This window comes from Meriones unguiculatus, chromosome 2 (assembly GCF_030254825.1).
Source record: "Meriones unguiculatus strain TT.TT164.6M chromosome 2, Bangor_MerUng_6.1, whole genome shotgun sequence".
In the NCBI taxonomy this organism is placed as follows: domain Eukaryota; kingdom Metazoa; phylum Chordata; class Mammalia; order Rodentia; family Muridae; genus Meriones; species Meriones unguiculatus.
In genome coordinates this window covers 101,295,076-101,356,023 of record NC_083350.1, presented here as the reverse complement: position 1 = coordinate 101,356,023, position 60,948 = coordinate 101,295,076, and the positions used below count along the sequence as shown (strand labels likewise).

General features: G+C 44.7%; 1 long non-coding RNA gene across 1 annotated transcript; it reads left to right on the top strand.

The window, feature by feature from the left end:
* The first annotated feature begins 1,134 nt into the window (after positions 1–1,134).
* LOC132652423 (uncharacterized) lies at positions 1,135–10,631 on the top strand. The gene is made up of 3 exons (XR_009589979.1): positions 1,135–1,373; positions 2,497–2,609; positions 7,633–10,631. It is a non-coding gene; the product is annotated as an uncharacterized LOC132652423 (long non-coding RNA).
* Positions 10,632–60,948: the final 50,317 nt, after the last annotated feature.

The window sequence follows — 60,948 nt, the reverse complement described above, 5'->3', positions numbered from 1 at the left end:
GATCACTTATTCTTTACTCTCCCTCTGATCCTTTTTTTTTTAATGAACTGGGATGTGTTATTGCTAATGCAACTTTAAACAAGTCCATGACTCCTGAAATTGACAGAACAACACAGTGGAAGCCTCCATACCCCCAGGCTGGTTCACGTGAAGAAAATAGATGCTTTATTTTTTGAACCATTTGTTTTTAGTTTTTTTTTTTTTTAAGTACTTTACCTTGTGTTTTTACATGGAGTACTTTTTTGGGAAATTTTTTTTTGTCTGTTCTTGTTGTATACACACACATACAAGTTCATGAGCATGCACCCACACACAAACACACATGGACATGCACATATACACTCACAGAGATACGCATGCAGAGAGAAAAGAGAGGGAGGGAGGGAGATTGTTCACCAAGGTTTCTGTGTCTGTCTGGAACAATGACTGAGGGTCTTGTGACCAGGAGGGGCTGTAGCCATGTCAAATTGACATGTTGAATAAGACCATCATAGAAATTTGTAAAGAACTAAAATCATTGACTTTTTTTTTTTTGAGTGATTACATTAATTACCTTCACACTTACCCTATCTGCACATCTCTTTAAGCACAGCTTTCCTCTCTTCCTCCTCCTCAGTGTTTATTGGTGTTTTCCCTGCACCAATTCCCTGTGTGAGTGTGTTAGATCCCCTGAAACAGGTGTGAGCTGCCATGTGGGTGCTGGGAATTGAACCCAGGACTTCTTGGAATAGCAGCCAGTGTTCTTAACCACTGAGCCATCTCTCCAGCCCCTCCTTCCGACATCTTACGGGTTCCCACCAAGCTAACCCAAATCTGAGGTGTCACTCTGCTTCCATTGATGTTGAGGGATTTTCAGAAGGTGAGGTCTGTTGGGAACACCTGCAGCTACTGCTCCCTGCTTCAAAACAAGAGTGACCAGAATGATCACGCTGACCTGGCGTGAGGCTGAACAGGAGGCTCAGCTTTTCAAGAAGTTAGAGGGTAGAAAGTTGTGTGGGGTGTGATCTACAGAGGGACTGAGAGGGTGAGGGCCCGTTTGTGTGTCAATGGCGCCCTCTAGTGTCCTTGAGGTTTCACCTGCGTGACTATCGGAGGTCATTCCAGATACAAGCAAGCCTGCGCCCAGTCCTTAAAACAATGCCTTCTCCATTGCTTCCTTCCGCTGAAGCCTCACCCTAGCCCTGCCCAGGAATGTTGCTTTACCCTCTCTGAAGCCACTATTCTCATCTAACCAGTCTGGGGAGCCAGAAGGCTCTTTGGACGATCTTGAAATGAAAGCAAGGCTACTCCGGGAAGCAAGGGCAAAACCTCTATGCTCCTCCCTTGCTTTGTTCTCCTTTTCTGCCCACCCGCTATGAAAGGGCCAGGCAAAGGTGAGTCTCCATTTACTTCCTGCTGTCTCTGACCATTCACCCTGCAGACATTCAGGCTCACGTATACACATGTATACACATACATACTGTTAGCTTATAAACAGCCCCGCTAGTCTGCCTCTAGGTTGCTTAGCAACGTGACATCATACCTGCCACCCACCAGACAAAGCAGTGCCCCGCCATCTTCCTTTGTATTCTCTGTCTGTCTGTCCCTCTGCCTGTCTGTCTCCCACACTATCTCTCTCATGGCTCACTCAGACTCTAACTCCTCTCCCTCTCTCCCTCTCTCCCTGTCCTTTCTGCAACAAATTTCCTGTACCACACCTGTTGTGCGGCGTGAAATATACACCTTCCACAACCTGATTCAAAACAGGAAACAAGGGGAGCTAGTGCAGCACTCACCATTTTGCTTTTTAAAAGTTTCACTAAGGCAGAAATGCTGATTCATGCCTGTAATCCCAGCACTTCGGAGGCTGAGTCTTGGGGATTCCCACAAACTTGAGGCCATCCTGGGCTATGTACTGAATCTGAGGTCAGCCTGGACTATTGTGAATAAGCTTGTTTCAGAAAAGTTAAAGTTGCAGACTGAAAAGGTAGTGACATTATTCTGGCAGGCTCCTCACCTCTCCAGGGCAGCTCAGCCTGCAGCCTGTGTGTTGGGTGATGCTGAGGAAGACTGTGAACATGACCTAACAAAAATGCGCTCAAGGCAGGATGAAACAGGGGCTGGAGCGATGGCTCAGAGGTTAAGAGCATAGGCTGCTCTTTCAGAGGTCCTGAGTTCAATTCCTAGCATCCACATAGTGGCTCACAACCATCTATAATGAGATCTGGTACCTTCTGCCCTGCTGGCACACCTGCAGGCAGAATACTGTATACAAAATAAATAAATAAATAAATAAATAAATAATTTTTTTTTTTTTAAAAAAAAGACATTGTGAGACTCTCCCTGCCCTGATTTTTAAAACCTCAATTATGTGTTTATCAACCATGAACTTTTTGGGTGACCTCTTCATGTCACAGGATCAAAAGGCTAGTCCCACACTCACCTTCAAGCCCCTCCCCCTGAGATCACTCCATCTTTATTTATTACCCCAACTATATCTTTGTACACTTGTGTTAGGCTTTGCAGCTGCCCAGTAAAGATACATTTGTTCAGAGCCTCTATGTGAATGCCGTCGTCTTCACTGATACCCAAGCAAAGTGTCCACGGGCCTCGGCAGAGTGGATAGCATGGTGAGTCTCATGGTGAGTGCACATCGGGGAAACTCTTGTTGTCAGGGTCTGGTGGATGCATCTCAAACTCCATCATGGTCAATTCCCACCCCAGGAAGAAAGCCCATGAATCATAAGATATCAGGGCTGTTGCACTTGGGTGATGGAACGTGGGTGAAGCACCTTATCCATGACATCTATAGACCAGATGTCTCCTCGTGTCTCCCACTATGGGGCCTGCACCTTTATCTGCTCAATGAAGAATGACACCAGCCTCTTGTTTTTTTGTTTTGTTTTGTTCTATACATCTCTTGCAATGTATCTCTGTAGGCATAAAGTTATTGTGTAATTCAAACGTTGATTTCCGTCCACCCCCATCCCCCCATATCTCACTGCAATCCTTGTTCTGAGAATCTCCTGTTTCAGTGTTGTGTGAACACTGCTCTCCAGCTGTCCCCTGATATGCCAATAAAGCAGCTTGTAGCCAATCACTGAGCAGGGAGGATAATAGGGCTGGACTTCCTGCCAGTCAGGCAAGGAGGAATGAGAAGAGAAAGCAGGGGATTCAACCCTGGGAGAGGTCCAGGTAACATGGAGAGAGGAGGAAGATTCGGCTGGAACAGAGAAAGCTACAAAGTGCAAGTATCTCTAGGATGTATGCTGGAAGGAATCCAGATTAGCTTAGGCGGGTAAGAACAGAGTAATAACTGCTCAGTTCTTGTGATGTGAAGCTTATTAATAACAGTTATAAAAGAGTCTCAATTGTGTGAATGTTGGGTTAAGAGGGAAACTGAAAGAGACACACAATTTTGTAAAAGTAACATTAACATTTTGGCGTACCAAGCAGGCCTGGACTTACATAGAAGTAAAACTACAGACCAGTTTCTGAGTTCTCTTCATTAAGAGAGCAACCTAAATTTCTAAGGCAGGAGCTCACAGCTTTCTGATTAGACAGCCTTCCCTCTGCACCCCAATTCTCCACAGTTTGCTTCCAAGTCTTGGACAAAGCAGGGTTGGCCGTGCAGGCCTGTTCCCACCCCAGAAGCTGCTGGCTTTATGATGATCCCTGTTGGCAGGAAAAGAATACAAGAAGCTGTAACCAATGGGATAATAGGGAAATGGCTTTAAGCAGGGCACTACAGGAAGTGACAGCGGTCTCTAAAATATGTGGTGGTACCAGGTTTTATACACAGTAAGGAAAGTTGGCTTCTGTTGTTAGAAGAAAGTCAAGGGTTCCATTAAGAAGAAATTGACTTCATCTGCAAGGCAGGAAACCTCAAGGCGCTCACGGGACAGGGAAAGGGATGGGCCCCTCCCCAGACTGACTCATTTGCTTCTTCTGACCCCAGAAACTCAAGGCCAATTAAGAGTGGCTTTTTGATGCCTCTTCTCTTATTATATTCCCCAAGAATGTGCTCCAGGAGCAAGTTCACATCCTATGGCATACTGTCTCCTGCTTGCCACTGTCGTCACAGCTCAGAGCACTGTCCCTGGCAAGTTCTGCCATGCCGTGTGTCCTCTGTAAATCAAGGAAACCTGTCACCTATCTTTCTGGAGCTTTTTGGTTGCACAGCCTTCAATGCTATAAATCAACAAGAGATGTCATTGATTTATCCCAAGACTTCAAAGTTCCTTTCCCCTCACTGCTCTCACTTCAGATCCACAGGGCCAACACGCGTCGTCTTTGCAGACATGGGGCACACATTGCTGGGGATCGACTGCTTAATGGCTGAGGAGATTTATGAAGGGATAGAACAACAGAGTGGTGGCAGGGACAAGAAGTTATGCTGGGCTGACTTGCTCACTCAGAGGTGATTAATTTTATGTGGGTTTCATCTCAGCGGAAGAAAAATTACTTCCCACACCAAAATACTGGCCCAGGTCACAGACAAACAGGTTCAGGGAAATACTCTACATGGAGGAATGAGGAAATGACAGGAGATAGTTGCTGCTTGGGTGTTTCTCCTCATGGCCAGGTGCAGAGATCAAGGGGGCAGAAGGGCAGAAAAGCTGAGCTGTTCACTGGGTGAACTATTCTGCGCCCTGTGGGCTGTGTGGGCTGCGGCCATGCTTCTGCAGTGAGCCACTGGGTTGCCACTGAGCTAAAGAGACCCGGAGGGGTAATTATTAGAGCACAACATGGCTTCTTTGTGTGAGGTTGGGTTGGCGACAATTAGCCACTTGGGTTGACTGCATAAAATGTGTTTGGGGAGGTGGCCTGCGCAGTAAGTGTCTTGAGGTTTCCAGCCTCACAGATGGAGCAAACAGTGATGGAACATGGGGAACCAGCACCGCAAAACTAGAAAGAAAGTAAAATAAACAGCAGTTTCAACAGTGAGCTCCCCCACCCCGAGTTAAATGTAAACTTTACAGGAAAGAGCATTAGCTTGAGTCCCTTTCACTTCCACCCTCTGTAGAAGTTTCTGGAAGCATCTCGGATTAGGATTGTCAGAAAAAAATACAGGAGGTCAGGTTAAATTTGACTTTCAGTTAAAGAAGAAAAATGTCGATTTTTCCACCCCGATGGTTTGTCTTTTAAATTGGCAAAATGACATATCTTTATGACATTTGACGAGATGTTTTGAAGTAAGTATGCACAACGAATGGGCAGATACAGCTGATTAACAGGTGAGCTGGTCCACAAAGCTGTCTCTGCGGTTAGAACACTCGTAATCCACTCAGTCTGCTTTCACGCACACAGCGTCCTGTTAGTCACTGGGATTAGTCACTGTGCTGCATAATAGATCCTTTAAACCTATCCCTCCTGTCCAACTGACGTGTGCTTGTTGACTTCCAGCCCGACAGTGACATTCCACTCTGCTTTAAGGAGTTTAATGTCTTCTTTTTTTCCCCCATTTCAATTTAATTTAATTTAATTTTTTTTAATGTGTGGGTGCTTTGCTTTCTTGTCTGTGTTCCAAACATGCACAGGCCTTGTGCCTGAGGAAGCCAGAAGAGGACATCAGATCTCGGGAACTGGAGTTACAGTAGTGTGCTCTATGTGGGTGCTGGGAATTGAACCCTAGTCCTCTGGAGGAGCGGCCAGTGCTCTTAAGCTCAGGACTAGCTCTCCAGTCCTGACTTTTTTCTTTAAACTTATTTATTTCTTCTTTCTTCTTTCTCTGTCTCTCCCTCTCTTTCTTTCTCTCTCTCTCTCCCCACTGTCTAGGAACTCCAGACCAATTCTCCTGTCTCCATCTTCTATCTCTCTGTAGAAGTGCTGGCATGACAAATGTGCACCATTGCATCCAGCTTTCTAAGTGGGTTGCAGAAATTGGACTCAGCTATTAGAGTTGCACTGCAAGCTCTTTCACTCACTGACCCATCCTGCCTGCCCCAAGTATGTGGATTCCACATACAGTTAGATCATCTCATGGTGTTTGTTCTGTGGCTTTCTTCACTTCACAAACTATCTTCTGAGTCCATCCATTTTAAGGGAGGCATGATTCCCAACCTTTTAAGTGTTACATAATATTCCACTGTGCCTGTAATACCACATTTTCTTTGTCTGGACATCTGCTGTTTCCATGTATCTACTGATGTGAGCCATGCTGCCACTCGTGTGGGAACGCACATATCTCCCTGACATACTGAGTCTCCTTGACAGTCCTCTGGAGCTGCACCCCCCAGTGAGATTGCTAGATCATAGGAGCCACAGTCTGAGATTTCTTTATGAAGAGCAGAAATCTATTCACTGAGCTCTGGAGGCCGGAAGTGTTGAGATCAAGGTGCTGGCATTGTTTGCCTCTGGCTGTCTGGCTCTTGAGACAATATGCACCAAGGAACTGCAGTTCCCCTGGGAATTGTACACTGGGAAAGGAAGAGGATGAATCCTAGTCATAGCTAGAGGAGGATCTTGTCTGTCAAGGAAATTCACACAGTTCTGACGACTTGTTGGACCAACTTGCAAGACAGACAGATGCTGAAACAAGGACAGGTGGCAGTGGGCAGGGCTGACCAGGATCGTTTAGTGATGGGTACTTCTTGCCCTCTCTTTAAATCTAAACCTCATGTCAGGGGCCCAGGGGTGGACTTCGGGGAGGTCGGCAAACCTCATTGGTGTCTCCTCCTTCTATGGCCATTTTGGATAAATTTACTTTTTTTTACTTTTCACCACTACTTGTGACTTTAATTGTCATATTGATGATAACAGGCCAAGCCTGTGTCCTCATGAAGCAAAAAGCCAGTGTCAGAGGTGGGATGGTGGTAAATGCTGTGCCTTCCCATGGCAGGAGAGCAGAAAAGAGCAAACCCCACTGCCTCCAGAACTTTTCATAAGATCTCTCCTCCTACCTAATGGAGAACCCTTATTACCTAACAGAAGGCCAACACACACACACACACACACACACACACACACACACACACACGTGTTTTAATGGGAACTTCGAAGTAGCCACATTCAGTCCATAACAATATAATAGCTAGAGCTTAAATTGTTTGAGCAAATTTTTATACTGTTTTTCATAACAGTATATATTTCAGTATATTTTCTTGCTGTGCCAGTCAGTCTCAGCAACAGCGTGCAGAGAAGAACAAGTGCTTTTAAGGCGTAATTGTACCACATGCCGTATTGAGAATGTTGAGTATACTTGACCGGCCAGCCTGTGTTGAGAATTCTGAGTTTTCCATTTGTCAAGTCTAGCATCCCCACAAAGGCTTTTCTGAAATTCCAGCTTCCTGGTTTTGCCAAGGTGGTGAGCCAGGTCTGTAGTTTCTCCTGGTGCTGCTCCCTCAGCCCCATGTAGACCAGTCAGTCTCCCAAATACCACAAGCCTCAAGTTTGTCACGATGACTGTGAGCCTGGTTTTGTTTGCCGGTATCCTGCTGGCGGCTGCAGTAGCTTCTGCAATAGACACACGCACAGCGGCCGGAGTCTGCCTCGCAGAACCGTCCAGATGGGAACAAGCTGCAATCTGCTAACCTAAGAGTGCTCTGGGGGTGGAGGGCCTGGATGGTGCTAGGAAACTTCTCAGCCAGCTGATCAAAGGTTGCCCATTCTGATTTTGCCATTTCCTCCCTCTTTTGTTCTGGGCTTTCTCAGGACAAAGGCAAGTTCTGAGAGGAAGAAGCCAGACCACAGTGGGCAGTTCTGTAAACCGCTAGAAACCCTACTTGATTATTTTCTTTTGGCTGAAGCTAGACAACCTTTGCCTCGGTGAAGAGCAAAACTCATGTGCTCCACAGAAAGGAAGAGCCTCTCTGTTGGCATCTAACCCAACCCCTGGATAAAGCAGCCGAGGAAGGGCTCCAAGTGCTTGCTGCCTAAGCCTGAGGATCCGAGTTCCAGCACTAGAGTATAAAATGCCAGGCGAACGCGTGTGTACCTGTAACCCCAGCACTGAGGAGCGGAGACAGGAATAGCACTGAGGCTTGCTGGCTGGACCTAGCTGAGTCAAAGTCCAGGTGACATTTTGAGTCTTGAAAAAAATAAGGTAGAGAGTGAATGGGGAAGGCACCTGATGCTCATCTCGTCACCCCTGCATACCAAGAGCGCACGCGCGTGCCCACATAGCGCCAGAGAGAGAGATGCATGCACACACAAAAACAAAGGGTTAAAGAGCACCCTTTCTGCCTCATCAAGTCCATTTTCAGTTCCGCTCTGTTTGCTTAACGATATGAAGAGATTAAAGACTTGAATTTGGGTTGATAACCGTGCTGTTCCCACGTACCCTGACAAATGCCAAAACACCCACCAGAGGCTGGTGGGGCAGTCCTTGCGCATGTCCCCCTTGGCGGAGGTGGGCTTCCAGAACCCCTGACACACACAATACCTTGGCTCCTGCTCAAAATACCCGACATTCATCGCCAACAACGTCCCCACCTACCAGGGTCCCTGGCCACCCCTTCCTGGAAAATGTGATGAGAAGGCAAGCTGGCCAACAGCACCTGGCCCCGCAGCAGACCTGGATGCCGGTCCGGAAGCAGCCCTGGCCGGGCGACAGACAGCGCCTCGGGATGTGCACTGGGCGGCAGACCCTTCTCACAGGGTAGCTTCCTGAGGGACGGTGGAGCCACCTTTGTTGGCGTGGGTCTCTCTGACCTCAGACGACATGGGAAATGGAGGCCAGTGGGTGACACTGGGAGGCTGAGCTATGAAATGCCACCATCCGGCGTAAGGTGGGACACATTGTCCCTGAAAAGGGAGGGCCACTTCCCACCACACCTCGCCACTGCACAACCTGCCCAGGGCTCTTAAATCACTTTAAAATAGTCTGGAGACTTAAAATATACATACACACACACACACATATATGTTATATTACGTGTGTGGGTATTTTGCATGCATATATGTCTGTATACCACTTGTGAACCTGGTTCCCTCAGAGGTCAGAAGTCAGCGTCACAAAGCCTGTAACTGGAGTTACAGACATTTGTTAGCTCCCATGTGGGTGCTGGGAGTCAAACTGGGATTCCTTAACTGCTGAGATACCTCTGTAGGATTTTTTTTTTTTTTTTTTTTGTAATGGAGTAAGCAGATCCAAAAGCACACTATAAAGCTTCTGTAAAGCAAAGGACACTGTCATCAGAACAAAAGGACAGCCTACAGACTGGAAAAGGATCTTCACCAACCCTATATTTGACAGAGGGCTAATATCCAAAATATATAAAGAACTCAAGAAGTTAAACAACAACAAATCAAGTAATCCAATTACAGAGAATTGAGGTACAGAACTAAACAGAGAACTCTCTGTAGAGGAATATTGAATGACAGAGAAACACTTAAAGAAATGCTCAGTGTCCTTAGTCATCAGGGAAATGCAAATCAAAATGACCCTGAGATTTCACCTTACACCCATCAGAATGGCTAAGATCAAAAACTCAAGTGACAACACATGCTGGAGAGGATGTGGAAAAAAGGGAACCCTCCTCCATTGCTGGTGGGAATGTAAACTTGTACAGCCACTTTGGAAATCAATCTGCTGTTTTCTCAGAAAATTAGAAATAGTGCTATCTCAAGATCCAGGTATTCCACTCCTAGGCATATATCCAAAATATGCTCAAGTACACAACAAGGACATTTGCTCAACCATGTTTGTAGCAACTTCATTTGTAATAGCCAGAATCTGGAAACAACCCAGATGTCCCTCGACGGAGGGATGGATACAGAAATTATGGTACATTCACACAATGGACTACTACTCAGCAATTAAAAACAAGGAAACCATGAAATTTCCATGCAGATGGTGGGAACTAGAAAAGTGAGGTATCCCAGAAGCAGAAAGACACACATGGTATATACTCACTTGTAAGTGGATATTAGACATATAATATAGGATAATCATATTAAAATCTATACACCTAAAGAAGCTAAGCAAGAAGGAGTAAGATGATCAATCCTCAGTCAGAAAGGCAAACAGGACAGACATTGGGAGAAGGAGAAAACAGAAAACAGGACAGGAGCCTACCACAGAGGGCCTCTGAAAGACTCTACTCAGCAGGGTATCAAAACAGATGCTGAAACTCATAGCCAAACTTCGGGCAGAGTGCAGGGAATCTTATGAAAGAAGGGGGAGATAGAAAGACCTAGAGGGGACAGGAGCGCCACAAGGAGAGCAACAGAACCAAAAAATCTAGGCCCAGGAATCTTTTCTGAGACTGATATTCCAACCAAGGGCCATGAATGGAGATACCCTGCACAGATGTAGCCCAAGGCAGCTCAGTGTCTAAGTAGGTTCCCTAGTAAGAGGAACAGGGGCTGTCTCTGACATGAACTCAGTGGCTGGCTCTTTGATCACCTCCCCCTGAAGGGGGAACAGCCTTAGCAGGCCACAGAGGAAGACAATGCAGCCAGTCCTGATGAGACCTGATCGGCTAGGGTCAGATGGAAGGGGAGGAGGACTGCCTCTGTCCGTGGACTTGGGGAGGGGAAGGGAGGAGGAGAGGAAAGGAGGGTGCGACTGAGAGGGATCAAGGGAGGGGGCTACAGCTGGGATACAAAGTGAATAAATTGTAATTAATAAAAAATAAAATAAAAATGAAAACAAAATAAAATGTATCATGCTAAAGGTCACAGGGACCCCAGCAGCCACTGACTGAACACTGTGTTCTAATGGAGGCTCACTAATTCACAGACATTGTAAACAAAAGTTTCCAAACATTCTACATTGTACTTGTCTCTTTAGAGGCTACTAAATCCCACAGGAAAGAAGACACAGATGAGATCTTGCTTCTCTGGACATGGCCCTACAAAGACTAAACAGACCTCCATTTCCTCCTTCTCCCTTTTTCCTCTTTCCCCTTCCCAAACACATAAAAGTCTAAACAAACAACTATTTAAATAACAGAACTGGAAAACAATCCACAGCTTCTCTTCCTTGATAAGACCCAGTGCAGTCGCTGGATTTTCCTTCACACACACTGTTTGGGGACACTTGAATTACTGATCTGACATCAGAGAGGTCATTTCTTCTCTCATTTCCTCGGTTGCTCTCTGTGGTGAGTCCCGTATGTGTCACTCCCAAACTTTCAGCCCTTCTGTGTTTGTCCCTTGTCTTGCTTCTGTGTCTCCCTCAGAGAAATTTCCCTGGACACCTCCACCTTTAGCCAACCTCTGTTAACAAGTCTTACTGTTTGTTCTCCTTTGAATGTTTTCTTACAAACAGCATTCACATCTGTAGTTGCATGACATTCAATACATGACTGCTTCCAGGCAATGCATTCCAGGTGAGTTGAATTATGGCCAACTGCTGCCCCCCAAAAAGACACAGTAAACCGGTGGTGGCCCATACCTTTAATCCCAGCACTTGGGAGGTTACAATGCTCTTTTTTTAAAACTTTATTTGGAGTATTTAGGCCTCAACCTCCCAACCCTACATAGGAGAGAGAAGTTTAGTAGGGCGAAAGAACCCCTTTACTTCTCCCAGCTAGTCAGGGTCAAGGGGTTCTTTTAGGGCTCTAAATCAATCTCCATCAACTGCAGCCCCACCCGCCAGTCTTCTTCACACCAATGCGCCCCGAAGCGTTTCTGTCTGTTTGTCTGCTCCAAAGTGCCACACTGTCAATCTCTCTGGTCTCTTCAAACTGCTACTCGACACTTGCCAGACCTGCATGCCACACCACACTCTCTCTGATCTCTAATCTATATCCTCAGAGTCCTAGACCACACTCCTCTCCATGCCACACCTGGAAGGCCATCACTAGATGGCAAAAGCCATGCCCCACACAGCTGTGGACAAACTATAGCCCAACTAAAATCCCACACTTGGGATTAAAGCAAAAACATATTTACATAACATAAATGAATTTTCAAAGAAACCAAAATTTCCATTACAGGAGGTAGAAGCCTGTAGATCTCTATGAGTTCCCCGTCTGGTCTACAGAGTGAGTCCAGGACAGCCAAGGCTACACAGAGTAACCCTGTCTCAAAAACCCAAAATAAACGAACAAATAAGTAAAGACAGTAATGTGTTGGCCTCTGGGACTTTTGAATGTGACCTTACTTGGAAGTAGGGTGAGTGTAGATGTAATTAGTTAAGATTAGATCACTCTGGACAAGGATGAACCCTTAATCCAGTATTACTGGTGGCTTTAGAAGAAGACAGCTGTGAGAAACCATCAAACATAGACACATGGGGACACATGCTACATAATGGCAAAGACTGGAGCTTTACCATAGCTTCAAATTAAGGACTGCCACCAGAGTCTCGCAAGAAGCAAGGCGGGAGTTCCCAGCAGTTCTCAGGAGGCATTGCACTGACACCACCTTGATTGGGGATGTTCCAGCCTTTACAAACAGCACAGTTCTATTGCTTGTGATAGGGTCATGTGTCAGTTATTGACGAGAACACCTCCTGAGCAAATGGAGTGTTGGTTAGTCATAGGCAAGCTGACACAAGCCGGAGACATTTGGAAAGAGGAAACTTGAAATTGGGAAAATGCTGTGTCAGATTGGCCTGTAGACAAGCCTGTGGGGTATTTTCTTGATTAGTCATTGATGCAGGAGGAGCCAGCCTACTGTAAACAGTCCTCCTCTAGGGAGGTGGTCCTGGCATAAGAAAGCAAGCTGAGCTTGCTAGAAGAGCAAGCCAGTAAGCAGTGTTCCTCCATGGCCGCTGCTGAAAAGTTCCTGCCTCCAGGTTTCTGCTTTGAGTTTCTTTCTGCCTTGGCTTCCTCCATAGGAGACTGTAACCCATAAGCCAGATAATCTCTAATCCCCACGTGGCTTTTGATTGTGGTGTTTTATCTTAGCAATAGAAACCTAACAAAGACACACAGCTGATTTCATTGTGTGTCAAGTATATTCACAAGGAACTAGCTGGAATAGGTCAGCCACTTAACGGTGCTCAGAGGCGTGGCAGACACGAGATGTATGCGGTTGCTTACAGCATTGTACATCATCTGGCTTATAGTGTCTAAGTAGAAGGAGCTCACTATAGAACAAGAGTAAAATGTATAGAAAAGGAAGTACACGAACCAACAGCCTAGTCGGCTGTTAGAGTCATTGAGCATTATGTTCTATACAAAATGACATGGGCTCTGCTTGGCCTCAAATTGCATCGCAAGAGGTGTGAGCATGCAAGGCTCAGCACAAACAGATGACTACCTCGTTATGCTGTGATATCAGGCTGCCTGTGAGGTCACTAGGCAAGCAAGACTTTACTTTACAGACTTTACAGGCCACAGTCTCTTACCATGAAATTCTATCTGGCACAGGCCCAAAGAAACATGGATGAGTGGTCATGGTCTGAAGTCATGGACTCAAATTAATCTTCCCTCCTTGTAAGCTATTTGTCTTTTTGTTGCAAACAGTATTCAAACACACAATCTCTGGTTTCCTGAAACACAATGTAACTTTGCAGAACTGTGCAGTTCTGCCTTAGGCAGTAGGAAAAGCCTACTGTATTCCCTAGTGCATCATCAGCTTCTAATCCAGTGCCCAGCACACAGTAGGTGCTTGACGGATGTTGGCAAATGAGAGGCCAGCACCATGTAGACCCAAATTTCAGAAACAAAGGATTTCACCCTGGTCTGATGATTCTTGAGGTCCACTGACATGCTTTGTTCCTCCAGGGAATAATGCTTTTTAAAAAGTGAAAACAAGGGGCTGGAGAGATGGCTCAGCTGTTAAGAGTACTTAATGCTCTCCAGAGGACCCAGGGCTCAGCTCCTAGCACTCACATGCTTGCTTGCAACCAATGGGAGGAGCACTGAGGAGCTTGTAGAAAGCTGTTTCAACTTAAAACAAAGTGCTTTGAAGGTTACCATATGTAATGGCTAATTTTGATTGTCAACTGGATGGAACCTGGAATCTAGGAAGCTGTCCTTGGGGTTGTTTGTGAGGGAGATTTTAGATTGGTTTAACTGATGTGGGGAAAACCACCACCACCACCATCACCATCATCATCATCATCATCATCATCACCTGTTGGTGTGGTACTTTCTATTTTATGTTAATTGCTTTGCCCCCTCTGGCCTGTTTACTCACGAATCCCAAATGATGTAAACTTTGTCTCTGTTTAACCAATAAAATGCAGACATATCTGGGCAAGGTGGATGGGGAGGTATGGCCAAGGTTCAAAGACTTTTGGGGACAGAGAGGATCTTGGAAAAGGGAGAGAGAGGAAGAGAAGAAGGAAGGAGGAAGCCTCGATGGGTTAGCAGGGAAACAGAACCATGTGGGCTGGAAGGAAGGACTCTGATAATGACATGGAAAGGTCCAGATGAAGAATACATGCAAGTATCTTGGGATTATGGATGGAAGGAAGCCCAGATAGGAATGATTAAAGCAGATGGAATGGGATGCAGGCTGGGAGATATGAGATAGTGTAGGTGGAATTATCTGCCAGCCCAAGGTGAAATAAAAATGTAACAGGTGTCTGTGTCTTTATTTGATTGTGATAGTGCATTAAATAATATCGCTGTAATAATTATAGGGCTAATAAACGTTAATAGCCCAATACCTTTTATTTACCACAACAATCATTATTATAAGGCCTCACACTATAACCCTGCTGGCCTGGAACTTGTTATGATAGACTAGGATGGCCTCAAACTCAGCAATGTGCCTTCCTCTGCCTCCTGAGTGCTGAGAGTAAAGGCACGAGTGCCATCAAGTCCTTCCTAAATGCAGGCAACACCATCCTGTGGGCTGAGGTCTTGGAATCACCAAAAAAGAAAAAGAGCTGAGAACCAGCGCTCACCTCTCTCTGCTGCCTGACTGTGGACGGAATGTCACCAGCTGCCTCACACTTCCAGGGCCGCGAATTTCCTGCCGTGATGGGCTGCACCCTCAAGATGCTTGGCCAAAACAGACCCTCCTTCGTAAGTTCTTTTGTCAAGTATTCGATCTTAGCAACTGGAAAACCAGCAAATGCAGCAGGTGTTAGTGTGCGCTTTGAGAGGAAGAGAGCAAGCAGGTGGATGTTCCAGACGCACTTAGGAAGAAGTGTCAGGATGCGGCCACAAGTCAGGTGTGAGTGGTTCAGGATGGCCTTTCTTCAGGGGACCACAAGGCCTTCGGCCTCCTAGCTTGATTGACTTAGCAAAGAAATGCCCTTCATAGCCTACGGAACCATCGTTCTGCACCAATGGCCCCTGAACTCACTTAATAGGCTTTAACACAAAATCAGCAGCATAGGACCGTAGGTGGCGGCCATGTGCCCCTTTTAAAGGGGGTAATGATGTTCCTAGGGAGGTGTTTCTTGAACTGTTACCCAGCACTCCCAGGCAGTCACCCTCAGCTCAGAGCAGTTTCAGTGAGCGGGAGAAGGTGGAGATAGTAGAAAGCTGAGCAAGTGTGTCAGAGTGAAGCCAGATTGGGGGAGGAGGGCTCACAAATGGTTTAAAGGAGAGGAGGAGGTAAGGTTTCTTTTCTATGCTGCTTCTCAGGCCAGGCGACTCCCACATCTCAGTGACTTCAAAAACCACAGTTATGTCTTAATCATGTCACTGGGCTCCCAGTCTCATCGGATGCCGTATGAAGACGGTCCAATGAGGTGGTATGTGTAACAATGCTGATCCTTACAGCCATTCAAGGACCCAGGGTCCTGGTGCCCACTGGCTCTGGCTCTGCCATCCTTGAGACTAGTGCTACTCAACCTGTAGCCCAAAGTGCTGGCTCATGAGCTGGTTGCTATCAGTCCATGATGAGACAATCATCGAAGTGGTACACTATTTGCAAACTACCATACTGATTCAACAGAATGATTTTATATCTATTGGACCCAACTAAAGAATAGAATTTGTCCTTTTTCCTTTTTTGCATGAATATGTTGTGCACACGTGTGCGCACGTATGTTCTGCAGTTGTCTGTATTGTCTGGTATTTGTACATTGTCAGAGCTCAAAGGCAATAGGAGGAGGTCACACACACACTCCCAGCTCTTGGTGGCAAAAGTGACTGTGAATGTGGCCAACTTGTCAGCCTTCCAAGCTGACTTTTTCATTTTTAGTCAGTTGCCCTCACCACCCGGACCTTATGTTTCCCTGTAAAGTGAGTCTCTTGCCTCCTTTTTCTGTTCCAGGTCCCCATCTCTGGATGGCTGGTGCCCTGGAGTCTCATGTCTGCTCAGGCCCCTCTTGGCTCTGACAAGGTTTTTCTGACCGTGACAGTCTCAAGGAATACAAGCCAGTGGTTACTTTTCTCTTTATTAGTGCACATTAACTGTACAAAACAATGGATTTTATTATTATATTTTATACTCATATATAATCTACTTACTATAAAAGCTTTCCCCTCTCCTCCTCTTCTCTCTCCCCTTCCCTCCTCTTCTCTTCCCTCCTCTCCTCTTCCAACTCCCCTCCCTATCTCTTCCCTTCCTTTCTCCTCATCTCTTTTTCTTCCTTTTTTTTTTTTAAAGGATTTATTTATTTATTATGTATAGTGTTCTGCCTGCATGGACACCTGCATGCCAGAAGACAGCACCAGATCTTACTATAGATAGTTGAGAGCCACCACATGGCTGCTGGGAGTTGAACTCAGGACCTCTGAAAGAAGAGCCATTACTCTTAAGCTCTAAGCCATCTTTCTAGCCCCCCTCATCCTTTTTTCAATACTATACTCTTCACAAGGTTTCCAGTATATGTGCATTCTTACCAAGTGGAAAGTTATGCCTTCATTACCTTTTGAGGTGACTGTATTGGCTTGCTCGTGGGCATGAAGGATTCCATTCCCGGGAATCCACAGCTGTTCTCAGCCCCCTCCCTACCTGTCTCAACAACAAAGAAAAGAATTCCTGAGGGTGCACTCCTGGTCTCCTAGCCACTGGGAAAACATTGTCCTTGATAAGGATCTTCATTTTTGTTGTTGTTGAAGAATAGGCATTTTAGTCTCAAAGAATCCAGGAAGAACCCAATTTTAAGTATAGTACAGATAGGCCCCAATTTACAATAGTCTTACTTGATGTTTTCCACTCGGTGACATGTGAGTGCCAGACAAGCTACAAAAACCATATGTTGAATTTTGATATTTTTCTTGAGATCGTTCAAATTATATATATAAAACTGAATAAGTACATATCACTGAATATATCATTAAATATATCATACATAATATAAACATATATTTTATATTTATAGTAATTTATATAATATATATTATATTATGTATAATATAATATGTGTTTATACACTCATTTATATAATGTATATGAACACAATTTTATATAATTATAATAGAAATACATATTATGTTATCATAATATCATATATTACATGTAATATACAATGTATGATGTCTAGTTAGTGCTATATATGACTGTAGAAAATGGTATTTCCTCTTCAGGCAGCATTAGTTGTCACTCTTCAGGAGTGGCGGGGCTTCTTGGACCCCTCCACCAGCTATGATGGCATGTTGAAAGGCCCCGTCTTGTGCAGGTCCTACAGCGTTAAGCACAGCTGCAGTGCTTTAAGGGTGCTACAGCCAGGCCATGCCCAGAAGACGTCTTTTAGCTGTGCCTCATTTGAATTTTGTTCTTTTCTCGGGCTAGTGATATTCTGTATCATTCCCCTTCCTGGTGCTGGGCTCCGGCAAGTCACAGCTCATAGCCATCCAATTATAAAGCTGAAGAACCAATGCCATGCGGTATGCTGTGTGGCTCAGCAGTGATGTCCAGCACTTAGGATGCGTTTTCAACCTGCAGTTGATTTACTGGGACAAAACACCATCATAGGTCAAGGAACATCTGGGCTGTCCTGAACAGTGAATGAATCCAGCATCAGGGATAACCAATTCTAGTGTTTTTAATAAGAACAAAATGTATATTTTAAAGTTAAGCAATGTGAGCTGAGCCCTGTTCTCATTTGTTCTGTGAGCAAGCCCCGTGTACCCCACAGCCATTGTGCTAAACCTGTAGTCATTTTTGACTCCAGGAACAAGAAAGCCTGGAAGGACGGACTACCCTCCAGATGAGGACAATGATACATGATGGCAAGGAGCGTCTCTTGATAAGGAGCTTATCTCAAGAAATAAGGACTTCCTTAGATCACCTCACAGACCCAGAACCAAGACAGTGAGTGACGAACCAGAACACACCCTGACCAGCATGGCATGAGTGCAGAGTGTGGGAAAACAGGCATCAAGATTAACATAAGAAAGAAAGCAACTGCCCTCATCACACAACACATACACACACTCACACACACCACTAGTAACAACAGAGTAGGGAGGAGAAATTCTCAGATGTGCAAATGTGGGAGAAGGCAGATCTATGTAAATGACTCGTCAAGGATCAGGCCTGTAGTGGCATGAGGCTGTGGGCCTTTCCCTGATCTCCAACCCACTTATATGCTCAGGAGTGCCTTTCTCCTTCTTAATGAACTGTGTCTATTCATATATATGATACAGTTTCTAATAAACTGTGCCTAGTCACATATAGAATAGATAAAATACACAATTTATAAAACATACAGTTCATTATTACGTATAATACAGTTCACATAATAATGAACATATATATATACATATATACACATATACATACATGTATATGTATACACACATATGTATATGTACCTGGACACATGCATGTGCGCATATGCACATATGTACACACATACACACACACACACACACATATATATATATATATATATATATATATATATATATATATATACACCTGGACTGATTCTTGTTCCAGAATAAAAGAATCTGAAAATCTCTGTAGAAGCCTTCTGGTCTTTGGTCCACACTTCTAACACCAGGACTCTTGAATTATACATAACTCCTTCCCCCTGGCCCAATCTTTTCTCTCTGTCTAAGCCTAAATCTTAGGTTGGTACCCTGAAGATGAACTTGGGGATGACAGGACCTTTTTATTCTGTTTGTTTTCCCAGGGCACACGTTGATTAAACCACCTTTCCCTGTTTTCCACTACAGCTTGCTTTTTGGTTGGCATGTTAGATTGTGTGACTAAAGCTTGGTCTATTGGGACTGCCAACTTGGGGCTTTTACTCAGGAAACTCTTAGGCCACAGATTTAACCCACCTGCCTGTCAGGAGCATGTCCATAGCTACAGAACCCAGGTGTAGCCAGAGAACATGGGCACCTTCCACAGCTGGGAAGAGTTACACAGAGAACAGGAGAAATACGGACCCGGACATACCATGTGCTCTCAACCTAGTCAGCCCACTTCACATGCTGTAACTTTCATCTGCACAAAGCTCAATTCTGCCTTCTGTGTGTGTGAGCTAGTGGTCACAAGGACTGACCATTCACCTCGTGCCAGGAATTGTGTTAAAAGGGATTCCAGAAAAGCATCTCATGGAATATTTATTACAAGGTACTAAACACGAATAACTAACTCCCAACTCTTTTTTTTTTAATTTTTTATTTAACTTTTATTAATTACACTTTATTCCTTTTGTATCCGCCCATAAGCCCCTCCCTCCTCCCCTCTCGGTCCCACCCTCCCCCCCTTTCTGCATGCATGCCTCTCCCCAAGTCCACTGATAGGGGAGGTCCTCCTCTCCTTCTTTCTGATCTTTTTTTTTTTTTTTTTTTTTTTTTGTTCTTCTCAATTCAGGAACCTTGAACAATCTTCTGACCCTGGGGAAAGCCAGCCCACAGCTTAAAATAGCCTCTGGGTAGCCAACCCCAGCATGCCTTGTGGGCAATGCAGATAGGTCCACATACACGGAAGCAAGCCAGATCCTCAGCCTTAGCCAAATATGGAGTTGTTTGTGACAGAGAGCACTCACCATTGGGAAGGTGGAAGGCAGAAACCAGCTCCATCTTTAAGGCGCGGCATTACGCAGCTCTCTACAGTTCCCCCTTTTTGTTTTAGACGCATCAGGCAAGAGTAGAGGTCTGATCTCTGATATTAGAAATAAATTGGGACTTTGTACCAATGTTCATTTAGGTGTCATCCACCCAAAGAGCATCAGACCCGTCTGATACCTTTTTCTCAGAGGCGGGACCTGGGGCATCAACCCGCATGCAATCAGACACGCTCTTCTCTGGGTTGAAAGCGGCTGACCCTCAGTGCAGTGCTTAGCTTCGCATCCTGAGCGTAACATTTTAGCTTTTTATGGTAGCCAACCATGCTTGGGGAGACTGTCCTGCTTTAATGGCTGTAAAGGCCTGAATGATCATGGCTGCATTACGCTGTTGTGAGACTCTAATCTTGCATACACACCACAGGCAAACCAAGGAGACCAACACCAGAAGGCCTGCTAATGCTCCCATGCCTGCCCATTCCTTCAGATGATTCATGGCTGCAGCAATCCATGATGATAATCCTGTGGTTAGTCCTGCGTCCACTCTGGTAGAATTTGCCTTAACAATGGCCACTCTCAGCTGCTCCATCATAGTATCAAATTCTTCAGTCCAATTACCTAAAATATAGCTAGACAATTATTTAGACAGATTTGCAGCACGGGAAAAATTCTCATATTGTATGCTAGTGACACAAAGTCCAGCATACTTCCATTGACAGCCAAGTTGAGCAATTTGCCATAGGGTATCAATTTGCTCCTGCATGAGGTCAATCCTCTGATTGAACACCATCAAGTCTCCTTTTAGTTGAGCATTAATTCCTTTTTGTACATCTAAAGCATGAGCTACATTGGCTAAAAGATTATTTAGGGTCTGAGCAGTCTGCATAGTATGACTCATGGCTAATGCCGCAGTGGTAGCTCCAACAGCCGCCAATGAGATGGCAGTAACAATGGCAGCTGTAATTCCAAGATCCCTTTTCTGTCTGAAGAGAGTAATAGTGTGAGGGGCATCAACGGGCACAGGCACCCAGCGAGGCATGCGAGTAACCAGGGCATACCTAAATTCACTAGCATTCCAGCATTGGGCAAAAAAGCAAGTATCATTACCACAATTACTTGGCTCTATCTGGCTAACAATGAATAAAAATGAGGGTTATAAACAAACAGGTGTGGACTTATAGGAAATATTATGAGAAGCCTTAACCCCCTCGTTGGAACATCCTGCATCAGTTCTAGAACTAGCAGTGGTGGTGTCCGAGGTCTGAGTAGGTTCAGGAGACCGTTGCCCCCAGAGGTGAGACGTGCTCCATGTAAATTGACTAACTCCATGTTTTCCTCCACTTTTGAAAGTCATTTAAGGTTCTTAAATTATCTTTTCTTTCTTTTTTCTTTTTTTTTTAAATTTTTCATCAATTACACTTTGTTCATTCTGCATCCCCCCATAAGCCCCTCCCTCCTCTCCTCCCAATCCCACCCTCCCTCTCCTTTCTGCATGCATGCCACTCCCAAAGTCCACTGATAGGGGAGGTTCTCCTCTCCTTTCTGATCTTAGTCCATCAGTTCACATCAAAAGTGGCTGCATTGTCCTCTACTATGGCCTGGTAAGGCTGCTCCCCCCCAGGGGGAGGTGGTCAAAGAGCACGCCAATCAGATTATGTCAGAGGCAGTCCCTCTTCACATTACTATGTAACCCACTTGGAGAGTGAGCTGCCATGGGCTACATCTGTGCAGGGGTTCTGGGTAATCTCCATGAATAGTCCTTGGTTGGAGTATGAGTCTCTGGGAAGTTCCCTGTGTTCAAATTTTCTTGTTCTGTTGCTCTCTTTGTGGAGGCTCTGTCCTCTCCAGCTCTTACTATTTCACAGTTCTTACATGAAATTCCATTCACTCTGCCCAACAGTTGCCGATCAGGCTCAGCATCTGCTTTGATAGTCTGTAGGGCAGAGGCTTTCAGAGGCCCTCTGTGGTAGGTTCCTAGGTTGTTTCCTGTTTTCTTCTTTTTGTGATGTCCATCCTCTTTGCCTTTCAGGATGGGGAATGACCGTTTTAGGTAGGGTCCTCTCTCTTGCTTAGTTTCTTTAGATGCACAGATTTTAGTGGGTTTGTCCTATGTTGTATGTCTATATGAGTGAGTATATATCGTGTGTGTCTTTTTGCTTCTGGGACAACTCACTCAGGATGATCCTTTCCAGGTCCCACCATTTACCTGCAAATTTCATGATTTCCTTATTTTTCATTGCTGAGTAATATTCCATTGTGTAGATGTACCACAATTTCTGCATCCATTCTTCAGGTGAGGGGCATCTGGGTTGTTTCCAGCTTCTGGCTATTACAAATAAAGCTGCTACAAACATGGTTGAGCAAATGTCCTTTTTGTGTACTTGTGCCTGTTTTGGATATATGCCCAGGAGTGGTATGGCTGAATCTTGAGGAAGCACTATTCCTAGTTGTCTGAGAAAGCACCAGATTGATTTCCAGAGTGGTTGTACAAGTTTACATTCCCACCAGCAGTGGAGAAGGGTTCCCCTCTCCACTCCAGCATGTGTTGTCACTTGAGTTTTTGATCTTGGCCATTCTGATGGGTGTAAGGTGAAATCTCAGGGTTGTTTTGATTTGCATTTCTCTAATGGCTAATGAGGTTGAGCATTTCTTTAAGTGCTTCTCTGCCATTCGATTTTCCTCTGTCGAGAATTCTCTGTTTAGCTCTGTTCCCCATTTTTTAAGTGGATTACTTGGTTTGCTGCTTTTCAGCTTCTTTAGTTCTTTATATATACTGGATATGAGTCCTCTGTCAGATAAAGAGTTGGTGAAGATTCTTTCCCAATCTGTAGGCAGTCGCTTTGTTTTGATGATGGTGTCCTTTGCTTTGCAGAAGCTTTTCAGTTTCATGAGGTCCCATTTATTGATTGTTGCTCTTAGAGCCTGTGCTGTTGGTGTTCTGTTCAGGAAGTTTTCTCCTGTACCAATGAGTTCTAGGGTATTCCCCACTTTTTTTTCAAGCCGATTTGATATGTCTGGTTTTATGTTGAGGTCTTTGATCCACTTGGACTTCAGTTTTGTGCAGGGTGATAAGTATGGGTCTATTTTTAAGACATCCAGTTGGACCAGCTCCATTTGTTGAAGATGCTATCTTTTTTCCATTGTATGGTTTTGGCATCTTTGTCAAAAATCAGGTGTCCATAAGTGTGTGGGTTTATTTCTGGGTCTTCTGTTTGGTTCCATTGATCCACCATTCTGTTTCTATGCCAGTACCATACAGTTTTTAAAACTGTTGCTCTACAGTACAACTTAAGATCCAGAAGATCTTTTATTGTAGAGGATTGTTTTAGCAATTCTGCGTTCCTTGTTATTCCATATGAAGTTGAGAATTTTTCTTTCCAGGTCTGTAAAGAATTGTGTTGGTAATTTGATGGGAATTGCATTGAATCTGTAGATTGCTTTTGGTAAGATGGCCATTTTTACTATGTTAATCCTGCCAAGCCATGAGCATGGGAGATCTTTCCATCTTCTCATATCTTCTTCTAATTCTTTCTTCAGAGATTTGAAATTTTTTTCATACAAGTCTTTGACTTCCTTGGTTAGGGTTACTCCGAGGTACCTTATGTCATTTGTGGCTATTGTGAAGGGTGTTGTTTCCCTAATTTCGTTCTCAGCCCTTTTGTCTTTTGTATGCAGGAGGGCTACTGATTTTTTTGAGTTAATTTTGTATCCGGCCACTTTGCTGAAGGTGTTTATCAGCTGTAGGAGTTCCCTGGTAGAGTTTTTGGGGTCACTCATGTATACTATCATATCATCTGCAAATAGTGATAATTTGACTTCTTCCTTTCCAATTTGTATCCCCTTGAGCTCCTTCAACTGTCTTATTGCTCTAGCAAGGACTTCCAGAATTATGTTGAAGAGATATGGAGAGAGTGGGCAGCCTTGTCTTGTCCCTGATTTCAGTGGGATTGCTTTAAGTTTCTCTCCGTTCAGTTTGATGTTGGCTATAGGTTTGCTGTATATTGCCTTTACTATGTTTAGATATGTGCCTTGTATCCCTGATCTCTCCAATACTTTAAACATGAATGGATGTTGGATTTTGTCAAATGCTTTTTCAGCATCTAGGGAGATTATCATGTGTTTTATTTCTTTCAATTTGTTAATATGGTGGATCACATTGATGGATTTCCGTATATTGAACCACCCCTGCATACCTGGGATGAAGCCTACTTGGTCATGGTGGATGATATCTTTGATGTGTTCTTGTATTCGGTTTGCGAGTATTTTGTTGAGTATTTTTGCATCAATGTTCATAAGGGAGATTGGCCTGAAGTTCTCTTTTTTGGTTGGGTCTTTGTGAGCTTTAGGTACCAAGGTGACTGTGGCTTCATAGCATGAGTTTGGTAATGTTGCTTCTGTTTTGATTTTGTGGAATAGTTTGAAGAGAACTGGAGTTAGCTCTTTTTTGAATGTCTGGTAGAATTCTGCGCTGAAACCATCAGGTCCTGGGCTTTTTTTGGATGGGAAACTTTCGATGACTGCTTCTATTTCCTTGGGGGATATAGGACTATTTAATTGATTTACCTGGTCCTGATTTAGCTTTGGTAAGTGGAATCGATCAAGAAAATTGTCCATCTCATTTAAATTTTCAAATTTTGTTGCTTATAGACTTTTGAAGTAAGTCCTAATGATTGCTTGGATTTCCTCAGTGTCTGTAGTTATGTCCCCCTTTTCATTTCTGATTTTGTTGATTTGGATGGTGTCTCGCTGCCTTTTAGTTAGCTTGGCTAAGGGTTTGTCTATCTTGTTGATTTTCTCAAAGAACCAGCTCTTGGTTTCATTGATTCTTTGAACTGTTTTATTTGTTTCTAATTGATTGATTTCAGCCCTGAGTTTGATTATTTCCAGCCATCTGCTCCTTCTTGGTGTGTCTGCTTCTTCTTTTTCTAGGGTTTTTAAGTAAGCCATTAAGTTGCTTGAATGCGCTGTCTCAAATTTCTTCTTGAAGGCACTTAGTGCTATGAACTTTCCTCTTAGCACTGCCTTCATTGTGTTCCACAAGTTTGGGTATGTTGTGTCTTCATTTTCATTGAGTTCTAGGAAGATTTTAATTTCTTTCTTTATTTCTTCCCTGACCCAGCTGTCATTTAGTAGCAAGTTGTTCAGTTTCCATGTGCGTGTAGGCTTTTTGCTATTTCTGTTGTTACTGAGGTCCAGCTTTATTCCATGGTGATCAGACAGGATACAAGGGATTATTTCAATCTTCTTGTATCTGTTGAGGCTTGCTTTGTGACCAACTATGTGGTCTATTTTGGAGAAGGTTCCATGAGGTGCTGAGAAGAAGGTAAATTCTTTTGTGTTTGGGTGTAAGGTTCTGTAATTGTCTGTTAGGTCCATTTGATTCATGACCTGTTAGAGATATTGTTTCTTTGTTTAATTTCTGTTTTGTTGATCTGTCCTTTGTTGAGAGTGGGGTGTTGAAGTCTCCCACTATTAGTGTGTGGGGATCTATGTGTGGTTTAAGTTTTATCAATGTTTCTTTCACAAATGTGGGTGCCCTTGTATTTGGGGCATAGGTGTTCAGGATTGTGATATCTTCTTGGTGGAATTTTCCCTTGATGAGTATGAAGTGTCCTTCCCCATCTCTTTTGATTAATTTTGGTTGAAAGTTTATTTTATCAGATATTAGAATGGCTACTCCTGCTTGCTTCTTGCATCCATTTGCTTGAAAAGCCATCTTCCATCCCTTTACCCTCAGGTAATGTCTATCTTTGTGACTTAGGTGTGTTTCTTGTATACAACAGATTGCTGGGTTTTGTTTACGCATCCATTCTGTTAGTCTGTGTCTTTTTATTGGAGAATTAAGTCCATTGATATTGAGAAAGAGTAATGACCAGTGGCTGTTAGATCCTTTGAATTTGATGTTGGCTGTGGTCATACGGTTGTGTGCTTGGTTGCTTTTTGTTTTACTGTAGTGGGGTTATTTATTTCCTGTGTTTTCTTGAACGTAGCTAGTTTTCTTGGGTTGTATTTTCCCTTCCAGTGTCTTTTGTAATGCTGGATTTGTATGTAGGTATTGTTGAAATTTGTTTTTGTCAGTGAATATCTTGTTTTCTCTGTCTATGAGGACTGAGAGTTTTGCAGGGTACAGTATCCTGGGCTGACATCTGTGTTCTCTTAGGGTCTGCATGATATCCGTCCAGGCCCTTCTGGCTTTCATAGTCTGTTGAAAAGTCAGGTGTGATTCTAATGGGTTTGCCATTATATGTTACTTGGCCTTTTTCTCTTGCAGCTTTTAGTATTTTTTCTGTGTTCTGTATACTTACGGTTTTGATTATTATGTGGCGGGAGGATTTTCTTTTCTAGTCTAATTTATTGGGTGTTCTATAGGCCTCTTGTATTCTTATTGGCCTCTCCTTTAAGTTGGGGAAATTTTCTTCAATGATTCTGTTGAAAATATTTTCTGGGCCTTGGTGCAGGGAATCTTCTTCTTCCTCTATTCCTATTATTCTTAGGTTTTGTCTTTTTATGTTGTCTTGAATTTCTTGGACGGTCTGTGTCAGGAATTTTTTAGATTTAACATTTTCTTTGACAGATACATCTATTTCTTCCATTGTATTTTCCACACCTGAGATTCTTTCTTCCATTTCTTGTAGCCTATTGGTTATGCTAACCTCTGTAGTTCCTGCTTTCTTCTCTAAGTTCTTTCTCTCCACAATTTCTTCCATTTGTTTTTTTTTTTTTTTAATTTTTCCAATTCTATCTTCAGGTCTTGAGCTATTTTGTTGGTTTCCTTCCCCTGTCTGACTGTATTTTCATGTTTTTCCATCAATTCCTTCAGCTGTTTGTTTGAACAATCCACTGTTTCTTTTATTTCATTCAGTGATTTAAGCATTTCCTCTCTAAAGGCCACAAACTGTTTGGCTGCAGCTTCTTCTATTTCTTTTCGTATTTTATTTGTTTCCTCTGTTATCATCTTCGTGAGCATAGATGTTAGGTCGTCTCCTTGAATTTCATTTATGCTGGGGTGTCTAGGGCTATTTGCCCCTGGATAACTGGGTTCTGGAGATGCCATAATGCTCTGGCTTTTGTTGGTTGAGCTTTTACGCTGTCCTCTACCCATTGGGCTATCTTAGTTGTTTGAATTTAGTTTCTGGTTGTTCCTGGACTCTTGTAGTGGAGAGAATCCCTTTGGCAGGAAGATGGTTTTTCCTGAAGGAAGCCTTCCCAGCTTTTTGGGAATAGTCCCTGGATGTCCAGTGTTTTTCAGGAGTTGCTACAGCTCACCTCAGGCATCGAGACCTGGGTGGTAACTGTGGTCCTGATTAGTCAAGAGGGCTCTCCTCTCACCGGGAGAAGTCCTGGAGACAGCTGCCCTCCTTCTGGGTTTCTTGCTGTAAATTTAGTGATCAGCTGCTGTAACCTGTGTGTCCTGTGGTTTGGTCGGTTTTGTTAGGGATAACTGGTTGCCCCTTGGAGCAGTATCTGGGGGTTGATCTCAGGGTTCCCGGTCTTTTGTAGGTCTGAGGTTAGGGCTCTGTGCCCCAGAACCCAAGAGGTAATCTGTGGCGGGTGAGTACTGCTCTGGTGTCTTGGGGCACACAGTTCTGTCTGTAAGGAGTAGTTGGTACAAAGCAGGCCTCTGGGCTGGCGGAGCGTGCACCTACCTGCTAGTCTGCGGGAGCTGAGTTTCCAATCACTCTGTGCTCCCTGTTTGGGCCCAGATCTGTGATGGCTGGGCGTACTCGCCTGTTTGCGATCTGCAATCTGCTAGACTTTCCCTAGGTGACCCCAGCAGCACGGTTTCTTCCTTCCCTGTGGGGTTCTCTCCGGACAGGGGTTCCCAGTCCCTGTTGTACTGGGGCGCACAGCTTGTCTGTACTGCTGAGCTGAGCGCGCAGCTCTCTTTGCGCGGCAGGAGCTCAGCTGTGATGGCGGCCGGCAACCGCCGTCCCAGAGACCTTCCGGGGAAAGACTGGGTGACCCGCAATCTTGCTTCCTCGTGGGGTCCCCCCGCGACTGGGACTCCCAGCCTCAGGCACCCTTGTGCCCACGGATCAGCCTGGGAAAGTGAAGGGGACACGCAGGCTTAAGGCACCAGCCCGGAGACCCAAAGCCCGAGTTACTGGGATTTCTTCCGGGTTCTGGCTGGGCAGCCGAGAGTGGACCCGACTGATTCCCACGCTGTGGGAGCCTCCCCTCACCTGGGAAACATGATCGATGTAGTTTCAGGGCCCAGAGTTCAGTCTCCTGGTCGCTGCATGGAGAATGCTGTCCTGCTTCTCAGATGCGGTGCTCTCCCGGCGCCGCCATCTTGGCTCTCCAACTCCCAACTCTTAAACAGTCTGAACTCAGTGAGAACACAGATGTTTTATAGACCAAGGAAAAGGCTGAAGGTTGTAAGAATTCCAAGCACTTGTGAGGTCTTAGAAGCTTGAGACTAGAAAACATGGGACACACATGACGTCCCAGGAGGAGGTATCTGAGTCACCCTTCAGAGGACGGGAAGGATTTGACAAGCCTGTTAGTGGAGGTGTCTTTGTGAACAGAGCTAAGGATCATTTGAGAAAAACACTGAAGATTCCTGGGAGCGGAGAGTCTGATTGCAAAGACCCCAGGCAAAGTCAGGCTTATCAGAATCCCAAATATCCCAGAGGTCACTGAGGCCCCAGCAGACAGAGTGGTCAGGAGAAGAAGGCTGCCCAGATGGATACATTTTTGAAGAGTCGTGCCTCTTCTGGGGGCTGTTTCTGATCTACATGGAGAGGCCTTTTGTTGGCTAGTGTGGTTGACTGAATTTTGTTTTTGTTGTTGTTTTGTCTTCTTGGTGCAGGACTCAGGGCCTTGCATGTGTTAAGCATATAGTCTATAACTGAGCTACATCCTTAGGCCCTGAATGTTTACATATTTAAGTATACATTTTAGGGGGAGCAAAAGATGGCTCAGTAGGTAACGGTACTTGCCAGCAAGGCTGATAACCTGATCTTCATCCCTGGAACCATATGGCTGAAGGAAAGTTGTCCTCTGACCTCCACAAGCATATGCAAGTAAACAAATAGCTGTAATAAAAAAATTAAATGGATATTTTATTGTGAATTTCTTTTTATCCCTGCCCTTTTTGTGGGGTGTGTGTATGTATGTATTTGTGTGGGTATGTGCACATGTGAATTTAGGTGCTTGTGTGTGTGGAGGCTAGATGTACACCAAAGGTCTCTGCTGTGGTTAATTTAAAGGTATGGTCTATAACGTTTATTATTAGCCCTACAATTGTTACAAGAGTGTTATCTAACCCGTTATCACAATCAATAAAAGACACAGACATCTGATAGATTTTTAGAATAGCTTTATCTTACCTGGGGCAGTACCTTCCAGGCCCCATCCCAGGCCAGTTGTTCTAATAGTTTCCGTCTGGGCTACATCCCCTCCATAATTCCATAAATACTTGCTTATTCTCTCATTTGGCCATGCCAGTTGGCCATCTGTTCCTCTCCATGATAACCCATGGACATGTGCTTCTTCCTTCTTCTTCCTCCTCCTGTACCTGTCTGTTCTCCTTCCCATGATTTTCCTCTCCTCAAAGCCATCTAACTTTGGCCACACCTACCCCATTCTGCCCTGCCCAGGGCTTTTAATCAGGCGATCAGGATTAATTTCTTAGGCAAGGTTACTAACGTCATCCTGGGGTACATGAAGGTCTGCTCTAAAAGACAGCAAGCAGACCTTGGGGACCAAATTATTTAACAACCAAATACAAAGCATCAGCGCATGCTGTTACAGGTCCCCTTTACAATCACTCTCTACCTTGCTTTGCAGAGATGAAGGCGCTCAATGAATCTGGGGCTCACTGATTCCAATAGGCTGGCTGGCACTGAACTCTAGAGATCTATCTGTCTCCAGCTCCCACATTTGGGTTCAGGTATATGCTGCTGCTCCTGGCTTTTTCATGGCCGCTGGGCATCCACCTGAGATCTCTGGAGTAAGGCTATGAAGAGTATTATAAGGAGAGTGGGTTTGACTTTGTGAATAGAGATTATATATGTATATATATATGTATGCCATGTATATATGTGTGTGTGTGTATATATATATATGTACCATCTTCATGAACCATGGAGGATATTACAGCTACTCTACAACTAGACAATGATAGCATCAAGAATCATCTTAAACTTTGATGAGTGAGAAAATGTTGTTGCCTTTTACTTTATTTCATTGAATTGTGTTTGATATTTTGAATGACTTCAGAAAGTTTCTTGTTAGAAATCAGAGGAACAGCCAGACAGTGGTGGCACACACCTTTAATCCCAGCACTTGGGAGGCAGAGGCAAGTGCATCTACAGAGTGAGTTCTAGGACAGCCTGGGCTATGCACAGAGAAACCAAAATCAAAGAAAGGAAGAAAAATAAACAAACCAGAGGATAGGGTATCACAGTGGACAAAGTATTTTAGTTTGTACATCCTGGGGTAGGTTTTGACCAATTTAAACCTATGCTGGCATTTCATGACATAGTGATTGGTTCAGGATTGGGCATATGATCCTAGATGTTTTGATCAGAGGCCCAAGTCTTTCTTTCTTTAAAAGATGGTTATTTTATTTTTTAATTATGTGTATGTGTGAGAGTACATAGACATGAGGCTGGTGCCTTGATGGCCACAAGCATCAGGTCTCTCTGGAGCTGAAGTTACAGGCAGTTGTGAGCTACCCAACATAGATGCTGAATCAAACTTCCGTATCTGCAAGTACAGTCTTTTCCTAACCACTAATTCATCTATCCATCCCAAAGACCAACTGTCTGCCTTTCTTTCTTTCTTTCTTTCTTTCTTTCTTTCTTTCTTTCTTTCTTTCTTTCTTTCTTTCTTTCTTTCTTTCTCTTTCTTTCTTTCTTTCTCTCTCTCTCTCTTTCTTTCTCTTTCTCTCTCTCTCCTTCCTTTCTCTCTCTCTCTCTCTCTCTCTCTTTCTTTCTTTTTCTTGTTTTCAAGACAGGGTTTCTCTGTGTAGCATTGGCTATCCTGGAACTCACTCTGTAGACAAGACCTCCCTCTACCTGCCTCCCAAATGCTGGGGTTAAAATGCTCACTACCACCACATGGCTTCCATGGACTTTCATGTAATAACTTAGGGTAGATGTTTTAACTTCTGCTGGAGGTGAAGGAGGTGTGCTCCCCGAGATTTCTAGTTCAGATTCTTCAGCATGAACCACCCTTTGAACGAAGCAGAGGAAAAAGGAAATGAGAAAGACAGTTCTTTAGCAACATAGCTGTGTCCCTATGTCTGTCCTCACCTAAAACCTATCCAGAGAGAATTCAAATAGATGAGTCACCATTCCCCTCCTTTCTCTGACACAGGTCTGACTGTTATCTGTGGCCAGGTACATCCCAGCCATCTGAGGAGCTTTCCTGTAAATGCTGTCTACAATTCCCAGACCAACCATTTTTACCACCTCCCAGCTTAGAGCACAGGAAACAGTCACCTCAGAAAATCTGCCAACCATTTGGAGCTAGAGATTGCGGGGTCACATCACACTCTATGCAAGTTAACGTCACCTTCAGAGCATGTGCTGTCTATCCAAAAATCCTAGACCCTAGGACCTTGGGGAATAGGTCCCAGGAAATGTCAGAGCAGTACACCCTTGTTTGGGACCATCTCAGCTGAAAAATTTCCCCTGCAGTGAGAGCCAGAGTTCCTGAAACACAGGGATGGTTGGCCTGATCCTGGACTGCTCTGTGACTCTCCCCAGACGACAGAGACAGGAGAGAAACTGACTCAAACTACAATCTGTGTGATATCAACCGCCAACTTTGTCACTGCTTCCTGAGAACCCTTTATCAGTTTGTGCTCCTTACAAGACAGTTTGGGCTCATAACAAGGAGGACAACCTGTGGACCAACTGCCTGACCTTCCTCCTGGATCCATTAGGCTGGTGAACCCACAGAGGCTCTTGGAGCTGATTCTACCTGGCAGACACAGGCACTCTGCCCCAGAATCAATGAATCTTCTGCAGATAGAGTTTGCCGTACAGGGGCATTGCTAGCCTGATCTCAACAATTACTTCAGTGGATAAAAATACCCTGCCTGTGGCCAGACCACTGAGATTTGAGTCTTACGCTCACTAGGAACAGGCTACGCACGCTACTTAACTTCCCTATGCCTCCATTTCCTCCTTTATAAAGTGATAAAATTGACATCTACCTCCTAGACCTGCTTAGAAAGTTCTGACACATGGTCTGAGAGAAATGCCTGGCACTTAGTTTGGGCTACTAACTAAAATATACTGTATGTCTTCAACAGCAGAAAGTTATTTTCTTCCTTTTTTAAAAAAATGACTTCTTTTGTTCTTTTTCCTTATTTTTTTAATTAATTTTATTCTCTCGCATATTATATCCTGGGTGCAGTTTCCCCTCCTCCCCTCCTCCCCTCCTCCCAGCTCCCCCCTCTCCGTCTCCATCCACCCTTCCTCCTTTTCCCTTCACAACAAGGCAGGCCTTCAAGGGATAGCAATCAAACATGGCATATCAAGTTGCGATAAAAATAAGCACCTCCCCTCACATTAGGGCTGGATGAGGCAACCCAGGAGGGGGACGAGGGTCCCCAAAGCAAGCAAAAATGTCAGAAACAGCTCCTGCTCTGCATGTTAGGAGTCCCACAAAATACCAAGCTATACAAATTGTAACATAGATGCAGAGGGCCTAGGTTGGACCCAGGCAGGCTTCCTGATTGACGGCTCAGTCTCGGGAGCCCCTATGAGCCCAGCTTTATGATTCTGTGGGTTTTCTGTAGGACTCCTCTGGCTCCTACAATCCTTCCCCCCCTTCCTTTACAGGATTCACCCAGCTAATGTTTGGCCCTGGGTTTCTGTATCTGTTTCCATCCGTTGCTGGGCAGAGCCTCACTGACGGTGATTGGGCCAGGCTCCAGTCTCCGAGTACAGCAGAATACCATTAGGAATTATTTCTTATAGCTCTGTAGACTGGGAAGTCCCAAATCAAACATCAGCAGGTACAGGGTCTGGTGAAGATCAGCTTTCTATTGGAGATGCCAACCTTTTCTTGTATGGTGGGAGGCAGACAGCTCTTGGGGTCTTTATAAGAACACTGACCTCATTCACGAGGTGTCTCCCCCTCGTGACCTAGTCACTTCCTCAAGGGCCCATTTCTAAATATGGTTGCATTGGTGATTAGGTTTCAGCTGTGGATTTAGAGGCGAGAGACTGCGGACATCGCATCCACTTGGAGCACCTGGTTAACGTTTAGTGACTATTAGCTACCGGGCTGTCCATAGTCTACTAACAGTCTACTTACAGAGATGCCACAGATCCCCTGCGCGCCCCCATAAAAACTAAAAACTAAAAACAAAAAAGCTGGAAGAGAGGAAAGTACATACACAAAGCAGAGCCCATGAGACAGGGACAGGGATGGCAGGGTGCCTTCCTGGCAAGGTAAATTTTCTCTGCCCAGGCAGGGAGACGTCTCTGGGCTGGATCCAGAGCCGGAAGCGGAAGCAGCCCAGCCATCCTCTTCCGGTTGCTAGCATGTTTCGCTGCTGCAAGTTTGTTGCTTTGTTGAAAGCTCTACAGGACTTCTCCTAATAATACTTCCCCACTTCTAAATTTTACTTCATGCTTTCTGAGACCTGCCATCAATCTTAACCCCCCCACACACACACCCCCGAGCCTCACTAGAGAATCGCGAGGAGCCCATCTCCCCATTTTATAGGTGAGGGGGGGGGCGAGGTTGCGGTTCAGCTTGGTAGGCTCTAAAGCATGCCCAAATCGTGGTCATGGACTTTTTTATTTTATTCTTTATGTTTTCTTTTCTACTCCCCGACCCTTAAATTAATTTTTCTTTGACAGTTTTATATATACATATACATAAAACATTTTGACCTCTCTGCCCCCACCCTTTCTAATCTCTGCATCTCTATCAACCCCTTCTCACTGCTAGTTCCTTTCCCAGATTCACGACCTTTTGTTTGGTTTTGTGACCTGTTTTCTTTAAGCAGGCTCACCTGTGTGAGCAGTGGTTTGGAGCCTGGTGAGGTCACCGTTGGGTGCACAACTGAAGACAGTGACTCCCCTTCTTCCTGAATCTATCAGTAACAAATAGTTAAGCAGTGAGGGGTACAGCCCCCTGAGCCCCACTTTCATCCATGCCTGACTATTGATGGACCCATTGTGCAGACTCAGTGCAGGCATCCATGTTTGCTCTGAGTTCATGGCTGCAATGGACGTGTCTTGCTCGGAAGATGGCATTTTGCAGCCCTTACCCTTGGATTCTGGCTCTTGCATTCCTTTTTGTCCCCTCTTCCTCACTGTTGCCTTACACCCTTAGTGGAGACGGATAGTCGCTTTACTGAGGGCCGAGCACTCATCGGCCTCTCTTTCTCAGCACCTTGGTGGCCACAGAGAGAGAGGCTCCTGGGATTGAGGCTGAGAATAGCATTTTTCTATCGATAAAAACATAAATATCCAGAAGGCAGTTTGATGCTCTGTTAATTTAGATAAATCACAGTATTCTGCTCCCTTTTCGGACCTGTGACCTCCTCCACAAGGTTCTGGCTAGTTTATAGTGTCAGCCATGGATTTCCTCCAATGGAGTGGGCTTATCCAATTAAAGAGCAGCGGATACCCCCATAGCAGTCTTGCTATTATTGCACAAGTGGGCACATGTTAACCGGCCAATTGAACTTGTTGTTTGTGAGGTACACAGCTCTACAAGACTGTTAATGCCTTTTTCTATGTGTGTGTGTGAGAGAGAGAGAGACCATGTCTCTGTATGTACACATATACATATGTGTCTTTATCAGCGATATGGTCTTATTATCTAGTTCTAATGGGTAATCGAGAGGAATGGTTAGAGCCTGTAATGTTTCAGAGGTCTGGGGCCTTCCTCATCAACAACTTCTATGGAGGTAGCCTATCCCTCATTTGGCTCTTGTTTTTTTTTTTTTTTTAACCCAAAGCTTTTAGGGGCAGCTTTTCCAGCCATTCAGGGCATCTCTCTTCAAACTATTTCTTAATGAAATCATATATATATATATGTGTGTGTGTGTGTGTGTGTGTGTGTGTATTTTATTCTTATTTATGTGTGTGTATTTGTGTGTGTGCCACTTATGTACAACTGCACCCAGAGGTCAGAAGAGGTTATTCAACCCCTGGGAGCTTGATTTACAGGTGTTTGCGAGTCACCCAGTGTGAATGCTGGAATCTGAACTTGAGTCTTCTGAAAGAACAGGAAGTACTTTTAACCAATGTGTCATCTCTCCACCCCCAATTATGTTTTTTAATTTGGTTGCAAAATTTCCCACATAGCCTTTTAAAACCCTCTTTGTTTTAGTTAACCTTTCCTTACATCCTATTCTCCCCTGTCCCCCAGCTCCCTCCCTTCTTTAACCTTTCCATCCTCAGAATCCCCTGCTTTACTTTCAGATTACCTGCATTCTGTGACCCCTCTTCCTTTAGGATACCCCGCCAATGGCCTTTTTCTAGTTCCCTGGCTTCTATAGGAACCCCAAGTGGAACATACAAAATTAGTAAGGAGCAGCTAAGGCCCACACAGGATGGAGAACATGCAGCATTTGTTTTTCTGTTCCTGGGTTTCCCCACTTCCATCGTATACCTTCCAAAAGTGTCATTTCATTGATCTCCACAGATGTATGCACCATGTCTGTGTTGTCCACCCATCAATGGATGGACATCCAGGCTGAGTCTATTTCCTGGCTACTGCGAATAGGATGGCAATGAATAAGGATGAGTCCGTGTCTCTGCACAGGCTCTAGGAGCCTTTGGGTTCGTGCCCAGGAGTGGAATAGCTGCTGGGTCATATGGGAGTTTGCTTGATGGTTACTCGAGATACTGACGCCACACTGATTTCCATAGTGGCCACACCAGTTTACACTCCCACGAGCACTGAGGACGACTTCCTTTTCCCTGCATCCTTGCCATCATTTGTCTTCCTTTGATTTCTTGATGATAGCCGTTCTGACTGGGATGAAGTGGAACCTCAAAATAGTTTTAATTTGCATGTTCTTGGTGGCTGAGGAGGTTGAATGTTTTAGAAGCATTTGTTGAGCATTCCTTTTTTTTTTTTCTTTTGAGAATTTTTAGTTCAGTTCTATAGCTCATTTGGGGGAGAGGGGTGTTGTCTCTTGGTGGTTTGGGTTTTTTAGTTCTTTGTCTATTCTTGATAGCAGTTCTCTGTCAGATGTGTACCTGACAAAGATTTTCTTTCTTCCTGTAGACTGCCTCTTCACTTCATTTGACTGACGAAAAGTTTCTATTGCCTCACAGAACCCTTATAGTCTCCTGAGGCCCGATTTGTCAGTTGTTAGCCTTATTTCCAAAGTGACCAGAAGTCCGTTTAGAAAGTCCTTTCCTGCTCCTGCATGTTGTAGCATGCCCCACGCTGTCTCTTTTAGCAATTTCAGAATGTCAGGCTTTATGTGGAGGTTTTCGGTCCATTTGGAGGTGATTTTGGTGCGGGATGAGAGACAAGGGTCTGGTCAATCTACATATGTGGACATCTCGTTTTCCCAGAACCACTGTTGAAGATGCTGCTGCCTTTCATCCAGCGAGTTTCTGCTATCTCTGTCATCTTACGCACGAATTTCAACCCTCCTGGGGAAGGGCTGTGCCAAGAGTTTTGTTCTGTTTTTTGTTTGTTTGTTTGTTTTGTTTTGTTTTTGTCTTACTACCATACTGCTTCTGTTACTATGGCTCTACAGTATAATTTAAGATTTGCTACAGTAAAGCCTCCAGCATTATTTTTATTCAGGATTGTCTTTTGTTTGCTTGTTTTGAGACAGGGTTTCTCTGTGTAGCCTTGGCTGTCCTGGACTCCCTTTGTAGACCAGGCTGGCCTTGAACTCACAAGATCTGCCTGCCTCTGCCTCCCTGAGTGCTGGCATTACAGGTATATACCACCAGGCCTGCCATCTGAGGTCTTTTTTATGTTTCCACATGAATTTTAAGATTTTTTTTTCTTTTTCTGTCAAGAGCGGCACAGGGAGGAATTTGGTGAGGATTATGTTGAATTTGTAAATTGCGTTTCTCGGATGGCCATTTTTCACATTTAAACCACTCACTGATACAGGAAGCTCCTTTTATTTTCTAGTGTCCTCTCTCAGCTTTGCTCAGAACTTTGAAGTCTTCGTCACAGATGTCTTTCACCTCCTTGGTGAACTTTGTATCCCGGATTTTGTTTTGCTTTCTTCAGGGGCAATTGTGAGTGGGATTGCTCCCTGGATTTCTTTCTCATTGTGTTTGATGTTGGTATATGGAAAGGCTAATGTTTTTTGTTGCTAATTTTGAATGCTGCTACTTTGTTGAAAGTATTTACTAGTGCTAGGGGTTTTAAGTCTCTTACATGTCACGTTCCTTCATCTGCAAACAAGTATACTTTAATTCTTTGCCTATTTTTATCCCTTTCATTTTTGTCTTATTAGTGTAGCTAAGACTTTGAACACTGTATCTAATGGAAGTGGAGACAGTGGGAAGCCACCCCTGTATTGCTTTTTATATGACTTAGTGTGATGTGTTTGCTCTGGGATTGATACATATAATTTATTTATTACATTAATTATTAATTATTATTTGGACCGTTAACATTGAATCTGAGAGTTAGGTATGTTGTACTTTTTCCTACAAGAATTTTTTTTTCTAAATTTCTTCAGTGACCAATTCATTATTTAACAGTGTATTCAGTGTATTGTTTAATCTCCTTGAGTTGTTTTTTTTTTTTTCAGGAATGTTTTTTGCTAGTGATTTTAATTCATTATTGCGATTTGCTTTGTGCCCCATATGTGGTTTATTTTAGAGAAACTTCTGTGGGCTGCTGAGAAGAACGTATATTCCACATTGTTTGGTTAGAATAGTGGGTAAACGCTGTTAGGTTTATTTTCTCTATAGTGTGATTTAGCTCCAATATTTCTGATTATTATTATTGTTATTATTATTTGGTCTGGGTGGCCTGTCCATTGGTGAAAACTGGGTATTGACATCGTCTGCTATTGTCATATAGGGGTTAATCTGTGGCTTCATACCTACTGGTGCTTATTTTCTGAAACTGGGTGCATCAGTGTCTGATGTGTCCGTTTTGAATTGTAATTTCTTCTTGAGGGATCGTCACTTTCGTAAAATGAAGCGACTTTATCTTTTCTGACTAGTTTTAGTGTGAAGTCTGTTTTGTCGGGTTTTTGTGGCACTTGCTTGTGTCCTGGTCCCATTTGCTTAGATAATTTTTTTCTGTCCTTTCACTCCAAGGCAGTGTCTATCCTTGAAGGTGACACATGAAAAGATGTAAACAATGAAAAGATGGATCCTGTTTCCTAATCCAATCAGATAGTCTGTGGGTTTTTTTTAATTAGGGAAATGAGGGTATTAGTATCTAAAATTATCACTGAAAGATACATATTGCTGTGTGGTGGTGGTACACGCCTTTGATCTCAGCACTGGGGAGGCAGAGGCTGGCAGATCTGAGTTCAAAGCCAGCCTGGTCTACAGAAGCTCCAGGACAGCCAAGGCTGCACAGAGAAACCTTGTCTCAAAAAATGTATATATAATATATATATATATAAAATGCTGACATTTTATGTTTTGTGGTGTTTGTTTTCCTAGTCCTACTTTGCATAGCTGTCATTTATTTCCCCTTAGCCTCTCACTCATGCTTGTCCTTCTAGTAGTTGCTGTAGGGCTGGTTTGGTTCAATTTAGCCTCGTTTTATCACGCAAAGTTTTTATTTCTCCTTCAACTAGATGGGTAGGTTTTCCAGGCAAAATAGTCTGGAATGGCAATCTCTTCTCTCAGGACTTGAAGTACCTTGCTCCAAGCTCTTTTGGTTTGGTTTTTAAACACAAAGAAAGCAGCTGTTATTTTAATGAACCTGCTTTTGTATGTGACTTGGGCCTTCTCATTTGCAGCTCCCAACACCTTTATTTTGTGTGTTTAATGTTTTTAACTGTGATATGGTGCGTGCAGTTTCTTCGCTGGCCTTGTCTGTTTGGCATTCTGTGTTCCTCTTGTATCTGAATTAGCATCTGTCCCTCTAGATTTGGGAAGCCTTTTTCTATGCTTTTATTGAAGATATATTCTGTGCCTTTGATGTGGAATTCATCTCTGTCTTTTAGGTGCATAATATGTTAAATTTTTGTTTTTTCATGGTATAGCAGAGTTCCTGCATTTTCTGTTCATGATTTTAAATATTTTTTTTATTGTTTTCTTTGCTTAAATGATCCAGTTCTACTTTGTACTCAAGCCCCAAAATCCTGTCTTCTATACAACTCATTCTGTCAGTCAGGCTTTCCACTGAATTTGGCTGTTTGGTTTTCTAGTTAGAATTGTTGAAATTTTCATCTCTAGCTTTGTTTCACTTTGGGTATTCTTCAGTATTTCTATTTCCTTATTGAATTCAATTTCCTAAATTGTCTTCATTATTTCATTTAGCCAGTTGTGTGTTCTTACCCTTCATTGAAGAGTTTATTTCTGTCTTCTTTAAGTTAATTCAAATGTTTATTTTGTGTCCTCTTTCAATAAACTCTTGGAACATGTTTATAATTGTCCTTCTGAATTCTATCTTGTCAAGTTATTCTCGTGGGACACAAACACTATGGGGTTGATGTTCTTGGGGGAGGGGCATATTGTCTTGGTTTCTTACATTACTTGCATGTATGTGATGGGACCTGGGCATCTAAGTCATGTCCTCTCTCTCTCTCCCCCTCTCCCTCTCTCCCCCTCTCTTTCCTTTTGAGACAGAGTTTCTCCGTGTAACCCTGGCTGTCCTGGAACTCACTCTGTAGACCAATCTGGCCTCGAGCTCACAGAGATCCACCTGACTCTACCTTTTGAGTGCTGGGATCAAAGGCGTGTGCCACCAATGCCCTGCTGTACTTTAATACGAAGTTTTAGTTCGCCTGGCAAGAGTTCCAATGTGAGGCAGTAATCTGGGCAGTCCTGGAGGAGCACAAGGGGATGGAGCTGAGGGCAGTGGGTCTCTTACCAGAACCGCATGGGCAGTTAGAGGGAGTCCTCAGGTAAAGTAGCAAGGTGGGTGTCTTGGGGAAGCCTGGAGTGGGCAGGTCTTTTACTGGGGCCAGCCGCATGGGTGCCTGGAGAAGGTCCCAGGTTGGAGGGGATAAAGCTGAAGCTGAAGCCGTGTTGTTCTGTTACCAGGAGCCAGCCTTTGGGAGCCTGCACTCATTGCTGTGAAGTCCTGAGGAGGACAGGCAAAGTGATGAAGAGCATAAAGAGGAAAGGGTACTGGGTCCTATCTGCTGCCATCAGCAGGGAGTGCTGGTCCCCTTTGATTTTTTTTTTTTTTTTTTGAGATAGGTTTCATGGACTTTTCCCTGGGTACAAGAAAAGAAACATCAATTTATCCCAGATAGAGTGCACTCACATATCAAAGAAAGGATTCCGTTCAAATTCTGCTTTGTTTATTGGGCTGATTTACAAGAGCTTGGAGGAACCTCACATCTGCATCATCCCATCCCAGTGTGAGTGCTAACTTACAAACGCTGTATCAACAGGTTCCCACCACAGTGTGGACAGCTGAGAGGCTGGCTCACCTCGATGAATCATGGGAAGCTAGACTGTTGGAGTACTTCTCACCTGTTTCTGCCCCCTCACACAGCATCCTGCGTCCCATGATGGGCTGGTGGAAGCAGCTTGGTGAGCCTCCTCCTCTCCCCACAAGATGATGCTAACCCCTCCCCTGCCTCCCGGGTCTCCTGCAGGTGGTCACAGGTGCTCGGATTAAAGGTGTCCTGGCTAACCTACAGGGCTTCCCTATGTAGATCAGGGTGGTCTTGCACAGGTGATTTGTCTGCCTCAACTTCCTGGATTCTAGATTACAGGTCTTTGCTTTCTTATTTCCGCAGTGTTTTCATAATTGAAGACTATAGTCTTTCATATTTTAGTAATAGTGGCCAACTCATATTAAACGTCAGCATGTGCCAGGTGCCATTTCACAAATTTTATGTATTAAGTCCATTTATTAAGCTACTATAATTTTTTAAAGTAACTTTAAATTAAAAAAAAAATTAGTACATATACAGTATTATCTCTGCACTCCAGCAGAGGGCACCAGATCTCAGTATAGATGGTTATGTGGGTGCTGGGAATTGAACTCAGAACCTCTGGAAGAGCAGACAGTACTCTTAACCTCTGAGCCATCTCTCCAGCCACCGATTTTTCTCCTTTACACACCACAGCATTGAGGAACAGTAGCCTACCTTGTTTCTAATAGAATTTTAATAATATCAGCAAAACAAAAAGGATGAACAAAAATTAAATTGGGGCTGGAGAAATAAGTCAACGGTGAAGAACACTTGCTGTCCTTGCAGAGGACCTGGGTTCGGTTCCAAGCACCTACCTGGTACTTCACAACCATCTGAAACTCTAGCTCCAGGAGTTCTGCTGCCCTGTTCTGGCCTCTACTGCACACAAATGATGCATATACATACATGCAGTCAAACACTCATGCACATAAAATAAAACTGTAATTCTAACACTCAACTGTAATAACTGTTGATACCTGGTGGGAATGGGTATGTGTAAGTCAGATACAGGTGAGGGGAGTAAATATCAGAATTGCTTGGGGTAGCTAGTAAGTCATGCATATGCTCAATGTATTTGTTTTCGTTTCTCTTCTCATCACTGACAACAACTTAAAGAAAGTTTTTTTTTCACTCACAATTTCATGGGAGACATGGCAGCTGGGGTTCCATCAGTGCCAAGGGCAGCTTGCCTGGTCCGAACTCCCTGCTTCCTGATCCTCTGCAAGCTGCCACCACCTGTAACCTTTGTTACACTTCCACCCTTTGTCCTTCAAGTTCACGGTCACGCTGGTCACCTGAGGATCTCACTTTATTATGCCACTTCCTGATAAGGAAACCCCCAAGCCGAGACTCCTTGACAGTGACAGCCTGTGGGCGGCTGTCTTAGTTCTGGGTCTAGTCACCCTCCCACTTTGATGTCATCTCTACTGCTTACAAACTGTGGAACGCTGTAATGTCACTTAGCCCGTTTCCCCCTCGGGGCCCTCGTCGGTCTCATGAGGATAGTAACCATATGGAGTTCACTTGATTCTCCCTGGGAAGTGATCATCAAAGACCAATGGTAAGAACACAGTAAAACACGGAGTTTTCCTCCATGGTCAGATGACAAATACCTTTGGCTTGATGGGTCACAGTCTGTTTTGTAGATGCATGTTTTCCTCCTGTCCCCCAGCTCCTGAAATAATGACTCTGAAGCTTAAATATATTTGCAAAGCCTAGGCCAATATAGCTTGTTCATGACTAATATCCCATTTATTCTGTTCTTAGTTCTGCCGCGTGGCTGGTTACTCCTGCTCAGTTTCATACATCCCTCTTCAGAATCCCAGGCTGAATCTCCAGCCTCTGACTGTCTCCCAGAGTTCCCCTCTCTCTGTCCAGAACCCCCACCTCCTTATTTTCTGCCCCAGCTAATAGGCCATTAGCTTTTGATTGACAAGTGATGCTTCCATGTAGACACAAAGAGATTCCTTCTACACTCTCCAACAGATAACTAACAGTTGGAATCTGAATGCTTGTGTCTTCCTGAAAATGTTTAGTTCTTATCCCTGAAGTGATAGCATGCTGTGGGGGCAGGATGTTTGGATACATGGGGGGATCCTTATAAGGGGCTGAAAGAGCTGTAGCCTGTTCCACATTTTGAGGACACAGTGAAAGGACACCCTATGCGTGACTCTGAAAGCCCCTTACCAAACACCTAATACGGGTGCTTTGAATATCTCCGCTCCCAGAAATGTGAGAAATAACTTGTTTATAAGCAACCCATATTATGGTATTTTGTTATAGGAGTCCTAAGGGACTGAGATAGGCAGCCACAGACAATACAAAGAAGAACGAGTATGGCTGGCCCATCAGTAAGACTTTATTTATGGACACAGAAATTTGCATTTCAAGTAATTTGCATGTGTCATGAAATCTTTTAATCTTTTTTTTTCTGCATTTCTGCAATACCATTTAAAAATGTAAAAACCTTTCTTAGTTCGTGTATACTCTGTACAAAAACAGGTGCTGGGCTAGATGTGGCAAACAGGCTGGGGTTTAGAACACCACCTGGCACACAGGAAGAGCTTAGCAAGTCTAAGAGAAGCAGCAGGAACAAGAAAGGAGTTGAGCAGGGGCCTGTGAGGGGCGAGGTCCTGGAATGTGATAAGGAAGTGTGAATGGATGTGTCAAACGGAAGATGGGTGAAGGACCCAAGATCTTCTGAGCACTGACTGGGTACCACTTTGCAGGCATCTCTCCCTGAGGCTCGGGACTCACCCTATACCCTGCATTTGTTCATAGGCTTGAGTAGAGCCCAGAGAGCTTAAGTAGCATGTCCAGACAGCACTGCACAGCTTATATGTCGCAGAGAGGGGATGTGAACCGGCTTTTTATAGGACATAAAAGACTGTGCTTTCCCCATAGCCACCATTCACCATTTTATTGAAAACCTACTATGTAAAAGATGCCATACCAGTGGAATAAACCACTTACCTTTGGCCTCGTCTAGAAGAAAACCAGATACTCCACTGAGCAGTTATAATGGGGGGAGACACCTCCTATCACCAGAACCCTTGGGATGGGGCCCTGAGTTTATAATCCTAGCCCAGATTTGGGAAATCAGGGCAAGTAATGTCTAAACTGAGACTGAAAATCGAGAAAGAAGGAAGGCTGGAATGAGAATAACCACACCAACCCACAATCTTGCCCGTGTAACCAGGTGGCCAGTTTAGTGCCCCAATATTTCTGAAACAGGTTGTGCTTTTTGTGGTCTCTGATGTTCAGAGTCTCCTTTCCAGGAGAGCCCCTCTAGTGCCCTTGGCCTCTACCATCCCATCCTGAACTGCTTTCACACTTCCGTCCCCCAGCTCGTAAGAGACAAAGCTCAGGCCCATCGCTGTTTTCATCACCATATACCAGAAGTTATTCTACTAATTGGGGAAAGTTGATTCCAATTTTGGGGAAGGGTGGGGTGTTGTCCTAGGGAGGGATCCTTTCTGGAGTTGGCTTTCCTGCCCCTCCAGGATCCCTATTTCCTCCTGGGAACTGCAAACAAAACCCTTCCTTTGTTTTGCCGAGAGTGTCCTGCCCACCTTCTAGAGAAGGGCCGCAAGGCTACTTTTTCCACTGGACACTGCTGCCTTCCCTAGAGGATCTGTGAACATTTCTCCACACATCAAGTCCTTCTTTGTATCCTCCAGGACAACCTCCACACAGCTGTTACCGCTCTCCTATTTTAGATGAAAAAAGCCGTAACTCACCCAAGCAGTGCTCTTGGGAGTTATAGGCAGGCCGGACTAAATCCCAAAACTCCTTGCTTGGCTACTGTGTTCTGCTTCCCACTGAGCTGGGGACAGGAGATGGGAGGACTGTCCAGGAAGGAGATCAAAGAAAAAAGTCAAAAGTCCTCAGTAGCTGGGTCCATAGAAGTGAATCAGCTTCAAATGGGCATTCATTTCTGATCACCTCCCCCCATCTGAGGGTGACTGCTTCTTACATGATCTTCTGGAGTTCGAGAGTTAGACAAGATTGGTGAGAGCCTTTCACATATGCATACCCAGATGCATCCAAACACATGAAGGTCCTCCATGAGAGAGATGTAGGTGACTCAAAAGGCCACAGTTAGTATGTTTAGCATGCTAACAGAGCTGGAACCTCACTAGGGGCTAGTAGAGGGCACAGGCCTGGGGCTCCTTCCACTGCATTCTGGGAGATAGCACTGCATTTCTTTGATAACTGAGCAGCAGACTCTTAGGAGAAGAGAAGGTAGCAGGAAATGTGGACAAAGGAAAAGAGATGTTCTGTGTTGGAAAAAAGGAAATGTCTGAGTCAAAGTGAATTTTGTTCATTGAAGCCAGAAGCTAGGTAAGTTCACAGGGCTCGGCTTATGGAGCACCTGCTGGAAGTCAGTGTCTCTAACTATAATCAAGGCCTTATTTTCAGTCCAGAATATATGGAAAGGGCCATTATCGGAGCCTAGGGGCCTAAAAACTCTGACCCTCCTCCATGGGTGTGTATCTAAGGCCTCTGCTAACCTGCTGACGTGCACCCAGAGGAAAGCAAAGAACAGGAGCCCCGCCTTCAGGAAGTCCTGAGCCGAAAGCAGCAAAACCGTGCTTCCTCTTCCCCTCACTCTCAGGGCCCCAAAGGTCACTGTGGGCTGGCAAGCCCTGCCCCCACCCCAGCCGCACCTAGAGCAGCTCAGCTCCTCTCACCCTACCCCCACCAGCCAGCAGCCCCAGCTGAGACACAGCCACCTTTCTAGGCCCCTGTCCCATGGTTGGACTCGTTACTCTTGGCACGTCTGCTCTTAGAGACAAAGAGAAAAAAAGTCACAGCGGCAGATGCTGCCTGGCCTCAGGAAGTTACACTTCTGGTCCAAGAGACAGCAGTGGGTAGTGCATTGGGCAGCCCTGGAAAGAGGATATCCTCTTTGGCATCCACAGCAATTGTGGAGAACAGTGTCCACCCCATGGCAACGCCTGGACATCCGTAAACTGTGACTGCCTCGCCTAGTCCCAGCTTCTAGGAGTGCTGGAAAAACTGAGAGGGTTGGGAATGGACGAAGGCTTGAAAGATTAATGGCTAAATGGCGTTAAGAGTGGTGAACAAAGGTAATACTAATTAGCAAGACTCCTGTGAGAATGGATGGAGCAGGGGGGCACATTGGACCTTCAGTGGGAGCAGATCTGTGGGTGCAGACCAAGATGTTAGGAAGTTACGTGACTGGGATTTTAACGTTTCCCTGTCACAGATTAAGACTTGGTACTGGAAACTCTAAACCTAGCATCTGATTCTGAGCCCCACCCCCTGTCCCACATCATCCAATTTCTAAAATTCTGTGCATTTCTTTGTTTTTGTGTAGTTGGTAACTACCATATTCTGTGAATAGTTGCATCAATTGTTGAGAAGTTTGGAAATATGACAAGTCTTTTTTTTTTTTTTTTAAGTGGGATCAGGCAGCTAATTGCACAAGAAGCACAAAAGGCAAAGTGTCTAATTTCTCACCCCTGGGACTGTCAGATCCCACTTCACTCTCCTGGAGTCTTAATTCACACTGTCAGGGTTAGTGTGGAAGATTCTGTATGCAGCTCTAACTTGAGCACCTGTGGCTCCCACTCTTCTTTATCCTAATGGCTTCTGATTAGGGTCAAATTTGCCCCTGCAAAGACATTTGGTGATGCTGGGAGAAAGTTCTGGTTGTCAGCATCTGGGTAGAGGAGATGCTTCTGCAGTCTCCAGTGGGTAGAGAGCAGATCTTCTGTATGTAAAGAGCCAGCCAACCCAGAGGGCTGCGTCGAAGAGACTGAGACCTGAACCAAGCAGAGAAAATGAAGAGAAGTTAGGAAGATCCGTGGGAGGCAGCCATTTGGAGGGGGGCAGTTGGTGTCAGGAAGAAATCCAGGATCTTCATGAGCAAATTGAGTTTGCCAGTTTTAATTAGCTCCCAATGGTGATATTAACACTGCAGTGTTTTGCTCCTAATGATAAATCAGTCAACTCAAAACTCACCACCAGAAGCCCAGACTTGTCTAGTTTCTAACAAAATCTCATATGTTCGTTGTTAGGATATATTTTTAAATGCCATGTACTAAGTAGATCTGATATGAAGAAATTGATTTGGAGGAAGAAAAGGAGAGAGGCGTTAGGGCCTGAGTGGACCATGAGATAGAAACAGACAGAGAGACAGTGGGAGAGCTTAGGAGAAGAAAGAAAGGGGGATGGGTGAGGGCCCCCTGAGAGAGAAAGTCAGAGATGAGAGAAGTGGATGGGAGTGGCAGATAGCTTATATCTGAAGCACCTGACCCATGTGATGACATAGGATGCAGGTGGTGATATAGGACGTTCTCAGGACCCTAAAGGCCCCCGAGATCAGGCCAGTTGAAGTGCCTGCACATCAACACAACATTCATCAGTTCAGAAAAGGCTCCTGGAGCCTTATACCTTGCAGCCCTGGTGGTCAAAACGAAACGTTGAGTTTCAGAAACGATAATGGGAATCTTGGAAGCGATACCAATCATCTTTACAAAAATTTATAACTAGCTATGGAACACTGAAATTTGAAGCTATTACATATACACTGTGTGTGTGTGTGTGTGTGTGTGTGTGTGTGTGTGTTCTTTGTTTTTGAGGTAGGGTCTCACTGTGTAGCCCAGGCTAGCCTCAAATTCTCCATCCTCTCCTCTCAGAATGCTAGAATCACAGGAGTATGCCACCACTCTTAATTTCATTAGTTTTCCTAGAATGTCTGAAGTACTCATGATTTTTCAGTTAGTTAATTTGCAGCCAGCCAATTAATGCAAGTAAGATGCCAAACCAGGGCTCTGGGCTCCAATTTTACAGTTTCAAACTTAGCTCTTATATTATCAGTTAAGTGGCCTTTTGAGAATTATTCTTGGAGCCTCAGTTTCCCTGTGAGTAAAATGGAGACTACAGTCTGTGTCATGAGCTAGGCCCTGCTGTGAGGATTAAATGGCGAATCATGGAAATTATTGAGAATGCACTAGGGGCCTTCCTAGCTATCATTGAAGAGTAAATCAAAACTAGCAAATATAATAATGTAGCTAAAAGCAAAACAAAACCAAACCTTACAGTTATTAAGTCTGAGTGTAATTAACCATAAGCAAGCCTTCCATTATCCTATATTAAGACTCTATGAGTAGCACAAGATTCAGCAAGGATTTCATATCTGCCACCAAATATTGCTTTAAAAGAGGTGGCTCTGAAGCAATATATTTTTGTACAACAGTGTTGGCCCCTGGGAAATTAGAAAAACTCACGAAGGCCAAGTTAATTTGCAAGGGACCCTCCTGTCTTCTAGCCTGCTAGGCGCTTCTAAGAACACTGAGGAGAAGGTCAAGGAGGTCACAACAGCGCTCACATCCTGAGCCCCAGCCCCTGCCCCAGCCCTGGACCCTAGCTTCTCTGCTCACTCAGCTTTTCATACTGGCTTTCAGTCCAAGATTACAGCTCCTAGCAGCTTAGGGTCCACTTTCATCTGTATGATTGTATGACTGCCTTTAAGGTTTTTGAGAACCCCAAGAATCATTATCGGAAAGCTTACTTCATTTTGATCAGGTCTCACTGTGTACCTCAGGCTCTCTTCTAACTTATAAACTCTCTGCCTCAATCTCCCACAGGCTAGAATTACAGGTGTATGCTGCTGTGCTCAACAGTCAATAGACATTATTTGTTGGTGTGTGTTATTTACACAAGATAATGAATTTCATTATGATACTTTCTTATGCATATACTTTTGTAATGTGCTTTGATCACACCCACCCGTCAATGCCCACACCTCATCTCTCTTTTTGCTAAAGCTCACAGTGTGGGGCTCTTTATAAGGTGATAGTGAAAAGGTTGGCCTATGAGTCACACTCATAGACCCAAGTAGCAGACTAGGAAGAGCTTTCTCATCACACTCATGTGGCTGCAAACCCTTTATCTCCGTAGTGAGGGGAAGTGAGCATAAAGAACAAAGCCATAGTTCCTCAGCAGCCCTCTCGGCCGGAGAAGCAGCTTCTCCATCATTTGATTCTGTGTTGAATTCTCATCCTCTCCTGAGCTTTCTGTCTCAAGTAACAAAGTTGGTAAATCAAGTAGCCTGAGGGCGGGAGAAATGGCTCAGCGGTTATGAGTACTTGCTGCTCTTGCAGAGGACCTGGTTCAGTTTCCAGCACCCACCTAGGATGGCTCACTAAATAGTCTGTGCCTGTAGTTCCTCTCCTGGACTCGCTTGGTACCTGCAGGCATGTGGTGAACACACAGACAAGCGGGCACACATGCATCCCTATAAAATAAATATTTTTTTTAAAAATACACTGAAAGGGGAAGTTTTCTCAAGTTGATTGTGGAACTGGTATCACAACTTCAAAAATATACTAAAATGCGCCAAGCTGCATACTTTATATATGTGAATTATATGGAATATAAGCAATATCTTAATGAAACTATCAAATGAAGAGAAGACAGAGAAGTCAAGAAAAAGTAGATGGTGAGGGAAAGAGGAAGAAGAGAGGAGGGGGAAGGGAGGAGAGAGAGAAATGACTAAAGCATGCGGGGAGGAGGCTGTCCTAGACAGTGTCATCAGATGCTGAAGCAGCAGCATGGGTATGGATGGCCTCGTAGGCCAGAAGAATGTGACTTCCACATGGAGAGTAGGAAGACTACCCATTCACGCGCAGTGTCATTCTGCCTGTGTCCCGTCCTCCCTTTCTCGATGTTCTCTCCTTCTTACCTCAGGGAAGAAGATCTCCACCAGATGGCTATCCAGCCTGTGTTCTTCGCTTGGCTGGAAAATGGGTCAACTTGCACTGAGGGGGTGAATCAGCACTTACTTGTCTTGTGAACCCAAGGACATGGGTTCAAGGCCCAGATCCCACTGAAGCAAAGCCAGACATGATGGTGTGTCCTTGTAATCCCAGTGTTCAGGAGGCAGAGACAGGTAGGGCTATGGGGCTTGCTGCCCAGCCAGCCTAGCCTATTTAATGAGTTCCAGACCAATGGGAAGGTGAATGGCACCTGAAGAATTCTACCTTGGCTTGTCTTCAGCCTCCACATGAAGACCCACTAACACACACATATAGAAACCAAGCAACTCTACTCTATTCATTGCCTCATATTTACCGCCCAAGACACTAGGGAAGGGTACTTATGTTATAGGAGTGAATCTGAGTCCCTTGGTGGTAGCCAAGTTGCTACAGTAGACACTGGAAAAATCTACATCAAAATTAACATGTAAAAGAAGCCATTTGGCAGAGAAGGACTAGAAATCCTTTCCTGCTTGGGCTACATTCAAAGAATAGAGTACATGGAGATGCCTGTGTTGAAAAACATGGGGCACGCAAGAATTACATAGATGACCTATAAAGGGTCCTTAGCCTCAAGGTCCAGAGGTTTTTTTGTTTTGTTTTGTTTTGTTTTGTTTTATGTGCTTCTTCTTCAGTTAACAAGCCTACTCCCTTTCTAGGGACCACTTTCTCTTCCCTAATAACCTGTCTAGGACACAAGAGCCTGGAAAATTTCTGGACTCTGGTACTCTGGGACACTTAGGTATCAATTGTAACTTCTCAGGCAACAGCATCTGCCATGAATGCAGCCAGCAACCGCCCCTGCAAGCTTTTGAAGCCAGGAAGGCAAGAGTGAAAAACGATTTTCTCTGTGACTTTTTAGTCACAGTTACAGCGGAAGTAAGCATGCACATTCATGAAATCGAGAGAGAAAAGTGCAGGAAGGAAGTGCCCACGCTTCACTCCCATGGAGGCCTAAGGATTAGTCACTCTCTCAGTGTTTCTCCACAGTGGCCAAGTCCCTGCAACTCAACATGACCAGTCTGTTTTCATTTCAAAATCCAACCAAGAAGTGTCCTCACTCTTGTAGGTGTCAGCTCTGTTCTGGAGAAAGATGTCTTGAGTCTTGTGGCCCATCTAATTTCAGAGACACTTTAAGGGAAAGAGGAAACACTTAAAAGTCTGGGTAGGAAGTAAGTATTCACAGAGTTTAAAGAGCTGATGAAGCCAGGACATGGTGGCTCAGGCCTTTAATCCCAGCACTCTGGGAGGTAGAGGCAGGCAGATCTCTGTGAGTTGGAGGCCAGCCTAATCTATAAAGCAAGTCCAGGACAGTCAAGGCTATACAGAGAAACCCTGTCTCATAAAAAAAAGGTAAACAAACAAACAAACAAACAAAAACTGATGAATACCATAAGCACCACCAAATCCATTAAAAATAACACAATATTTTATTGTTAATTAGTTACCTGACACACACACACACCCCCGAACACACACACAGGCTATTTCTCCCTGCACCCCCTGCAGCTGTGACTACATTCTCCTCTGGATGACATCAATGTGGAAAATCAGTTATTGGGGCGGGGGAGGAGAATGGGAAGATAATCTCACTTTCCCCTTGTATGTTTTCATTCTGTTAATGACGGTTGTTCAGAGAAGTCTATTCATGCTTTAGAGCCCTTCCCTGGCAACGTTTCTTCTGAAGGCTCCCATACAGCTTCTTGCTCATCATCTTGACAACAGCTAGTCCACTTGGCCAGCTGTGTCCCTGCCAGTCTTAGGGTGGCTAAAGAACCCAGTTGTCACTGTGTCTGAGCAGGGAGCAGGGCAGCTTCCCATTCAAATCCTTTTTCTCAGGATCAAGGACAACAGTGGACTGTTCCGGAAGGCACTAGCTGGAACAGGCAATGGAGGTAGGGTATTTGCAAATTTGGTAGGAGCCCCCAGGATTGGTCCCTTCCCCGATTCGCCACAATGAAGGGAATCCTTAATTTTAAAAGAAGCTGGAACTAAAGAAGGGGCCAAGAAGATTCAACCCCACACATTTCTCAGCAAATCCACCTCCTGGAGACCCATCCCTGAAAATCCTGCCAGAAGAAGATGGTCTACAGAGGGATATTTCCACCCTCCTTTAGGCTACCAGACTCTTGAGACAATGGACCTCCAGAAATTTGAATTTTCCTAGGGCTCTCATGCCAGGAGCAGGATAAGGCGGAATCCTGAGGCATTCTGAGGAGGAACCTGGCTCCAGGAAGAGATCTGACAGAGTTCTGACAACTTGTAAGAAGACCTTGTGGGAGGGAGTGACGCTAGACAGTGATGGGCCGGACCACACCTTGACATGACTCCTGCCCTCTATTTAAACTTAAGCCTTCAGAACACTGAAGATTAGGGGTAGGAGAGGGTGAAGGAGCAGAGGTGTGGGAGAGTTGGACCTCTTTATTTGTTCCTCGTCCTAGTGTGGCCATGCAGAATACATCTTTCTCTGCTTTTCACTACTGCTTGTCTCTAATTGGCCCATTGAGGATGAGAGGCTGGGCCTGGCTTTATTAAGGCTGCCAGGGGCCCAGGCTTTGACTCTAATGGCCCAGGTAGCATCTTTATGAGCTGAGATGACCATGGCTGTCAGAGAGGAGGATAATCACAGCAGTTGCAACCTTGTCCTTGTTTTCCAAAGAAGCACCAGAGTAGACAGCTCCAGTGAGAAACTGAAGTCCACAGCTGCATGTAGAATTTTACTTTTCTCACTTGAAATGTCCTCTAGAAATCAGTTTACAGACATGTAATATGTGTTGGCTAGTGTTGGGGTTTTGTTGTTGTTGTTTTTATAAACTTGACGCAAGCTGTGGTCATCTGGGAACACAGGACGTCGATTGGGAAAGTGCTGCTCTAAGAGCAGCCTGCAGGCAAGTCTATGGGGCGTTTTCTTGACTGATGTGTGAGGGCCCAGCTGACTATGGGTAGTGCCACACCTCCAACAGGTGGTTCTGGCTTGTGTGCCATGGGAAGTGAGCCAGCAACCTAAACCGGGCACACTGCTGTGAGACTCCGTATGATTTAGCGGATGATTTCGACGTCTAGAATGACTCTAGTATCCCCCGTCCTCAGTATCACCACCAGCTCCTAAAGAGGGACTACATAATTGCAGTAGCTAATATTTATTCGGTGTCTGCATCGATGTGTCATGCACCAATGCTCAGTCTTGGGTCCCTTACCTGTGTGGCCTCCTGGAGTCCTCACAGCATCCAGTAAGGGATGGGCAGTTGTCACCTGGCCAGGTGAGTTGCATGTACTTCACATTACAGAGTGTAAGCTCTCTCTCTCTCTCTCTCTTTCTCTCCACTAAATGAGTCACACCTAAATCAAAGTTATAATGCCCAAAGGGTGACACTCTAAGAGTGGCTTAAGTAAATGAAAGTCTGTTCTTCTGCCCTAAACAGTCAAAGCATAAATACAAGGCTGACACAGTGGAGTCAAGACAATAAGAAACCCATGTTTCCGACATCACAAATCTCCTTGCTTTCTTTCAAAGCTCTACCTTGTGATTGAAGATTGCTGCTCAGGTCTTTCTATCCTGCCTGAATCCTAGCCCTGGGGAAGGGGAGAAGAAAGAAGCAAGTGAAATCCTTCACCTTGAAGGTCACAGTCCAGATTTGGCATAATATCACCTCTGCTTCAATCTCTTTGGCTGGCATCCCTTTAGTCCAAACTCGATCCTCACTTCACCTAAGGCTTAAGAAGGCTTGGAATCAGAGTCTGGGATCTTGCTGAGAGTCAGAGTCTATATTACCAAAGGAAGAAGTGGGATTTAGGGGCCAAGCAACCATACTGCCCTGGGGACAAGCCCAAGTGAAAGGACTGAGCCCCAGTAGAAGTCTCCATTGATGCAACTTCAGTTCCAATGTGTATCATTCCGTGTGAACATCCAGGATTTTTGCCAACTGGCTGTACCTTGAGAAGCTCGGAGAGACTGGTGGGCACTGCTGCTCAGAATGTGGGCATTCAAAGATGAGCAAATATTTTCATAAAGAAATGAAACAGTCAATGGTGAAGCCAATGTACTTCCGTTCCCATTGGGCTATGACTATACATAGGTTAAAGCACTTGCATGGGAGAGTCCACAGCTGTGCAAAAGCTTGCTGATCCTTCATCCTAGGGCATGGTTACCAATGTATTTAGTCTCTCTCCATCTACGAGTCAGTAAATTCAGTTGGACATGGGGCTGACTTACAAGGCTAAAACTCACAGGATCTCATTTCCTTTTCTAACCCCCACTGCCCTGTTCAAACTCACGTTTGCTTTCAAATTGAGAGAATAGTATATACACTATTGAGAGAGAGAGAAAGAGAGAGAGAGAGAGAGAGTATCGGGGTCCAAAGCACACCCTTGGAGCAAATCCAAAGCCCGAGGCCATTTCCTTACCTTGTTTGCTCTGCTCTGACTGGTTCAGATGACCTGGCATGTATGCTGGTATCAGTATGCTCATAAAATGACCTGTTAAACTATATGGTCAATACAAGGCCTACTTGGTGGCCCACAAGCCTAATATAACTGATAGGTTCATGGCCATTCTCCATGGAGAAAAATGAATGGTATAAAATTACAGGCTGTGTCAACATGACCCTGAAGCCACCAGTCAGCCTAATAAACAAAAGGATGAAATCTATCAAGTGGGTTATTTAGAAAACTCACTTATGTAGACCATACTGCAAAACAACGAACTCCCCCATTCCCATATACTAATTAGCCAGGCCACACGAGGGCAGCAGCAAAAGGAACTATAAAATAGGAGTCTGATGGTGAGACCTCATCATATCTACTCCTTGTCTGTGGCCAGGTCAATTCTTGATGTATTTTTAGCAAATTCGTGTAACAGAAATTGAACAGTCTTTCTCTGAAGTCCGTCCCAGGGTCCAATTAGGAATGCTTTTGTGTTCATAACCACCCTTCTGTGGCACTCTCAGCCCATTTCCTACAATTTGCTCCTCCATGAAGATGGAAAACAGCTGGCCATTTCTCTTCCTGTGTTAATCTTTCTTGCGTTCAAATAGAGGCACATTATGTCGTCTTTTCTCAATGTTAAATGGCCCAAGCCCCCTTTTGCTGGTTTTCAGAATATCTTTTTATTTTTAAGCTGTTAGTATGGTATTTCTATGGATTTCATTGTATCTTTTCCCCGCAGTACAAAAGCTCCACGTTTGGGTTATTTAATATGGTTTTGCTCAGCCTGAGGAAAACTGAAAGACCCCATCTCCTTCTTCAGACCTTCCAGTCTTGACCACAGGGTGAGTTTAAATGTTCCCTTTGATGGTTGTGGGGTGAACTTCCCTGACCATTCAGTCTTACCAGTTTTTTTTTTTTTCTATAAAGTTTTCATTCTGATTTGGAGAACTACTTCTTTGTCAGGGAGTTTTAGGGTATCACTTCTTCCAAACCTGGCACCTCTGTGACCAACAAACATTTCTGCCTCAGATAAAAATTACTGACAGCTCTGAACCAATACCTGAGTCACTAACCAGCATTTTTCCTCTCTGCTTCAGAGCCATAGGCACATGCAGCTGGGCTGAAGGCCAGAAGAGGGCATCAGATCCCCTGAAACTGGAGTTACCTGTGTTTGTCAGCCACCACATGAGTGGGAGCTGGAAACCAGACTCTGGTCCTCTGCAAGAGCAGCAAGTACTCCTAACTGCTGAGCCATCCCTTCAACCCTGGTCCTACAGTCCTTTCCCACAGGAAGCTGCCATAGGACAGCTGTGGGTTCTGCCCTCTATATGCCAGCAGTTTTTCTATCTCCAGTTGTGACAAATAAAAATATGTCTCCAGTCTTTGCCAAGGACCTCCTAGCTGTGAACCACTGTTCTGGATAAGCCTTCCCTCCAGTCTTTTCTTTCCAGACACAAATTACATTGGTTCAAAATAAATGTGCTCAGGGTGGATTCCCCACCCCCAACCTGTTCACTGCCTGGATTTGTCCAGGGGTAGGGTCTAATATCATTCTTTGAGAGCAACATGATCATGGCCATCTCGCCATGGTCTCAGTGTGGCTGTGCACCATACTTAGCACTACAGGGTTTCCCAGGGGGCCGTCCAACCAGCCTGAGCTCTTCCCCTCATCACTCACAGCAGACTCACATGACTGGTCGTGCCTCATCGTCCTTGCCATCTACAAAACAGAGCTCTCATCTTGTAAGAGCTTGGTGCTGGATTCCAGCCCTCGGCTTCAATCTAGTCTCCTAGTGCTGGGCTCACAAGTGTCGGAGAAGAAGCCCAGCTAAGGACTTGATAATCCTTAAATAAAATCTTACTGTTGGTCCACAGAGGCAGCTGAGAGGAAAGCCCCTGCCTGGTGCAGAATCCCCGGCCAGCAGTGACCTTAAAAAATCTCATTCATGCAGATGGCAGTTCCCTTGTGTATCTTTATAAAGCTGTTCCTCCCCGTGAGAGTTTCACTTCCCCTTGTATCATCCGTCTGTGCATTGCTCTCATACCCCTGATGTCCTCTGAACTTGCTCTCTCCTTACTTGGACCCACTTAGCCCTCTCAAGTCCATGCAGTATCTCGCTGGAGTCTCCTCCACTCTCACCACTGGTAACAGCAGGGGCTCTGTCTGTTCCAAAGCACCTTCCCATGGCCCTTCATGTGTCATTTCTGTCAAATTTGTCAGGGAGCTTGGGAGGTAGGATTATGGGGAAGAAAAGAAAATGAGGGTGTCCGGAGGCTGGCTGCCCCACTCACTTTCACAGCTCTTTCAAGCAGGACACCCATGTTATCCCCAGCTTAGCTGTTTTCTTTTAGAGACTTTCTTTTTGTTCCATTGTTTCCGGGAAGGCCAGGTCCCCTCTTTTCTTTATCTGACAGACTGAAGAGTGCTTTTTTACCTCCTTCTTTGTTGCCATGCAAATGTTTTGCTAAAAGCTTCATTTTCTTCCTCCAGTGGTCCTCATCTTTGAGATGAGTCTATTTCCATAGCCCCTCCTGGGTCTGAAGAGACCTGCTTTGATGGCATTTTTTTTCCCAGTGCAAAATGCTATCTCCTGCCAGGCAGCCCAGGCAGAAACCTGCTGGTGCAGTAACTGGGGACTGTCCGACCTTAGCTTGGTATAAGCATTTCCTGAAGCTCCCCAAGTCTCTCCTTACCTGCCCCATCACCCCCTGACCATCTCACTGGCCGGTGTGGGAACTAGAAGCTACATTGCATGTGAGCTAAGTGGCCCTACCTACAAGAAAGGCACCAGAGGAGTTTCACATGCATCGTGGAAAGAGTATCCTGTCCACATGGACCTTTGTCCTTCCATTGCTTTCCCATAGGCTTTTTTCTTGCCAAGGTCTTGGGCAATTGGAAATGTGCCTTCCTGCCATTCATTTTCTTTATCTGGCTGGCTTCTCTCCCTCCTTCCTCAGCGCCCTGACTGCTGTCATGCTGTCAGTTCCACCCAAGTCCTCCGGTTCTTTCCTTAAGAGGTGGGAGAAATGTGGACATGCCTAAGGTTTGAGATGTCCTTTGGAGAGATGGAAGAGTTGAAGGTACAGGAAGAAGAAAAAACTGCTGGAGAGAGAAAGCCCTTCAGGAGATACAGAACATGGTCCCTAAGGGTAGGACTAAGGATCTTCAGAGAAGGGAAGGACAGGAAGAGGGTGGTGAGCGTGATGTGCACAAGCTGAAGACAGAATGGTGGAAGTGTTTTGAGATCCCCACCTGGTGCAGCAGGAGGCAGAGTGATGTGGGCATTGGGTCAGCATTACCTGGATCAGCCGTATGTGGTGGCCTGGAGTTGGGTGGAGGTACTGCTGCTGGTGGAGTGAAGTCTGAGGACTTGGAGATCATGTGTTTGGGAAAACAGATGAAGTACGAGCTGATGGCCACTGGTATCTAGGCTGGGCAGGAGGGAAGGAAAGCAAAAGAGATTAGGAGACATGACTTGGGTGTTTTACAAGAAAGCCAAAACACCAGATGTTCATGGTCTGAAGATTTGAGGCTGAAGTAAGATTCCTAATTTTCACACTGAATGAGTAAAAGCTTCCTGTCACAAGCTCTGCCCCAAGCCTTGGGTGACCTGGGCTCTAATTTGCTCCCTACCCCGTCTCCAGTGACCCTCCCTACCACTCAGCGCCAAGCTTCCCCTGGCTTTGCTTCCCTCCTGGATGTCTTGCATGGTTTTGCTTCATGGCCAGGTAATGGCTTTGCCAGTTCCCAGCACTGATTCTGCCTTTCCACCCTGGTATGGCATCTTCAGATGCCTCAGGTAGGCCCTCTCCCGGTCACCCTCCTTCCTCAGAGTGGGCTGTAGTCACCCAGCTGGCCTTGGCCTGGAATGAGAAGCCTTGACTGCAGGAGTCTTATGGACATGAAAATGATTTCATGTAGAACAGCGGTTTCCAACCTGTGGGTCAAGACGCCCTTGCGGGTCAAACAACCCTTCACAAGGGTCGCCTAAGACCATCTCTATACCAGGGGTTTGTATTATGATTCATCACAGCAGCAAAATTACAGTTATAAAGCAGCAATGAAAATTATCTTATGGTTGGAAGTCACCACAGCATGAGGGACTGTATTAAAGGGTGGCAGTGTTAGGAAAGTCGAGAACATTGCCGTAGAGGGTGTCAGGATGAAGAAGAAAACAGGAAGCTGGGTTGGAAATGAGTGCAGGGACCATAGAGAGTGCCTTCTCCTCCCTGAAAACCAGGGAGGTGCATAAACAGGCAGTGACAGCCATTACTACCTACCCCGAGCTGCTGTTTTAACTGTTGACTATCAGGAAGACCGTCTTCCCCACGTGTCAGCATGCATCCGAAAAGCATGCGGAACTGCCTCTTCCCATGGGGCAGTTTGGAAGCTAAACATTTCGCACCAAAGTCTAATCTAACACAAACCACAAGGCCTATCAATGAGGACCCCTAACCAATCGTTAGATTCTGTTCCTCTTCTTTCTCATCATCCACTAGATACTTTTTTAATTGCACACATGGTATCACACCTACTACACATGTAGAATTACATGTATTCTGCCATTTCTACTGTCCCTTTCTTCATTTTTCCCTTGTTGTTTATTTTATTATAAAAATGAATGGGTAAAGACTGAATTTCCACCATGCACTGGGCATTAGGTTGACCACTGTTCAGATCATGTCCTAGATATCATTTGTTTTTCACACTGACCTCATCCATCAGGTGCTGTGAGAGGCCTAGACATGACAACTATGAAGCACAGAAAGGTTAAGTCGTTTGCTCAGTGTCACACAGCAAGGAAATGGAGGAGCCAGGGATTGAACCCTAGTGTGCCCCTTTCCCAGGCATGTGTCCCTAAATGCTACATTCTACTACTCATGCTACCCACTGGCCAACATAGTGTGGAACAAACAGGGCTCTTCTGCCCTGGTCCTCAGAGCAGGCGCTGACATCCTTGAGGCACACAGCTGCCTCCTTTCTCTGTCCGACTCTGTTGCTTTTGGCTGAACACCATGGCAACCCAAAGTAACCCAGGGCCTTCTGGCCCACATTTTTGTCATGTTTTCCAGACCACTGTGTCTCACTTACAGATTACCTCATTATCCTGGTCCTGAGTGGAGAAGTCAGAATGCCTTCTCTTCACCTCTGTGTGTAAACCTTCCAGCCTGTCCATCTGTCAACATGAGTTTTTCTTTGATTTTCTTTCACCTATTCTCCATTGAGGCCTGCTCTAACTTTCCATATTTCTTCTGGAACATGGTTTCCTTTTGATCTTGGAAAACCTGTGGCTGCCTTGGACTTGACAATCTTCCTTCCCTACCTCCACTCACTTGGTCCTCCAGCTGACCCCTGAAGACACCCTTCCCTTTCTCTGAGAAACAAGACTCCTCTTCTGAGATCACATGCTTATTGGGAAATTGGAAATATTCTCTAATCATACACACAGAGAGACACAGAGGCCATCTCTTTTCCTTTCTTCTCAAAGATCTAAGGCTGAGGTGAGGTTGTTCTAGTGACGTCTAATCAGAATCACACAGGCAACTGGGGAAGAGTGAGCAGAGTGTATCGGATTAATACATGCTCCAGATGAGGAATGGGATGCCCCGTGGGTACTACTTTGCAGATCCTCTGAGTGATGGGTGTTTATTTCCGCTCCAGCTCTCCAGTGTTTTTCTGCTCCTCCTTTCTGCTAGGAAAAGGCTTCTATTCCCAGAAAGGTTCCATGCGGAGGAGCTGTTCTCAGCCCCACTGAGAACAACTGATGCAGTGGGAAGGGAAGCAATCAGGAGACCAAGTTTGTGGATACAACTTTGCTGTGTAGCTATAAGCTTTGTGCAGTCGCCCTGAGCCTCAACTTCTCATTGTTAAACGTGAGCGATAATCCAACATTGCAATGCATAGAGACTTAGACAGCAGTGGATCTCTGTATTTTTCTAAGTTTCTAGTCTCTAAAGCCATGTCCCAAAGCCTTCCCAAGGGATACCCTTGACTCCTAAGGGGAGTGCTAACATGTACAAACAAGTTGGTTTCCAGATAGACGTGAGAAGGTGGAGGTGGGGAGGGGCTTCCTGGCTTTCCCCTCATTCCAAGGGGAGAGTTGCGTGTGTCTCAACCTTCAAAGCACAATGCAAATGCCATTTCAACACTGCACTTCCACTTCCCACTCAATGGCCACTTTTAACTCCCTTCTGCATAGAAATTCTAAAACGCCACCAGATTGGGGCCTGTTACAGTATAACTGAGCAGTTTTAAAGTTAAGTGATACATTATTAACAAGTGTACATGAAACATTTCTGTAAACAGTGTTCTTTCACACATTCCAAATGACCTCTGTGATTGTATGTTTCTAAATGTAATTGTACGTTTCTAATTCCCTCTCAGAAGGGAATCTCAATTAAGAAATGATCTAGAACAGGTTGGCCTGCAAGCATTTCTGGGGTAATTGGGGGGAGGGGAAATTGCGTTGAGTGTTGACTGGTGTCGGGAGACACACCCTGACTGAGTATGGGAGGTACAGTTTCACAGGTTGGACCTGTGTGAGAGCTAGGGAAGCTGAGGAGGATGGGCACATTCCTTTCTCTTTGCTCTTCTGTAGATGGGCTGTGACTGTGCCTTGGCTTCCCTTCCCCTCAGCGAAGGAGTGTACCTGGAACTGTAAGCTCAATAAAGCCCTGTCTCCCCTAAGTTGCTTTTGATTCGGTTGTTTTATCATAGCAACAGAAATAAAACTAAAACAATCTCCTTTCAAGAAGCTGTTATTTTTAAAAAGGGTGTTTATAATGGTTCTCGGTAGCTTTTCATTTCCTTCTCAAGCTTTTCTCACATTGGCTAGAGGTACCTTTGGATATTTTAAGGTCAAGGGTCAAGTGTGAGTAAGAACGGGATATGAGAGAAGAGGGCACTGTTGCCTACAAGGAACAGTAAACCTGACAGAGTGATCAAGCCATATGGATAACTCTCATTGACTCCAGAGTCCAGAGTTGATCTGCAGGCTGCAAAATGTCATCATGGACCTCAGTCTTCATATTCTGTCACCTAGCCACTTTCTTCATGCTGGCTTTTTCCTTTCATGTATTGTCACATGTCTATAATATGATTGTCCCAGCTGTATAACCTCACATGCAAGGAACACAGTGAGAAGGAAAGGGAAATGAAAAAAGACACAATCTCTTTCCTCACAGGACTTTCTCAACAAGGAGGAAAATCCTTACAGAAGCCTTTATAAATCTTGCATTGTTTTTGCTAGCCTAGAACTCTGTGTATTGCATCTCTAGTCCAATTATAAGCAAAAGAGTTGGAGGCTTCTATTAGAGTTCATCCCAGAGCTAAGCAGATTGCAGCCTGCAGATTGCAGGTGGCTATTGGGTAGATAATAATCAGCTGTGCACAACAATGGGATCCCAATTCAGGTTTACCTAAAACAAAGACTGGTTAAGTGAAAACATACATCCTTCAA